Raw genomic sequence first — 72,089 nt, 5'->3', positions numbered from 1 at the left:
TATTTATTTATTTGAAACAATATTAGCATGCTTAATACAATCATTCTAGAATTCCTAAAATTTCTATCTATTTATCTAGCATGAGATTCATCATACATTACATACGCTCAACTAGGTATTTCATCAATAGCGGAAGCAAGAATCGAACCTAAACTTTAACATTAACAATAAATCAGATTATACATCAATAACTTTCAAAACGTTCAGAATTCAAAGCAGCAAAACATAAATACATAGGCTACATAAACATATTGCCAAAACAACGTGCACTCGCTAAGTGCCATTACATGCTTCTTTCATGCTCGCTTTTACTACATCTTCATCTGGAACATTTGAATATTTTAAAAACAAAGTACCGATTAGACGATGAATCATCTAAATAAGGGTACAAAATTTTACTATTTTGTGCTTGTAAGCAAAAATGCAAAATGTCCTCATTCTTTTGTTTGAGCCGACGAGATATTAACCACACTTTATTGCTACTCTCCATTTTTACAACCTCCTTACCAAGTCGAGGTGTGTGGGGGCACCCGTGGTAGAGCAATGATGCATGTCCGTACTCTTAAACGTATGCAATACATGATCAATGGTATAATCGTGGGCATATGCATATTACAGCACAACATATAAATACAATCTACATGACATATTCACATCAAGGCATGACAACATGTAGAAAACAGTTTGAGAAACATATTGCTTATGTAGTGTATGTTGTCTTTAGGACATGTTTTTTTCCATAACACAAAACATTCGTAGACCAAATCCTTGCATAAAATAGGCTAACGTTTGGATAGAACCGTTTACAAGTCAAAACCATTTACATGAAACTAAATCAAGTTTTGGGTGGAACCACTTACCTTGAACGTATCTCGAAATATCTCAATTCTGCCCAAACCTCGATTTTCATGCCAAATCTCAATAATAGTACTATTACTCAGTTTTGAGTTTCAACATACCTTGGTCATCATATATATTTAAGAATATCAATATTCTATTTTTCTTAATTTTCTCATAATTTTTCTCTATTTTCTTCCTATTTTTCCCTTGATAATTCCAAAATAAATATCTTCTCAAACATTTTGTCAAATTTTCTAACACCATAATTCATAATATTTTCAAAAATTTTAAAATAAAATTCAGAAAATACCTAGGTCTCACGTGCCCTGTGCGTGTACTGCGAGTGAAGACTGGCGCGTGTATCTCATGTGTCAATCGTCTTTCTAACTATGGCCACCTGCAATTGCTGGTTTTTGCTCTTACTTTGTTCTACACCTTAAGTCGATCACGATAATACCCATTTTGGCTTGAAGCAACCACCAGAAGGCTTCCAAATGGCCGGTTTAATGCTCGACTCCGGCGACCGTCGACTTTTTTGGCCAAGCTTCAAAACCCCATGAAACTCACACTAAACGTTCTAGTAAAACTCTAAAAAAAACAAGGAACAAAAGCCCCTTAATCTTATCTCTCGATTCAGCCTCTAAAGTTACGAATTTTGAGCTTGAATTCGATAAAGAAACCCTCAGCCATAACCCCTATTTATACCCGATTTCCAACCGAGACAAGCTATTCCTTGTCAAATCCGAAACTTTAATGTTCTGATACGCCTTTAGATCACCTTAACTCGTTATGATTTGCTTCGGACACCCCATTCCTGATTTCCCAGCTACTCACAATCACTTTGCCATATCGCTGTTAAATCATACCCATTACTTGTCCCAATCGACTCCCCATGCCCTGGAGCCTATGCTGGGCCCTATGGCGACCTTTCTGACTATGGTAGGTGGCTGGTCGACGACGGCAATGGCTGGTCGGCGGTAGCAATGGCTAGTTTTTGAAAAATTACATTTTGACCCTTATTAACTTCTAAATTCCATTTGGGCCTTCCCATGCAACCCTTTGAGTTTTTTAAAATTTCAAATCGAACCCCTAAATTTCCTCTTTCTCATTTTATTCGCCAAGTTTCGTTTTAACTCATTCAGTTAAGATTAAAACATTATACTTAAGCCCGAAAGTATGAAAAAATTACGATATGTTCAGAAAGTTTCACAAATCTCAAAACACTTTTATTTGAGTATTTTCTAGGGTATTACAAGAAGCATTTCAAGATTTTTATTAAACTATTTGTTAAATTTTTTATAATGCACTAGAAGACATATGTGTTATTTTTTCTTATCTGTAATATCTAATATATGCTTATCTGAAAGGGAGGGAGAGACAAACATATATAAAAAAATGCCAAATAAGAGTTACATGACTTCTTTTTCAATGGTTGTCAAATAATTTAATAAACACATTAGAAAGGATAAAAATCTGAAAGATTTTTTATATCTTATCTTTTTCAATCTATATTTTAATTAACAAACACTATCTGATAGAAAAGTTTTTTAAAAAAATAAATATTAGATCCCACGTTGATTCACATATAATATTGATTGGAACAAAGGGCATTGATGGAAAGATAAAAGATGTTTAGATGTTAAATTATTAACCATTTGGAAGTTTAAAATACAAGTTCAAACACTCCTTAACTTCATTAAATGCAATTAATCAAACAAGGAACATTTCAATATTTAATGGAAACATCGATCTCAGATTGTGGCAGTGTTAAGGAAGAGATTTCTATAATACGGTGAGTGAGTGAAACACTCTAAACCAACAAATAATAATAGTAATCAATGCAATTAATCAAACAAGTAAGGTTATCATGAAAATGAAGCAAAGAAAGCGACTCCCATATCGACCAACTCACTGCTCGCTAACTTCTCATTACTTTAAATGCCGAATCTTTTTTTTTTTTCTTCTTCTTTCTAGATGGTTGTTCCTTTCATCCGGATCATGTGATACCATTATTAAGGTAATAATTTAGTACTAAATTATAATAATAGTAATTATTGTTAAGATATAATAATAAATTTATTTGACAAAAAAAATCATCATTGTCAAGTCGCCTAAATCTGAAAAATAAATAATTAGAGGGCGCGGGGAGGTGCTCATGTAAATACTCTGATATTTAAATCAAATATCGAAAATTATGAAAACTGTATTGAAATCAGTATTAAAAACATATCTTTTTTGAAATGGGTGTTTGCTTATTTATATAGAAATATTGAATAATTTTAAGTAATTCTGGATTAGAATTTTTATAGATAACGTTTATTTTGACATTCTGAAACCCTTTAAAATTGTAATTTTGACATTTTAGAACCCATTAGGATCAAGATTTTTATATATTATATTTATCCCAATATTTCGAAATCCTTTTAAAATTAGAATTCTTTATGAATAATTGCTTATCATTTTCTTAGAATATTTGGAGAAATTTTTAAATGTTTAACTTATATAGTTTGCGCATTTATGCAGGACCCCTCCCCCGAATTTATGGAGAAATTTATGCTTTTTAGTCCAAAGAGCATTTTGGACTTTTAAATTTTTTAATTTTTTTAATATATTTTTTACCTATGTAGCACAATAGTAATAAAATTCTAGGACTTGAGTCTAAGTTTTATCAATTTCAGGTGCCTGTTAGATGTCATTTTCCATTATAATTACTTCGAATTGAGGAATAAATAAGCTAATAACACCATCATGAATTAAAGTTTAGTATGGATATCACTGGAACTGAATTGGTACTTGATTATTATTAGCTTTGTGAATCTCAAATAAAGTTGTTAGCCACAACTAGAGACCGTAAAATAAATTGTTTTGGCCGGACTTGTCTTGCTTCATCTCTAACGGTGGTGCAGGTCAATGATCAAGATTCAAGGTGAGGTAAGGCTAATCCGTAGCTTCTCTTCTCGGGGATTCCGGTCGTACCCTACACTTACCTTTCCCTCATTTTCACGACTGTCTTAAAAGTATTTGTGATTTTAAATAAAAATTATTTTAATAATTTTTTAATATAAATAAATGTAAAAAATTATTTAAAATTTATTTTCTTTATTTTTTGAGATACAAAATTATTAATTAAATTTTTGTATTCAAATTTAGAAAGTAAATATTTTTTAATTGATAATATAAATAAAAAATATCTAAAAATATAAGAGTTGAATAAGTAAAAAATGTAAAAAGTTCAAAACCAAATCTTATAAATCTAAAAGTCATTAATTTATTTTTATTTTTTTTAATGCCTAGATCAATGTGGATTCCCTAAATAAAATTTTTGTCATTCAAAGAATCATTTTATTAAATTATCACCTTAAAATAACGCTATTTCTTGATTTTTTTCTATTGCACTTTTGATTTATATTTTATTATTTATTACTTAATATTGAAAAATGATTCATAGACTTGAAGAGTTAAGGGACTTTCTAGTATAAACGATACATCACTATTTATTGCTTAATATTAAAAAATAATTCGTAAACTGAAAGAGTTTGGGAGTCTCTTTGTTCAAATAATACTTTATTTTTCATTGTGTAACATTAAAAAATGATCTGCGAACTTTGAGAGTTGGGGATCTTTTCATTTAAATAGAATAACAAAATAAACAAAAATATGAATTCAAACAAAAAACTATTATGAAATAAATTAGTAATTTTGTGTCTCAAAAATAAAAAAAAAATAATTTTAAATAATTAATTAGTTTTAGGCCCTTAATTTTTCGAGGCTCTAGATATAGCCGTTAGTAGCCTATACCTTAAGCTGGCACTACTCCTCTTGCCATAAGTATTTAAAAAAATGAATTATATTTATATATAATTATTTTTCAATATTATATAATATATTAAAATTGTAAGGGCCCACTCTCGAATATTCCCGCTAGCATAGGATATTCGAAAGGAGGTCATCACAGAGATGATATAGAATAACCACAATTAATCAAACAACTCATTTCATTCATTAGCAGCGGAAACCATGCTTAAGTTCAATGACACTTCTAATAGCTCAAGAGTCGGGCTCAACGGCCATACAAAATAGATAAGAGACTCTAATGTTAACTAACAAAATAAGACTCATTTCATCTCAAGTCTCACCAAAATGCTAACAAGATCTTCAAGTTAGGACGCGTCCCCGTACACCTCTATCCTCAGGCCTTAGTCCCACTGGACTCACCCCCAATAATAGCTTTCCCTTTACCTGGAATGGCAAAGAAGATCAAGTGAGCCACAAGGCTCAGCAAGTTCTAGGGTAATAAACAATGATTATGAACCAAGAATAAGGAGACACCAAAGAGAGTACTCCAGAACATCACTGATGTATACAAGTATCACATTTTAAGACTTGATCAATTCCAAGTTAAATGTATAATGTCACCATGTACTATTATGCAAATGTGCATATAAATGTAATATCAAAATCAAGTCTCATAGGCTCGCGAGCCATAAATCAACACATGCCAAAGTATATCACATAGACAAAACCTCACAATAAATATGGAGCCAACTTGCCGGGCTATGGCCACCTCGTCCCGTGCCAAGTGCTCTAGGGTACCCTTTCTCCCTCTGCGCAAAATAATAGGTGCGCAAAATATATATATATAGAACCTGTACATGTATGCATCATGTATGCATTTGCCAACCACATGTATTTAAATTCCTGATTTTGCGATATTCATGCTGTTAACATCACTTACCCATACCGAGTATTTTCCCCATCATCAGATAAATTCAACATATCCTACTTCATAATGTTTACCACATTCAAGATGTAATTTATGGCACAAAAATACTTAATGAAATTTACAACACAAGAATACTTCTTTGAGAGATGCTATTTAATATTAAATCTCGATTCACCAATTGAGGTGTATTATAAATTTAATAACTATTATTTCCATCATATGATTGTTGTGATTTCATTTAACCAGTGATAGTATGCATTTACTTGCATTCATGCTCATAGCTCAAATTCATTATTCGACCCCATGCAATCAAATGACCACACCACGTGAAATTGCTGACCAAACATAATCCTGAAATTTTTCTAAGGTAATGGACCAAATAGAATATTTTTTGAAAATGTCTTCATATTGAAAAACTAACTCCCGGTAATTTGATTACTAGCATTTATTGTTGTAAAAATGATTTTTAATGAATTTTTCAAGAAACGGAAACTATGTATTTCGATTGTGGTAAAATTGCAAATTCATGGATTTATACTAAAACCAAAATTCTAACTTTTTATTTTTATGGATTTTAATTTTTTTGATATTTTTATTGAATCCAAATGGGGGGTACTTTCTTATTTACATTTATGTATTAAAGTAAAGGAAAGTAAAATATAAATTAAGGAAAATATATGGGGTGAGAGTTGATAGCTCCCATTCAAGGCATATGGGACAAGCTCGGGAATAGCTCGAGGTCTTTAGGTCGCAGCTTACGGAGACAGCTCAAGAGACCTCGCGGAAAGGACAAGCGAACGAGCTCGGGGTCATGAGGTGAACGAGCTCGGGGTCATGAGGTGAACGAGCTCGCGGTCAAGGGGTTGAGCAAGAGCTCGCTGGACGAGCTTGAGGTCAGGTGCGCGGCAAGAGCTCGCGGCCAAGAGCTTGACAGATGAGCTCGCGATTAAGCGGCCAGGGAGCTTATAAGTGTGAGCTCGCGGAAAAGAGCTGAAACGAGCTCGCGGAAAGAACTGGAACGAGCTCGCTAGAACATCAATGACGTTGAACGTGTATATATATATATAACTGGGTTTGCCGAACAGAACAGAACAGAACAAGGGCATTCGAATGACTGTTTAAGCATAATATATTTGTGGATTAGCTAGGCAGGGCATGCTTTAATAAGCTTTTCAAATCTCTTGGGGGGGGTATCAGCTCGTTACGCATATTGAATAAGTATTTACAAGTGGGTCATCTCATATATATAGGCGAACAATTTATATATATTTTCAGTTGAGGCTTTTGCTGTTTGATCCAAATACCTTGATGAAATCATTTAATGGTGACTTAGCACTCTACATTCAGCTATGGGTGAGAGCTTCCAAAAGTGATGCAACATGTACATATATAAATGCCTGAACATGGAGCAACGAGCTAAACAAAAACCCAACTGTAAGTAAGAAGGAAAGCCATTCACTGAAAAAATATTAGGGTGAATCAAACCCCGCTTGAGACATCAAATGGACTTCACAGCAACTAGGAACTTTATAAACAAAATAGACACAGTGGAAAACACTAACAGCGAGGTGACACAATAAGCAACAGTTTGCAAATCAAGGAAACTTGCATTTCAATATAGAATATATCTAAGAGGGAGCTCGCACTGAAAGATAACGTGGTTGCATTGGAATAAAAATGGGTAAGAGAACTTGCCTGTTGAGAATGAAATCAGAGAGAGTTCCACCCGCGCACATGAAACAAACAGAAGTGATGGAATAGGATGGAGAGGGTGAAGAAGAAGAAGAGCACGGAGATGGACTTAAATAAGCAATGGAACAGTGCATTCAAAAAGAAGGGATACACCTTGCACTGAAATAGGATATTTGTGCACAAAGGCTGCTGGGAAAAAGGAGCGCGCACAGGTCTGCACGCCAGCTCCAGAATTTACTGAAATAACCCTCTTTTCATATTACAAACAAAAAATATCCAGGGACTTGAGTGACAAATGCTACTTAATTTATTTTCTTTTCCCCATTTTCTTATTACACCATCAAGCCCATTATTTCCAAATAATTTCTCACCATGGGCCTAAGCCCAAATCACATATATCCCATATACATATATTCTAAGCCCACCAGGCTTAATTCTCTACTTGGGTTAGACATCTCATTAACTATTTAATTGAGGCCCTTTCACTTAAATTTCTGATTCCATGCACTATAGAATAAAATTATGTAATCTAAATTATTTCTGTACCACCAAGGAAATTAACATTAAGCATTAATAAAAATATTTAGTCCAACATTCTAATTGTGAAACACTAATGTCAAGTATTAAAACACCTAGACCCACTTTAGGGTCGTTACAAAAATTATGGTACTCATGGAGGAAACAAAGTTATCTCCGCTTCAACCATTTTATGGTTTTTAACCGGATATTTGCCATCTTTTGCTACTCTTGATTAATTTGAAAATTCCTTAATGGATTTATACAAAATATTTACTTAATAATAATGTTATTTGTTTATTATTATTATTATTATTATTATTATTATTATTATTATTATTATTATTATTATTATTATTATTATTATTATTATTATTTGTCTTAATAATTTATATTTTTGTTTATTATTGTTGTTGCTAAGTTGCAAATTTTAACATGTGAAATATGAAATTGAGATTAATGTTCACGTGTAAAAATTGTTAGGAGTCTAAAAATAATCAACAGGTTGAAAAATGATTAGGAGGTCTTGAAAGATGATGACTTATTGATGCTGATAAACAATTGTTTGTTGATGAATAGGAATCCTGAAATAACCAACTGCATTGAAATAACTGATTGGGCTTGGAAAATGAACAAATGGTGAGAGGTGCGGGTGACCCTCGCGCAAACTCTATGATGTTTAAATTAGTCTAAATTTATAAGTAAAAGTGATTTTAGCAAATGAGAGAACATTCTTAAAGGAGGAGGCAAGCCTCCTATTTATAGGGGGAAGAGAAAACACATGACAGTCATCCCCCATTTCCTGAATGACATATTATGAGTATATCCTTGACATATTGGACTTGAAAACTAAAAAAAGCGCAGGACTCTAAGGATCGAGAAGCTCTTGGTGGTGGCCACCCGACATTGGGCATGGCTTGAACTGAAAGGCTCTCGCTTATAAATCGAGAGTCTCTTAGTGGTGGACACCCAATGGTGGTCACAACTTGAACTGAGAGACTCTCGATCGAGCTGAGTGAGGGCCTTTCGGCCTCCATTTGCTGCTTTCATTTCTTGCTTCCTTTATTTATTCACTAGTGGATCACCCATGCGATGCATGGATATCGTAAAAAAAAAAATCGTTAAACCGAAAATTGTATAATTTAGTAGTTACAATAAATGAAAATCACAATAAAGAAGTAAAAAATAAACAAAAATAATCGTGTTACAATCATGAGAATACAACAAAAGAATTACAAATTTTGAAAGATTTCCTTATATACATTCAAGGGTAGATGAACAATAAAAAGTACATAACTCTATCCAAAAATCATGTAAAAAATAAACCTAAATTAACATGTAATACAATAAGTAATGTGTAAAAAAATACAAAAATTACACGATAACAGAAAAAAAAAAAAAGAATAAACGATAATCAACCTCTTCATTCTAAAATATGCATTCAAGGGTAGACTTTTTTTTTTTTAAATTTTCACGTGTATTTGTCTAATATGTGTGTACCACATGAACCCTCAAGACCTAATTTTTCCTAGTTGCATTCATATCACTCACTTGACAGAATAGTGGTGTTATGTTACACCAAAAGACCAAACTAGATAAAAAAATACGGTTAAAATTTATTAAATAAAAGTAAGGAAGAAGAGAAAATTTAAGAAGAAGAATTGAGAAAGAAGAAGAGATGAAATGAAAATGTTGAACGGGAATGAAGAGGAAGAAGAGAGGGATATTTGTTTTCTTTTATTAATTTTTATTCCTTCAAATTCTCTAATTTCTCTCAATTTATCAAATCACATGTCACCATTAAGTTTTCTTTTTTTTTCTCACGCTTTACCACACAATCCGAATCTTATTTAACATAATTTTCAAAACACAAATTTAATTTGTATTTAATTTCCTCAAGTCCAACATATAGCACATCTTCGGAGTAGACCAATGGGAAGAAGAAGAATTAAATAAATGACAATAATCAATTAATTTGAAAAATAAAATTATGACATTTAAAATTATAAAAATAAATTTAAATTAATTAAATTGTATGTAAAATAAAGATAATTTAAATAATCAATTAATTATATAAATAATAATAATCCAATTTTCAAAATTAATTATCCATACATGACTTTATATATTTCTCCGAATAATTAATTACCACATTTAAGATAGGTCAAATTTTTAAAGAAGTAAAAAAAAAGTTAAAAAATAAAATTATAACATTTAAGTTATATTTAAAAATATAAAAAATAAATTTAAATTAATTAAACTATATATAAAATAAAGATAATTTAAATAATCAATTAATTATATAAATGGTAATAATCAAATTTTCAAAATTGATTATTCATGATTTTACATGTTTCTCTTGACAATCAATTACTACATTTAAGACAGGTCAAATTCTAAGAAAGTAATAAAAAAATAAAGTTAAAAAGTAAAATTATAATATTTAAATTATATATAAAATTATAATATTTAAAAATATAAAAAATAAATTTAAATTAATTAAACTATATATAAAATAAGAATAATTTAAATAATTAATTAATTATATAAATGATAATAATCAAATTTTCAAAATTAATTATCCATATATGACTTTATATATTTCTCATGACAATCAATTATCACATTTAAGACAGATCAAATTTTTAAAAAAGTAACAAAAAAAATAAAGTTAAAAAATAAAATTATAATATTTAAGTTATATATAAAATTATAACATTTAAAATTATAAGAAAATAAATTTAAATTAATTAAACTATATAAAATAAAGATAATTTAAATAATTAATTAATTATATAAATGATAATAATCAAAATTTTAAAATTAATTATACATACATGACTTTACATATTTCTCCTAGTAATCAATTACCACATTTAAGACATGTCACATTTTTAAGAAAACAACAAATAAAAATAAAGTTAAAAAATAAAATTATAACATTTAAGTTATATATAAAATTATAACATTTAAAAATATAAAAACTTTTAAAATAATTAAACTATATATAAAGTAAGAATAATTTAAATAATCAATTAATTATATAAATGAAAATAATCAAATTTTCAAAATTGATTATCTATATATGACTTTACATATTTTTCCTGACAATCAATTACCACATCTAAGACAGATCAAATTTTTAAGAAAGCAACAAAAAAAATAAAGTTAAAAATAAAATTATAATATTTAAGTTATATATAAAATTATAATATTTAAAATTATAAGAAAATAAATTTAAATTAATTAAACTACATAAAATAAAAATAATTTAAATAATTAATTAATTATATAAATGATAATAATCAAATTTTCAAAATTAATTATACATACATAACTTTACATATTTCTCCTACGAATCAATTACCACATTTAAGACTCACATTTTTAAGAAAACAACAAATAAAAATAAAGTTAAAAAATAAAATTATAACATTTAAAATTATAAAAAAATAAATTTAAGATAATTAAACTATATATAAAATAAAGATAATTTAAATAATCAATTAATTATATAAATAATAATAATCAAAATTTTAAAATTAATTATCCATACATGACTTTACATATTCCCTCTAGCAATCAATTATCATATTTAAGGTATGTCACATTTTTAAGAAAGCAATAAAAAAAATAAAGTTAAAAAATAAAATTATAACATTTAAGTTATATATAAAATTATAACATTTAAAATTATAAAAAATAAATTTAAATTAATTAAACTATATATAAAATAAAAAATTTACTTGGCAGTCGGTATTTGACGGTATTACCAGATATCTCAAGATTTCTCCCGATTTAAAAAGTCTCATTTTTTTGTAATTTATTTTAATTAAAATTTTATGTTAATATTTAAAAATTAATAATATAGATTAGATCTTGTCTCTTCATATACCAGCATATTTACACATTCTCCAAATACTATTCAACTATAAAAAAAATTATTTACGTGTTCCAAGAACTACATGTTTTTCACAAATTTAGACTTAATTAATAACTTATAAAAATTCCATTTCGGGTAAGCAAAAAAAATTTTAAAATATAATAAAATATCAAAATAGTAATTGAAAATGGGCGGGAAAAATTTTGACGGCTATTTTGTTATAATATATATATATATAGATTATAACATTTAAAATTATAAAAAAATAAATTTAAGATAATTAAACTATATATAAAATAAAGATAATTTAAATAATCAATTAATTATATAAATAATAATAATCAAACTTTTAAAATTAATTATCCATACATGACTTTACATATCCCCTCTAGCAATCAATTATCATATTTAAGACATGTCACATTTTTAAGAAAGCAATAAAAAAAATAAAGTTAAAAAATAAAATTATAACATTTAAGTTATATATAAAATTATAATATTTAAAATTATAAAAAAATAAATTTAAATTAATTAAACTATATATAAAATAAAAAATTTACTTGACAGTCGGTATTTGACGGTATTACCAGATATCTCAAGATTTCTCCCGATTTAAAAAGTCTCATTTTTTTGTAATTTATTTCAATTAAAATTTTATGTTAATATTTAAAAATTAATAATATAGATTAGATCTTGTCTCTTCATATACCAGCATATTTACACATTCTCCAAATACTATTTAACTATAAAAAAAATTATTTACGTGTTTCAAGAACTACATGTTTTTCACAAATTTAGACTTAATTAATAACTTATAAAAATTTTATTTCGGGTAAGCAAAAAATATTTAAAAATATAATAAAATATCAAAATAGTAATTGGAACTGGGCGGGAAAAATTTTGACGACTATTTTGTTATAATAATATATATATATAGATATATATTCCAACCTTCCATTTATTTATTAATATTCATACTTGCTCCAATTGTGGCCATCTCCAATTTAATATGCCGCCATCTTCAATTATGTCTTCACCTGCATGGCTTCACTTTCCTTGCTGTCTCCAATTTATTTAATTGATATGTTCCCCAATCTCCCACTGCTAATTGATCTTCAACTTCAACTAATAATTTAATTGTTTTAAACTTCATGCTTTAATTTGTGTAGTTGTTGTGTGGCTGCTCCCCATTCTTCATCTTATTATTGCATTACTTTACTTTAATTAATTCTTTAATTTTTTCTTGTAACTTTCCTTATTAATTTAATTTTTTACTCTCAGTTTGTGATTTCAACCCCTCTAAATATGGATATGTAAATTTTGAATTGAACCTACCACGTGAGTCCATTTCATATTCGGATTCTCTACTGTTTGTAGGATATATCAATTATTATTTAAAAATAAAAAAAAAAAACTTTTAAATTATTTTTTAGAGATATTATCATAATTAATCATATCTAATATCACAAAACATGTGCTTTCATTTAATCAATTAATAACTATATGATAATCTTTATGAAATTCCCACTCCGTGAAAGTGACACATTCTAAAACCTTACGATCGCATGTGCTTGTCATGCTTAATTCATTAGTATTTTACCATCACATATCATTAGTCACGGCATTATGCACATGGTCCCCCTTTTTTAGAGCCGTGTTTAAATTGTTTTTCCAAACATGTGACAACAATTATATTTAATTAGAATTGACTGATTAATATTTTAAAAGTTTATATTTTTTTAAAGAACCTTGTTAGGTTAAATTTAGGATGATTAAGTTTAGCGCTAATATTATTTTAACATACGCAAATGATGCTCGTATTCATTGATAATATTATCTTTTCATTTACTTTTAAAATTGATCTATTGATCTAGGGCCAGTTCAAATTTAATTTTTAATTTCGTTTAGCAAACAAGATTGAACTTAATTTTAAAATATTAGAGTTATTTAGATTGATTAAAGAGTCTTTTCGAGAGAAACTACAATTATGAGAAGGTGGATAATTGCCCACCCTCTTAACCTTTAAAATTGTACTTGTTATGTTAATGTTATATATATAAATTGAACCGTATTGATCTATTGGGCCAGGGGCTCATAGCCTAGCACCGAGCTTGACCCAAACTAAATCTTGACCCAAGAAGCTCTAATAACCTTTCTATCCAAATCAAGATCCTCGCACTAATAACAAATCCTGTCGACTCCGAGCAACTCACACGCTGATCCTCAATCAGCTCCTAATCTCCATCAAATTCGAGATCCTCAGAGATGACTTCTATCACTATCGCATATCTTAGCTTCTTATCTTTCCATGACGGTTGGCAACACGCAAGGCACCATCGCCTCTATATAAAACAGTCTAATCATATGTCAAGATATGTTCTTTCCAAACTTAACCCATACTCTGTTATTTTAAACCCTCATTGACTTGAGTATAGAAGTATTTGCAAGTGCCAGCCACTCCCGTCGAATCGCAACACTTCGTCGCCACAACAACCAACTTTGTCATCCTCGTTGGGTTGGAAGAAACATAAATAGTATACTTTCTCTCTAAATAAAATCTCTAAATAAAAGAGATGCAAGATAATTAAATAATATTTAAAAAATTAATATACAAATTTGAAATTTTTACTTGACCCAAGGTTGTAACTTTGCCATTGGAGTGATCATAACTAAATATGTTAAAACACATTCATTTTATATAATTTACATTTAAAATCAGCCTTAAATTAAGTTCAACAATGAGTAAAATTTATAAAAACATCTTGATTAAAACTAGCTGGAAGTTGGTTTAATATTGTTGACGTTAAAAATCAGTCAACCGTGATTTGTAGGCTCGCAATGAATAAATAAGCCTAAATGCAAGGAGGAAGAATAAAATAGAAAGGACACAAGGAATTTTTACGTGATTTGACCATAAGGATGTCTATTCCAAGACTGTACTTTGGGTATTCCGGCAGAATAATAATATGTTATTATTCTTTGTTATTCCCCTTCTATAATGGTACTTTTACCCTTTTTTATAGCGAGGGGTGTTTACAGTTGCATAAAATACAAAAGTGAAAGAATGACATGATGGAGATAAGATATTTTTATCAATTCCATAAAACCAGGAGTGGGGTTTCGTATTACCAAGGATCTGGTTTGTATAAGATAAAGTAGATTGGTCCCTGCTCCCGATTATTCAGCAGTAGTGTTGTTATGCGAGCTGAATAATTTGACCGACAAGCTGAACGGTTAGGTCAGGTAGTTAGAAGTATTGTCAACAGTTCGTTAGGTATATTACTGAGAGCTCGCTTGGTTTTGCAATTTGAATTTAGATTTCAGCGATGTATGAGCTTGTCTGACGAGCTCGGCTAGGTCTACTAGGCTTTAGGCGATTGGACCGACCTATTAAAGTGGATCTAATTCATAAGAAGTGGTGAGAGAAATATGTATCATGCACGAAACTCAATTTTTGCAAAATTCTAAATGAACGGACTCTGGGCCCTCAATTTTAAAGCTCAACTGAAGTTCACGTTTAAACCCAATGAAATTCTAAAGAGACAAGTTAGCTTTCCAGCTCTCACACACGTGACGTGAAAGAGCAAAGCCTGTTTGGCTGGTCGCAGCGGGAAAAAGTTAATTTTTCTCGTACAAGTGCTTTTGCATCCTTATCTCTTGCTCGTCGGTCTAGCGAGCGACTCTTCCATCTCTCGAATGATGGCGACGGACAAGCAGACGGCTTTTTGATGTTGTTATGGACCTGTGGTTTCTCTGCCCATCACCCAAAAGGCCAAGACATTCCCGGAACTACGAACCAAACATCCCTCGCTCGACTCGCTTTCTCGATCTACGGTAAGTACTGTACTGCTCACGCACTCAAGAACCAATCAAATAAAATGCAACATTTTGCGGCAATCATTTGGATCTCTTACTCTGCCTGTTGCATTGTTCAAGGTTAAAACCTTCCTTTTCACAAGGCCCCATATAGTCGTGTCACTTTCTTGCGATCCAAACGCACACCTGTGGTGTAATCGTAGAGCCTGCTGAATTCGCTACCTTATCGATTGGAATCTGAATCCCTCGCCGTTTCCTTCTGCAAAATTCTCGCTGCTATCGCGGAGAAAATTGATTCCGCTGCTTGTTTATGGTCATCTAAGGGTAACTTGTTTCCCTTTTTCTGTCGATTAATCTATCGATGGTATGTAGATTTACGTGTCTCAATTCATCTAATGACAGAATCGTCTTGTGAGTGGTGCTAATGATTCTGTTGATTTTTATATAAGTCAGTGGAAGGGGTGGCAGATATCAAGAACAGAGAGATATGATTGCTTGTATTGAATCTTGATGTAGAAAAGTCCATTTTTTGTGCTGCGCTAATTCGTTGAGAAGCATATATATCCTTACTAGTAGTGGAGAGGCCGAGTCATGAGGATCGTAATGAACATGGCTGAGTCACTACTTATGTATTGAATCTTTCACTTATTAATATTGTTTTCTAAAATGTCTCCTTGCAATTTTAGAAGCCGTATAAGCTCTAATAGTTGCAAAAAAATGGTGCAGAATTTGCTTCTTGTGGAGTTTGACCATCTCAATCATGTGTTTTAGATGATTGAAGACTTAACCGAGCTGAAAACTTAGTGTTACAATTTGTTGCCGTTCTTTTTATGGAGTGTTGGACAGGCTGGTTGTTTGCCTTCCTTTAAAAAATCATTAGTTAGTTTTCTTGAGATTCAGGACTCAGGATAGTGTTGAGCACATCTTTAAGGGCAGTGGCCGCTTGGATATGTGATCTTGCTTCTCTGCATGTTGAAGCGCTCATTTATCTGTTTACCAACATAATATGAAGTGATTATTCTATTTCCTATCTATTTTACCTTACCAGTGTCAGGGGGAGTATTAGTAGCACTGTTAAGGTTTCTCCTTTGTGCCTGGACGGTCACGGGTTCAAATTCTTGAAACAACCTCTTTGTAAAGTAAGGGTAAGGCTGCAAACAAAATCGACCCTAGGTCCCTAACTAAGCAGGAAGTCTCATACACAAGGGACTCCCTTTTAGTTCTATTTCCTATCTACTTGACTTTACCTTTAAACTATTTAATGATTGCATAGAATCATCCTAAAATGGCCACAGGTTATCCGTTGCATTCTTTCCAAAACTAATTTTGCGCATAAGGTAGCAATTCCAATGATATTTGTTTGAAGCATCATATATTAATTGATTTCATGTCACTAGAAGGACTTGTCTATTTGCTATTAGATTGCTATTATTTATGTATTGTATTTCTCCATATGATTTATGCAGTAAAAGATGGTTGCCTTTGGAAAAAAGTTGATGCAAAGACAGATTCCAGAATGGAACAGGTACCATTGTATGATTATAGGCCGAACCAGTTTTTTTTGCTTAATATCTATATGCACTTGGTTAGGTCCCGTGGTAGGTTTCTTTCTGCTTTGCACGCACACAGAGATCAAATTGTAGGCAGTTATAGGTTGGTGATATGTATTTTATTATCCCCATATTTTATCATAAATGTGTTGAACTGGGATGTTATGCATTCTGTTATACCCATTATAACTAAGATAAAGATAATTCATAAGTAAGCTAGTTCAGCAGCCTATGGTACTTGAATGATCTTAATTGATTGGCTAGTATCTTTTGAGCATATGCTGTGTTATCTCACTTATTTTGAACATGTCTTCCTTCAGCAGAGTTGTGCAACCATTTATAATTTCAAAAACTTGTGGAGCATCCCAAAAGTTTGAAGGGATTTAGTAAAATAGATTTTATGGAAACTTATTAATTCACAGCCCTATTCAGTTCTTTACTCTAACTTGGTTGGAAGGCTGAAAAAAAGGCAGAACATGGATATCTAGGAATGAGATGAGAAAAAGTAATGAGATCAGAAGAAAAGTGGAACGTACAGACCTGATATGCTCATAGCAAGATTGGGCTGAGTGGAATTCCATAAAGCTTAGTGAGATTAGGAGGATGCAGAATTTCCATTCACAGTAGGATCAGTGTGTTAGAGATCAGGTACACCTGAAGAATTTTGAAAATTTCAACTTCATAAACTGTTAAATTTAGTTGTTTTTGGAAATGTATGTCAAAAATCAGATCCAAATTGAGACAGACTACAAAATTCCAGTTGATTGCTTACATGTACTTAAGCAACACTAACCCTTTCCCCTGGTGCCAAAAGGAAAGAGAGAAATCAAAAGAAAGAATCACTTAAAACTGTTGATATTTCAAGTGTCTGTGTCAAAGATCTCTAGTGAAACTTTTTAGTGTTATTTAGGTCTTACTGAATGGGTTGCAGCTTATTCAAATTACATTTATTCCCTTGAGTAGAATATAGCTATCAACCTGTTCGTAAATTGGGAAGATACTTGTGGAGTGAAAATGAATGTCATTAATTAAATTTTGAATAGACTTGGTGATAGGGAGAAATCTAGGTTTTCATTATACCACATACTGTTATGATTTTGATGTGATCTACTTTGTTGCTTTTCAGATATTACATCAACTACAAATTAATGAAGAAAAAATTAAACCAATATGCTCGCCAAATTGAGAATGGAGCATTAGAGCGTCGGCATGTTCTCAAGGATTTCTCTAGAATGCTGGATAACCAGGTGAGCTAGACTGTGTATGTTGGTTAATTGTACTCATAATTTATCTAACTGCATGTTGCATTTTTTTTGGTTGATGCTATATCTTAGAGCTCTCAATTACTATCTTTTCACATGGTTTTCTGGATAATTCCTTTTTTGTGAGTTGGGGCATGGACAAAAAGTAAATGTTGTTCCGAAAAGTAAATTAGTAACTCTTGTATGTGTTGAAAAACTGGAACAAACAATAAGAACAAAGCCTGGATTGGAAGAACTCCGAAGAAAACACTACTTCCGTCTTGATCTTTGATTATACCATAAGGTGTTTAAATAGACTAAAGTTCCTACAATCTAGGAAATTTAAAATACAAACAAACTTATTTAAAATAAAAATACAACAACATATCTAATAACAAACCTCCTAAACTTTAGAGATAGATAAGATCTTATCTCCTCCTAGATTTTAGAGAGATTGGAGGAATTATCGATATTATCATATTTCAACACTCCCCCTCAAGCTAATGAATGAATATTTATCATTCCAAGCTTGCATATTAGATCTTCAAACCTCTTGGCTGTCAAGCCTTTTGTGAATACATCAGTTACCTGTTCTTTAGATGACACATGAGGGATATAGATTAGACCTGCATCCAATTTTTCTTTGATAAAGTGTTGGTCTATTTCAATATGTTTTGTCCTGTCATGTTGAACAGGATTGTGTGTAATGCTTATAGCGGATTTGTTATCACAAGATAATTCAATTGCTCCCTTAGTTTTTATCTTCAAATCGTCTAGGATAATCTTGAGCCATAACAATTCACATATTCCGAGGGCCATAGCCCTAAACTCTGATTCTACACTTGATCTAGCCATGATACTCTGTTTCTTACTTTTCCAAGACACTAGATTCCCACCTAGGAATACACAATATCCTGTGGTCGATCTTCTGTCAGTGATAGATCCAGCATAGTCCGCATCAGTAAAGCCTTTAACATCAATTTCCCTTCCTCTTTTAAACAATAGACCTCTACTTGGATTAGTCTTGAGATAGTTAAGTATCCTCCTTACAGCTTGCATGTGCTCCTCAGTTGGATTATGCATAAATTGACTCACGAGACTGACAATAAATGTAATATCTGGTCTAGTATGAGAAAGATATATTAATTTGCCCACTAACCTTTGATATCTACCTTTGTCAATTGGTTGACTCTCAGGATTCTGCCATAGTTTTCCATTAGGTTCCACTGGGACACTAGAACTCTTACCTCTAGTAAGCCCTGTTTCAGCAAGTAGATCCGGAATATATTTACGTTGAGATAGGAAGATACCATCTTTCGAGTAGGCTACTTGAATGGCTAAAAAATATTTGAGGATACCAAGCTCCTTGATTTCAAATTCTTGAGCCAAATTCCTTTTTAGCAGTATTTGTTCCTCATCATCTCCTGTCACAATTATGTCATCCACATATACTAGCAAGGCTGTAATTTTTCCTTCTTTTGAGTGCTTCATGAAGAGTGTATGGTCACCTTTGCTTTGACTATATCCCATAGTTTTCATGGCTTTAGAAAACCTTCCAAACTAGGCCCTTGGAGATTGTTTGAGCCCATAGAGAGTTTTCTTGAGCCTGCATATTTTTCCCTTTTCTTTTTCTTGAAATCCTGGAGGCATCTCCATGTATACTTCTTCTAAGTCTCCATGAAGAAAGGCATTCTTAACTTCAAATTGTTGTAATGTCCATCCAAAACATGCTGCCAAAGAAATCAAAATTCTTACTGTTGCCATCTTAGCTACTGGAGCGAATGTTTCAAAATAGTCTATGCCATAGGATTGAGTGTATCCTTTGGCTACTAACCTGGCCTTGTACCTGTCCAATGTTCCATCAGCCTTGTATTTTACATTAAAAACCCATTTGCAGCCTATTGGCAAAATCCCTCTCGGTTGTGACACAATTTCCCAAGTCTGATTTTTATTTAAGGCTCTCATCTCTTCCATCATGGCTTGCTTCCAATTCTGATCTCTTAGGGCCTCTTCTACTGAGTTAGGAATGACAATTGAATCTAAAGATGCTAGGAACCCTTTGTGTTTTTGAGACAGCTGATGGTAGGACAAAAAATTGGTTAGAGGATGTTTGGTACAGCTTCGGACACCCTTCCTAACAGTAATAGGAAGATCTAAATCATCAAAGCTTGGGTTAGAAAGATTAGAGCAATCCGAAACAGGAAGTTTGGAGTCTGAAACAGGAAGCTGGGATTCATTTTCTGGAATAAAAGATTGTATAAATTCCTTACCTTGACTAGGATCAGATGGTGGCACTTGTTGTGGTTCCAGGATAGGCTGTCTTCTTCTGAAAACATAGGGAGAACCCTTAAATCGGCCTGGTAGCTGCTGAAGTTGCTGGCTGGATGTCTGGTGAATCTCAGGATCAATCTGAGGTGAGAGAGAACTGGAAGAGGGAGATGGAGAAATATTAGGTAGTTGAAAAATATCCCCAACCGTTGCCTGGTCACCATCTAAATGCTCCCCCTGATGACCAGTCTGATGAGAAGAGAAAAAAGGTTGGGTTTCAACAAATGTAACATCCTTTGAGATATAAAATTTCTTTGTTGTTGGATGATAGCATTTGTATCCTTTTTGGGTAGGTGAATAGCCTAGGAACACACACTTTAGGGCCCTTGGATCAAGTTTGTCTCTATTTTGCGTGGGAATATGGACAAAGGAGACACACCCAAAGACCCTTAGTGGAAGAGGAGAATGCTGATTTAGATTTGGATAATGATTAGATAGAAGCTGAAATGGTGTTTGATGGTTTAAGGTTTTTGAGGGTACACGGTTTATTAGGTAGGCTGCTGTAAAAGTGGCTTCTCCCCAGAAATTTTTAGGCACATTATGATGATGTAGAAGACTTCGTGCAACATTAAGTAAGTGTCTCATCTTCTGTTCTGCCACTCCATTTTGTTGTGCAGTGTGGACACAAGAAGACTCATGAATGATCTCTTCTTGTTGAAAAAATTGATGCAAATGATTGTTAACATAATCCTTTGCATTATCAGTTCGAAATTTCTGGATTAGACACTTGAATTGAGTGGAAATTAACTTACAGAAATATGGCAAAATGGTGCTAACAGCAGCCTTTTCTTTTAATAGGAAAACCCAAGTCATTTGAGTACAATTATCAATAAATGAAATAAACCACCGAGCCCTCGAACAATTTGGTATTTTAGAGGGCCCCCAAAGATCGGAATGAATCAAAGAGAAAGGTGTAGATGATCTCTTATTACTAGGGGGATAGGACACTCGGTGATGCTTAGAAACTGCACACACATCACACTGAAATTCACTAAGGTCTAAGGACTGAAACAAAGAAGGAAACATTGTTTTTAGAAGAGGGAATGGGGGATGACCAAGTTTGTAATGTTGCAACCAAACATGGGTAGTGTGGTTAGATGTAAACTGAGAGAATGCAGCAGTCTCAAAGACTTGATTTCCAGCCGAAGGTTCCTCTCATTTTCTTTCTAGAAAATATAGCCCATGCTGTATCCTAGCTGCACCAATCATCTTCCCGGTCTTCAGGGCCTGAAATTCATACGCATTAGTAGAGAAAGTGGCATAGTAGTTTAGGTCATTAGTAAGCCTATGAATAGACACAAGGTTGGCAGATAGATTTGGCACATGTAGAACTTTTTGAAGGGTAATATTGGGACTGAGGATGACTGTTCCTCGACCTTTGATGGATACTGAAGTCCCATTAGCAATGGTAATTTGTTTAGAGGTTACAATAGGCTCATAAGTGTCAAAAACCAATGGATTAAGAGTCATATGATCAGTGGCTCCTGAATCTAGGATCCAAATGTCATTCTTATCAGATTTAGAGGCATTAAGAGAGGCTGAATGTAAACAATTACCTTGCTGGGCGAAAACACAGTTTCCATTGTTGATAGTTTTAAGAAAAGCCTTAAGTTTGTTAATTTCCTCACCATCAAGTTGTGCAAGGTCAGTACTTGGATTTGATTCTGTCTTACTGGTTGCTTCTCCTTCCTCGTGCTGTTCTTTGGTAGATATGTAAGCCTGTTTTTGTGCTGCCATATTTTTGAAACCTCCCATCTTCTTTAACACAGCCTCCTTGCCATGAAGTTTGAAGCAATTATCTCGAGTATGCCTAGGCTTGTTGCAGAAACTACACCACAGTCCTTCCCGATTCTTTGCTTTTGGTTTACCCATTCTGAACCGCGTCCCATCCTTTCTTGCTGTAACCATGGCTGATCCTTCTGTTCCACTATCATTCAACATGACTCCCCTTCGGTTTTCTTCACTCTTTACCATAGCAAAGACTTCATTCAGGGATGGTAGCTTCTCCCTTCCAAAGATCTGAATCCTAACTTGATCAAATTCAGCATTTAATCCAGTTAAGAATTCCACAATCCTATCTCTTTCAATGATTCGGCTGAGTGTGGCAGCATCATCACTGCATATCATCTTGATTTCTTGATATTGATCTAGCTCTAACCAAAGGCCATTCATCTTGTTAAAGTACTCAGTAACAGTTAGAGATCCTTGTCTAGTACTAGTAATCTTTGTTTTGATATCAAATATAACCGAAGCATCCTGTACCTTGGAATAAGTCTGTCTAATGGTGTCCCAAATAGCCTTGGTCGAATCTAAAAACATATAGTTTTTACTAACCTCAGGTTGCATGGCATTCCATAACCATGACATGATAAGGGAGTCCTCGATATCCCATGTAGGAAAGGCTGGATCAGTAGACTTTGGTGGCGAAGCAGTGAGATGTCCTAGCTTCTTCCGCCCTTTCAAAAAGGTTCGAACAAGTTGCGCCCATTGGAGGTAATTCTTGCCATCCAATCTGTAGGATACATGCATGCCCGGTAGTTCTCCACTGCCTGAACCAGGGAAGGTTCCTCCACTTCCATTTGTTCCAGTAGTCAGATCTGGTTCTGACTCACCAGTAGCTAGACTAGGATTAATATCCGAGATTCCTAACATTCTTAGTACCGAGGAAACCAAGAGAGGGCAATGAAGGCCTAGGGAAGGAAATAAAGATCGAGAGGCAAGAGTGCAATGAAGGCACGATGAGATTCTACGAGCAGAATGAAGGCTCTGATACCATGTTGAAAAACTGGAACAAACAATAAGAACAAAGCCTGGATTGGAAGAACTCGGAAGAAAACACTACTTCCGTCTTGATCTTTGATTATACCATAAGGTGTTTAAATAGACTAAAGTTCCTACAATCTAGGAAATTTAAAATACAAACAAACTTATTTAAAATACAAATACAACAACATATCTAATAACAAACCTCCTAAACTTTAGAGATAGATAAGATCTTATCTCCTCCTAGATTTTAGAGAGATTGAAGGAATTATCGATATTATCATATTTCAACAGTATGTATCTCAGGATTGTCACTGTTCTAGCTCTTCACTTCAAGTTTTGTCAATAAATGTGTTTGTTGGAAGCTGCAGTGAGGTCCACTGATTTGGTATAGTTTTAACTTTGAAACATCAACCCAGAAGAATAATGAATCATCCCACATAAGTGAGCAAAAATAATGCCTCTGATAGCTGGTTATATGGTCCAGATTCTGAATTATCATTAAGGTTAAATACATCAAAGTAGCTTCCAGTTGTTTACAGGAAAAATATCTGATTTAAGACAGATGGGTATTTGGTCTATGTTTCTTTCTGTTCTGTTTGGTGTGCACATGAGTGTTTCCAATCTTAGCCTTTGGGTTGCATGCTAAGACTTAATTCATGGTTGTCAAAATTGGGATCCTGAGTAGGATCGTGGAGGGATGATCTAGATTGGATCATAGGATTGTATCAAGGATCACAAAAGCCTATCAAAGGAGAAATATAAGTCCTGGAAGTTTATATAATATGTAATACATTTAAAATCAAGGCAGGCCTTGGAAGCAACTACAAGATTGCTCCTTTGTGACAAAAGGTCACAGGTTGAGTTGTGGAAACCTCTTTGTACACTGCACGGGGAGTGCGCGGGGGGGGGGGGGGGGGGGGGGGGGGGGGAGATGCTGTGTACCCATTTTGACATTTCCCCGACCCTCACTAAGAAGGGACCCTCATGCATTAAGGATGCCCTTTTTACTAAAATTATAAAATGTGGTATATGTTAAGTATATAATAGGGGCTATACTTAAAAAAAAAATCCATGAAGAATAAGCTTTACTTGTGAAAAAAAAAAACATAGAAATATCATGAAAAAGAGATAAAGTTCAAATTTTTAATCCATGAAAACAAAGAAATATGATGATGATGATGATAATGATAAAATAAAAATAGAAATAAAGAACTAATGCATCTAAAAATCCACAACACTGCCAACATGAAGAAGAAGAAGAATTGATGTTGTAGCAGGAAAGAAAAAAGAACAAGAATAAATGTTGTTGCTCATGCAATATCAGTTGGAAAAAGAATAAAACTTATTGTTGCACCAGCAGTCACAACAAAGATGAAAAGAAGAAAAAGGAAAAGAAAAAAAAGGAAGAAAGAAGAAGAATAAGAAGTGTTATGCTGCTCAGAAGCTTAGTCCACTCCTAGTCAGGAGGCAGTCTGAAAAAGCTTTTGAACTTTATCCTACCATGACTGAAGAAATTCCCAAATATCTCTGTATTTTGTTAATTTGGACAATCACCTCTTGATCCGCAAGGCCTATGATCAAAAAACAAGTAAATAAGCTACATTTTATCCAATGTGGGTTAAGTAGGATCATGTAGGATTTGGATCGAGAATACAAATCTATGATCCTACACTAATAGTAAGATCCTATGAAAAAACAATCCTGTGTTCGATTCAGATCAACTCCGTGAAAATGGGTCATAGTGTTGTATGATCTAGATCAGGATTCTGATAACTTTGACTTATGGATATGGACATTTACTGCTGAGTTCCATTAGTGGACTTTTCCTTTTATATATACACATCTAAATGAGATACTTTTAAGAAGTTCAATTCTATACAGGCTTCTGCAGAATAGGTTGAAGATCAAGGCCTTGCAGTGTTAATTATTTTGTGCTTAAAGTCGAGCATTTATTTTTATTCTTGCTTCCTGTTATTATTTTTTAATGTTAAGTTATAGTTTCTGCTTGTTACAATTGCAGATCGAAAAGATTGTCCTTTTTCTCTTGGAACAACAAGGGCTACTTGCAAGCAGGTTACGAGAGCTTGGAGAACAGCAACGTTCTCTTCAAGACCGGCCAGATATATCCAAAATATCTGAACTACGAGAAGCTTATCGAGAAGTGGGGCGAGATCTTCTAAAGCTCCTGTGTTTTGTTGAGATGAATGCAATTGGCCTGCGTAAGATACTTAAGAAGTTTGACAAGCGCCTTAGCTATAGATTCTCTGATTACTATGTCAAAACTCGTGCTAATCATCCTTATTCCCAGCTGCAGCAAGTGTTCAAGCACGTGGTATTGTGCCCATTTAAGGCTTCACTTTCTATTCTTTTTGCATCTACTTATAAGCACTTTTACACTTGAGCAAGCTTGCATGTTAGATTGTTGTTAGATGCCGGATCATTGTTGGTGTATGAGCAAACATAATGTAGATGCTCAAAAAAAAAAAAAAAAAGATGTGCATGGCCGTATCAACTTATCCCTTCTGAGTTAAACTTGCAGGGGTTAGGTGCAGTTGTTGGAGCTATATCTCGTAATCTTTCAGATCTTCAGGACCGTCAGGGTAGCTACTTATCCATTTATGACCAACCAACCCTGCCTTTACAGGTTTTCCTTACATTTACTTCTATTTACTCCTGTATATCCCAATTGTCATGTTCCTCTCCTCATGTAACCTTGCATCTTAAATTTCTTAAATCTTCAAACCACTCTATATTTGCTTACTTGATACTGATAAGAGTTCATCTGCAGGAACCTATCATTGACTCCATTAAAGGAGCAGTATACAGGTTAACCAACTCAACAAACTTCCTTAATTTCTTGGGACAACATGCAGTTATAATGCACGAAGAGTTACCTACTCCAACTGAGGAACAACCCGATGATCAAAGATACCATTTTATGTCTCTTCTCTTAAACTTAGCTAACACATTTCTCTATATGGTCAACACATACATTATTGTTCCTACAGCTGATGACTATTCTCTGAGCCTTGGTGCTGCAGCAACTGTTTGTGGGATTGTTATTGGTGCAATGGCTGTTGCACAGATCTTTTCTTCAGTGTATTTCAGTGCTTGGTCAAACAAATCATACTTCAAACCTCTAGTGTTTAGTAGTCTAGTTCTGTTTGTGGGAAATACCATGTATGCATTAGCTTATGATATGGATTCAATTGCAGTTCTTCTAGTTGGCCGTCTATTTTGTGGGTAAGTCTTTCTCTCCTTGTTACTTCTCTTATGGTCCTTAATTGCTGAATAAAATAATGTGATTTAGCCATCTCATTGGAAGCATTGTTCATTGTCTGTGTGTGTAAATACTTACATACATATATATTGTGAGAAAATAGTTAGGAGAGAAGAAGCTAAGAGATTAGCCTCTCTTAGCTTGTTATTTATAATAGGCATAACGGGGCTTAATTTAATTACAAATAAAACACACATACAATATGTACAATTATACTAATAATTCTAATATTCCCACTCAAGGTAGAGCATAGATATCATATGCACCAAGCTTGTTACAAATATATTCTATCTGAGAACCCTTTAGAGACTCGATGAAGACATCTGTAAGTTGATTATTAGAGTTAACAAACTTTGTAGCAATAACACTTTCAACCAGCTTTTCTCTAATAAAGGGATAGTCGATTTCAATATGTTTAGTCCGCTCATGGAACACTGGATTGAAAGTAATGTGCAAGACAACTTGATTATCACAAACAAGCTTCATAGGGGACACTTCACAAAACTTGAGTTCCTGTAGGAGTTGCTTAAGCTAGATAAACTCACAAGTTGTATTAACCATAGCCCGATACTCTGATTCTGCACTAGATCTAGCTACTACATTATGTTTCTTACTTTTCCAGGAAACCAGATTTCCTCTCACAAGAACACAATACTCAGAAGTTGACTGACGATCAGAAGGAGATCCTACCCAATTTGCATCTCCATAACAACAAATATATGTGTTTCCCTTATTCTCATAGAGTAGCCCTTTACCCGGTGCTCTTTTGATATATCTCAGAAGCTGGATAACAGTATCCCAGTGAGAATCATATGGAGAACTAAGAAACTAACTAACTACATTCACAGCAAAAGCAATGTCGGGACAAGTGACTGTGAGATAGTTCAACTTGTCTACCAGTCTTCGATACCTTCCAGGATCTGAATAAAGCTCCCCTTATCTCGGCAAGAGTTTGACATTTGGGTTCATTAGAGTGTCAACCGGTTTGCAGTTCACCATACCAGTTTCTTCTAAGATATCAAGTGCATACTTCCTTTGAGAGATTGAGATACCATCTCTTGATTGAGCAATTTCAAGACCCAAGGAATATCGGAGTCTGCTTAGGTCTTTGGTCTGAAAGTGCTGATGTAGATGCTCCTTCAACTTCTGTATACCAATCTGATCACTTCTTGTGATAATAATGTCATCTACATAAACAACAAGGTAGATGCATAAAGAAGAGGAGTGTCGACAGAAAACCGAATGATTAGCTTCACTTTAAATGAGACTAAAGGCTTGAACCACAGTGCTGAACCTGTTGAACCATGCTCATAGAGATTGCTTCAAACCATAGAGAAACTTCTTAAGTTTGCAGACTATATTGGACTACTCCTGAGACACAAAACCAGGTGATTGCTCCATATAAACCTCTTCCTGCAAATCACCATGGAGAAAGACATTTTTCATAACAAATTGATAGAGCGACCAATAACGCATGGCAACCATAGAGAGAAAGAGGCGAACAGAGGCTATTTTAGCAACATGAGAAAATGTATCACTGTAATCCAGTACATAGATCTGTGTAAAGCCTTTGGCAACCAAGTTGGCCTTAAGACAATCCACCTATCTATCGGGGCCCACTTTAAGGGTGATCACCCACTGACAACCAACTTGAGTCTTTCCTGGTGTTAAAGGCATCAAATTCCAAGCACCATTTGAATGTAAAGCTTCAATCTCATTTAACATAGCCTGACGCCAACTAGGATGGGACATGGCTTCACTTGTGATTGTAGGAATAGAAACAGAGGAAAGACTCGAAACAAAGACACTATAAGCAAATAACAAACGGTTATAGCACAAAAAGTTACAAAGAGGGTGTGGATTACGAGTAGACCTTGTACCTTTGCAAAGAGTAACATAAAGACTATTTGGCTCAGGATCCGTGGCAAGAGGAACCATTGACGAAGAGAGTGAGTTAGGAGAGTCCTGTTCTGGAGGAATGTTGGCATCGATAACGGGATGAGGACGGTGGTGATATGTAAGAAGTGGGGGATCTGTGGAATGTGGACCAGAAGATGGTAATGGAGGTTCCATAGAGGAGGAGACATACGGACTCGATAAGGACAGCGGAAGAGAAGAAAAAGGAATAGGCAATACCTGGTCAAGACTCTGTGAATCGGGCTGAGCAATCGAGAAGAATGACAGTTGTTCAGAGAAGGTGACATCAGTAGATATAAGATAACGGTTTAACTTAGGAGAGTAACACTTATAGCCTTTCTGCAACCAGGAGTAGCTGAGAAAGATACACTTAAGTGATTTGACAGCAAATTTATCCTGCCTAGGTGAAAAAGAATGCACAAAACAGATACATCCAAATACACGGAAATGAACATAATAAAGTGGTTGTGTAGGGAACAAAAGAGAATGAGTAATGTTGTCCTGTAACACTGAAGATGGCATGCGATTTATCTATTATTGTTAAAATCCCGATTTTACTCTTACGATTTTATGATTCGGAGACTCCCAAACGATTCAAATCCCATGTAAAATCTTATTTGGGGTAAAATCTTATAAAATCCCAATTTTAGGTGTACAATTTTACGATTTTATGCTTCAGAGACCCCCAAATGATTTTATGCTTCAAGTATAAATTGCAGCTTAAATCAAATGGAGAATATTGGAATCATCCTTTAAAGAATTTTAAGCTATATTTTGCCTCTAAATTACCTATACCAACATGTTAGTTTTGAGTTTTATTTTGGAAGAATCATCTTTTGAGTTATAATAAGGAATAATCAAGTTATTAAATGATATTAATTTATTTTTTATAAAATTATGTTATTATAAACATATATTTATAAAAATTAAATGGTATTTTTAATTGTCTCTAAAATCTTCCGATTTTATGAACCCTTTTTCGATCCCACTTAAAATCCCGATTTTAATTACCTTGGATTTATCATATAACATGCAATAAGAACAGCATCTCCCCAAAATTTGTTGGGAAGATTGGCATGTAAAAGTAGTGCCCGTGCAGTTTCAATAAGATGGCGATTTTTACGCTCAGCAATACCATTTTGTTGAGGTATGTAAGGACAAGAAGATTGATGTTGGATGCCATTAGCAGTCTGAAAGCAGTAAATTGAGAGGAAAAGTACTCAAGGGTATAATCATTACGTAAAGCACATATAAAAACTCCAAACTGTGTTTTTATTTTAGTAGTAAATGTCTGAAAGACAGAAAACAATTCTAATCGACAGTGTTCGAAAATTCGGCCTAGGCGGCTGCCTAGGCGTTGGGCGGCCACTGGCCACGGCGATTTATGGCTGGTCGGCACCCCTAGGCGTCGGCCTGACTCTCAGGCCATAGTGGTCGCCTGGGTCGCGCGTGGCCTGGGCCGCCTAGGTCGTGCGCGTCCTGGGTCGACCTTATTTCCCCCTTCCCTCTCTATTTCCCCTTTCCCTTTCTCTCTCTGGTCGTTCATCGTGGGTCCTCTCTCTCTCTCTCTCTCTCTCGCCTTCGATCTCCTCTTGGTCGTTCGCCACCGCCATCGATCTCTTCTCTCGGTCCTGCTCTCTCGTTGCCGCCGACCTCACCTGTTGGTCATTCTCTCTCGTCGCCGCCAATCTCATCTGTTGGCTGTCATCTCTCGTCGCCGATCTCGTCTTCCTTTGGTTTGTATCCATCTTCCTCCGCCTTCAACTTCGATTATTTAGTAAAAAACATTGAAGAAGCTGCTGCAGCGAGTAGCACTTGCTGCTTGTTGCAGTAGGGAGAATATTAAGAAAAAAATAAAACAAATAAAAAAATATTAAATTTTTTAGGCGCCGCCTAGTCCCCACCTAAGCGCTAGGCGCCAGTCTGCCGCTCGCCTAGCGCCTAGCGCCTTTTAGAACACTGCTAATCGACTCTTCATGAGAAACAATCAAGTGTAACGAGAAAAGTCATCAATAAAAGTAACGAAATATGAAAAATCTAGAGTAGAATTGACTCGATTGGCCAACATACATCAGAGTGCACAAGGGAAAAAGGAGCCTCAGCCCTATTATTGATGCGACTAGAAAAAGGACTACGAGCGTGTTTACCACGCTAACATGACTCACAATTAAAAGTGGATAATGATGATAGATTAGGAACTAATTTCTTTAGTTTGGAGATTTGGAATGACCGAGACGTCTGGGGAAGCAGCACTGGTGCAAGCTATCAATGAACTAAGCACAATAAGATGATAGTGACCCCGTGACTTACGCCCGACGCCAATCGTCTGCCCCAAATCCCGGTCCTGCACACAAACGTTTGTATGTATCTTTCAAAGTGGGGTTAGTGGACCCAGTCAAGATCTAATGGCGGACAACCTCGAACTCAAGCTTGAAATTGGATAAAGTAAGGATCATGAACAGTTTTTCCCGTTGAGAATTATGAGTGGCTTTGGAATCAGAGTATGGAAGAAGAGATTCAAACTCTTGCATAAGAGAACGCATTTGGCCCAGATAGGATTCCATAGATTGACCTTGCTAGATGTTTTTGATAGAGTGGACAATACTATAAAGACGCTGAATATCGTTGGTATAACACTTAGCGATTTCATTCCAAATCTCATAACAAGTTTCAAATGGCCGAAAGAGCTACAAAATAGATGGGTCAATAGAATTCCATAAAATATTACACAATTGTGCATTAACCTATTCCCATTTGGCCTTATTGGTTGTGTCGATATCTTTTGCTTCTTGGTGAGCTGGTTTGCTTGTCCCTGCCCCTTGAACCACATCTTGACAGAGGCTGTCCATGAGAGATAGTTGGTAGATCTTATCAACTTGTTATATGTGATAATAGGGGTCCCTATGTTGGAGAGGGTTGAGATGCAAACGAGGCACTAGGAGCAGACTTGGCAGCACTCAAGGACAACATGGTGGGATTTAGGCGAATAGACTGAAACTCCAGTGTTTAAAAAGGCTGTTGGGTAATTGATACACACAGATCAAGATGGTTTTTCGGAAAAACAGACATCAGGGACGGGTTTAGGAGGCTCTGTCAAAGTTCCGGTGAGAAGACGACGAACTTTTGGTGATGCACACGCTCCCACGCTTCGGCATGTGGAAGCTGGCCAGGAAAAAGTCGATGGCGCGTGACGGCTCTGGCGGCGATGGGTCTCCGGTGGTCGGTTGATCTGATGACGGCGAGCCCTATGGTGGTAGCGGTGCTAGCAAATGGTGGCCGGACAATGGAGTTACAGCCTTGACAGGGGCGGCAAGGAGAGAGAAAAAGAGGGTTTTTAGGGTTTGAAGATTGTTGGAAAAGGATGCACAACGACAGCTTAGGATTTTTTTTCTCACTGGTGGCTCTGATACCATATGAGAAAATAGTTAGGAGAGAAAAACCTAAGAGATTAGTCTCTTTTAACTTGTTATTTATAATAGGCATAACGGACCTTAATCTGAGCTTAACCTAATTACAAATAAAACACACATATAATATGTACAATTATACTAATAATTCTAATATATATATATATATATATTAATTGCATTGCCTTTAACTTTCAGTTATGAATACAAATCTTCCATTTTGTGTATGGGAGTTTTTAACTGTTAGAATGGCTGGCTGGTCGTTGGGACTTATATTCCTGTCGATCTTATTTAGTCTAACTGGGTTTCTCTTATTAATCAGGAAAACAAATCTGATGCTAAATAGTTCATTATCCTAATATGCGCTGACTTAAAAGTCATTAGTAATGAACGTAAGGTTGTAGGCCAACAGTAAAAAAAAATTCAGGCTTCTTTGAGTTGCAACAATGGTTCTATAATTTGTTTTCCTCTACTTAATTGCTGTATCTCCAAAATCAAATTTTTTGCTCGGGCAGATTTAGTATGAGGGTAAATAGCATGTCCTTCAACTTTATGCTCTGTAGCAAAATAGTCCTTTACTAAAATTTGCTTTGTAGCAACCATTAAACTTTTAATCTTATTACAGTTTAGTCCCTCTTTTAAAATTATGTTGGATTTTGTCAAAATTATCATGTTGCTGATATATAAAATAAAGAAAAATAAGAAAATAAAAGCAAAGCAGAAGTGGTTGCTGGCAGCTGTCACCTAACATTTTGAAGATTATGTACAAATACACACACACACATAATTTCACATATATATTAAATTTGCAGTAAAATTTTGGTGGGCAAAGAGAAGAATCTCTCTGATTTTGGCAGAAGTTTCTGAGAATTTAAAGGAAAAGTGACTCAGAAGAAAGCCTAGCGATTTCCAAAGACGAGGAAAGAACCCAACGATGGGTTCTTCCACTGCTGGCTCCGTAGCAGCAGTTACTGGTGATGGCTGCTGACAATAGCTACTTGTGTGTTTCTTATTTTACTTTATTTTATTTATCTGCCACATTATAATTTTTTGACAGAATGTTTTAATAAGGGACTAAATTTTAACTAGATTAAAAGTTTAATGGTTGCTATAAGACAAATTAAAGTACAAGGATTAATTTGTTATAAAGACAAGACTTGGGATCTATGAGCACTATTATTCCTGAAGATTTGGCACAGAACCATCAAACAATGGCTGCTTAGGAGCTTTCTCAATCAACTTTGTGCCAAACATAGTATGAACATGGATCCCTTTATGTTCTTGTGTCGAAAAGCATGCTTATTACTTTTTTTTTCCCTTCTTTCAGCACTGTGAACTTGTGCTGAATGATCTCAAAAGTTTTTGAATAATCTTATTATTTGAATGTTACATAGTATTATTGTTAAAAGAAATATAAGTTGATTCCTGATGAATAAAACAAAACTTCAGAAAGGAATAATCAGATTGTATAAGTAAGGAATAATCAGATCATGATTCCTTCTGACGATGATGGTAGAAAGTTCATATTCCTTGGTCACTCATAAATGTTTGTTGGACAGTACTTGAAAAAATGTTTTACTTAAATTTTGTTATCAATTGTAAGTGCTCCAATTTGGGTGGAGCATAGTTACGTACCGCTTTTCTTTTGTTCTTATTTTTGCAAAGGTCCTAGAAATAGTAAAATGTGGCTTGACATTGTATCCTTACCTTACAATATACTAACCAATTCTTTTGTGTCCAAATTTGCAGTTTGGGTTCTGCCAGAGCTGTTAACCGGCGTTATATCAGCGACTGTGTACCACTCAAAATCCGCATGCAAGCTTCAGCAGCTTTTGTTAGTGCCAGTGCTCTTGGAATGGCTTGTGGTCCAGCACTTGCTGGATTACTTCAAACTAATTTTAAAATTTACAAGTTCACATTTAACCAAGATACTTTGCCTGGCTGGATCATGGCTGTTGCATGGCTTTTTTATTTACTGTGGCTGTGGATCTCATTTATAGAGCCTCCTTTTGTGACTGAAGAAATGCACGTACCTCAAGGCCATAAACCGGGTACTTTAACTTCAATCTGTTATATATTCCAATTTTTCTTCTGTGTTTCTGTGCTAAGAAGATTGAATATGACTGAAAAAATTATCATCTTGTCTTGAACCCGCTTCTCATGTAGTAGCTGAAGTTTAGTTCACTCTATTATGACATGCTATATCCATATCATGTTATGGCTTTGCACAGTTGCAATTTTTCACTAAGTTTAGTATAGATAGTGTTTTTTAGATAATTAATGATGTAGGGCATAAAGGCAAATATTTTGGAAAACATTATTTGAGTCATAGAAATAGGAATTAATATTTGTTTTATTTTATCTCTTTTGCTAATTTCCTATTCTCTTTTGTTTCCTAATTTCTTTTTGTTAGGTTACGTCAGAATCCAATTAGATTGGAATTATATCCATTGGAATCTTAATTATAGTAGGATTTTATCTATTAGTTTTGCCCATAGTTACACAATTTGTGGAAACACCCCCCCCAAATGAAATGCATTTCAATTGCACGAAACTGTTTGCAGTATGGGTGCATACTGGAAGGGGGAGGGACATGACTTGGATCACCAAAAATGGCGACCCCAAAATTATGAACAGTACAAGGGCTGATAAACTGGTTTTTATTCATTCAAATAGTCATATTCAATCACGGTTTTGTCAAAATTATGAAATTGGACCTTATAGAAGTTGGGATATTGATCCGGATAATGATAACATGGGGGATTCTGTTACCAGATTGGCAGAGATGAGATGGAGTTCTCTAGATAGTGAATGTGTTGAAATGCCAAATGAAGAGGAAGCTGCGCAAGATTGCTCAAGAGCTTGGCTTGCTGCCATATACAAGCCATCATCTAAGCTTGTGAAAGGAAGCAATTCTAAAGATAGGGGTCAAAAGTAAATCATAAACAAGGTGATTAGAGATTTGGGATTTTTGGGATTTAGGTGCTGTTATCATTAAGCTTTTGAGATGATTATTAGCTTTCAATTTGTTATCTTAGCATTCATTTTTTTCCCCTGTTTTAGTTCTACTATTATGGTTTTATGTAATTGTAGACTTGCTTTTAGTTAAGTTGAACCTTATTCTCACTACAATGTCTTATGAATATAACAAAAATTTTTCCTTCAAATTTTAATTAGCGTACCAATACATTATTCAAAGAGAACCATGAATTATGCCTGAAATACAGCCTATCAAATCAGCTATACATCAGCCTATAAATCATCTAATCAACTAGGTCAACTAACTATACAATAATTACAATATTCAACACTCCCTCCCCACCCTCAAGTTGGAGCATGCATCTCATATGCAACCAGCTTGGTATATATGTAAGTTATCCTTGACCCACGGAGGGATTTATTGAAGATATTGGCTAGTTGGTCATTAGAGTTCACAAATGCAGTGGCAATATCTTTTGAAAGAGCCTTCTCTCTAACAAAGTGGCAATCTATTTCTATGTGTAAGGAATGGAAGAAAAACTGTTTTCTTCTCTACTACATCCAATTACACGAGCTCTTCTTTTATAGAAGAGGGATTTACATAAAAAGAAAAGCAATCAATCTATACAATAGGAAACTATAGATCTATACACCATAGGAAAGAAGAGCAGCTGTGCACTTAGGAAAGTTTCCTAAGACCAGTTTAGGCAAGATTTCCTAAACTGATTTTAGGAAACCCATGCCACCTTGAAATCTCTAAATGCCAACACTCACCCTCAAGCTGATGAATGTATATCCCACATTCCCAGCTTGCTTACCAAGTCTTCGAACATCTTCATTGGTAGCCCTTTAGTTAGGATATCCACTAACAGCTTCCATGCTATTAAAAGATGCAGACTCCTACAATAAAAATAATATTACTTCGATATTAGTATCATGTAAAGAATAATACAAAACATAGTTAACTTAAGTAACTTTAAAAAATATGAATACGTTCTCCAATTCATCATCTTCTTGTCTTATTTGACTAGAAATTGAAGAATTGCTATAGTGACCTCTCCTTGCATATTCATCAAACAAAGAGAATAACTTCTCTTTCAAGGTTAATAAAACACTACAATATGGACCATAGACCTTTTGATAAGAAATCATAAGCTTATATCTTGGATCCAAAATACAAGGAATTGATAGAATAATACTAAATCTTTCTAATACTTGTCAAATTTGGAATACATTTTTCTTGCATAATCCTTTTATACCATCAAAATTCTTACACTCTTGTTTCAAGCTAAATCAGTGTAGTCAAAGGTGATCGCATTGCTCACCTAGGCACTCGGGGTCCTCAAGGCTCCATGGAAGTGCCTCGTCTACCTCTAGGCGAGGCAACTTCAATCAGGCAATGCCTAGGTGAGTGCCTCAAATTAGATGATAGGCATCGAAGGTGCTCACCTAGGTGTAAAAAGAAGGTAAAGAGGAATTGGCCCTAAAAATAAAAAGAGGCATACAAAGAGGCACTTACAAGCAGAAAAAAATCAGGAAAATAGAAGCAAAATAAAGGCACTTTAGGGTAGTTGCTATTTTTGCAAAATCCCAAATATGTTTGTTTGAAAACTTTAGACAAAACATGAACTCTAGTCGGATAAAGGCATATATGTTGGGGCGTGGGCAAATATAGACAAAACATGAACTCTAGCCAAATATGCCTTTTTGCAAAATAAAGGCATATATGTTTGAAAACTTTAGTCAGATCCAAAACATGAACTCTAGACAAATTATGAAAAATCATTAGGGCATGGGCGCCTTCATAGCGACGCGTTACACTGCCCGCGTGTAGTGTCAAGTGAGCTAGGGCCGTTGCATCGGCGCCTGGATGTACTGACAAATGAGCAAGAGTCCCCGCATTTGCTTGGATGGATGTGGGTAAAGAAACTAGTCCAAAATCAAAATCAAAACTAAAATAAAAAACAAAATCAAAATCAAAGACAAAATCAAATTCAAAGTCAAGGCCAAAAACAAAATCATAGATTAAGGATTGGGTCATGGAACATAGGAACATTAACAGGCAAAACTATGGAAGTGGTAGATGTGATGATTAGGAGAAAGATTAATATTATGTGCCTTCAAGAGATAAGATGGGTAGGGAAAAAAGCAAAAACTTTATCAAAAACTGGATATAAAATATGGTACACAGGAAATGATCGAGCGAAAAATGGAGTGGGGATTATTATGGATAAAAACTTAGTAGATGAGGTAGTGGATGTAAAGAGAATAGGGAATATGATTATTATGGTGAAGGTTAGTCTAGGAAGAATAACTATGAATATCTTTAGTACATATGCATCATAAGTGGGGTTAGGTGATGAGATAAAAACAAAATTCTTAGAGGACCTAGAGGGACTCATACAAATGATACCAAGAGGAGAGAAAGTGATTATAGGAGGTGACTTAAATGGGCATGTGGGTAGAGACGGAAACGGCTATAGAGAGGTACATGGAGAGTATGGATTCGGGGAAATTAATAATGAGGGTAAGTCTATTCTAGATTTTGCTATGGCATATGGGTTCATCATAACCAATACTAGGTTCAAAAAACGGGACGAACACTTAATCACATATAAAAATGTCACATCAAGCACCCAAATAGATTATTTCCTCATGAGACAAGAGGATTGGTTATGTTGTAGGAATTGTAAGGTGATACTGGGAGAGTGTTTGACTACTCAACATAGACTTCTAGTACTTAACGTCCAAGTAAGAAATTGGAAGAAATCCAAAAATCAGGTGGTGGGATTTAAAAGGGGAGAAACAACTAATCTTCAAAGAAAAATTAAGGGGTAAAAGGGAATGGAATAGAGAAGGATAGACGAACCAAATGTGGAAAGAAATAGCTAATGCCCTGAGAAGCATGGCAAAGGTAGTCCTTGGAGAGACAAATGGTAGAGCTCCTATCCTTAAGGAGTTTTGGTGGTGGAATGAAGAGGTACAATTGAAAATTAAAAATAATAAAACTTGCTATAAGGCTGTATGTATATCAGTGCAACAATGAAGAAAATAAAAAAAATTATAAAGAAGCAAAAAAGATAGCAAAAAGAGCTGTTAGTGAAGTAAGGTCAAAAGCATATGAGAATCTATATAAACGATTTGATACAAAAGATGGAGAAAGGGATATATATAAATTAGCTAAAGCAAGAGAAAGAAAAACAAGGGATTTAAATCAAGTGAAATGTATAAAAGATAAAAATCAAAATGTATTAGTGAATGAGGGAGCGATTAAGGAGAGATGGAAGGAGTATTTCACAAAATTATTCAATGATGGTAGCGACACAAGAGTTAGGTTGGGACATCTTAGTAACTTCGAATGGAATGTGAGCTATACATTTTATCGACGCATAAGTTAAAATGAAATAAGACAAGTATTAAAAAAGATGAAAAATCATAAGGCGATGGGATTGGATAATATACCAATAGAAGTATGGAAATGCATGGGAGAAGAGGGCATCTCTAGCTAACGAAATTATTTAACGCAATTTTTAAATAAAAAAAGATGCCAGATGAGTGGAGGAAGAGTATTTTGGTTCCTATATACAAGAACAAAGGAGATGTTCAAAACTGTGAAAATTACAGAGGAATTAAGTTAATGAGCCATACCATGAAACTCTGGGTGAGAGTAATAGAGCAGAGGCTTAGAAAAGAAATAAAGGTCTCGGAAAATCAGTTTGGTTTCATGCCTGATAGGTTAACAATGGAAGCTATATACCTACTGAGGCGCCTAATGGAAAGGTATCAAGTGTTGGTCCCTTGATACACACAATGGCCACTCAAGAGGGGGGGGTGAATTGAGTGATTAAAAACTTATTGAATTGATTCTTTCCTTTTTAAAAACTCTTGAGATTTTCTTATACACAAAATACACTTGTTGTAAATATATATGTTGTTTGGAAATGATAGCAATATAAATACACAAACAACCACAATATAAACACAAGATATATAGTGGTTTGGTGTATCCAACACCTACTCCACTCTCTCAAGGTCAAACCGACACTTAAGGTTCTACTAAAACCACCACTAGGTTTCCACACAAGAACCCCTAGCAAACTTGTACACCCCGAGGTTTCCCCTTAGCTCACCCCGGAAACTAATACAACACAATAATACACCTAGATTACTTGGGCTCTAGGATGCCACTTACAATCCACAATCTAATACAAATAAATCAATCCTATGTCCAACACACTTGGACTACAATCGATATCAATACAAGAACAATATACAAGGCAAGATGAAATGATACAAGTTACCAATAAGAAGAAAACTTCTTCTTTGCCTTGAGGCTCCAATGGATAGATCTTTGAAGCTCCTTGGGTCTTGGATTGCTTTGATTGAGTGCTTGAGAGCTTGGGTGTGCTTTAGGAAGATAGGAAATGGTAGAGCATTAGCCTTCTCAAGATTTCTCCGTTTGATATTTATATTGAGGCTTCCAAAACGACCTGCAACGGCTCCAAAAATCCGACCGTTGGAGTTTGGCAGTCGACTGCTCTAATTGGCAGTTGACTCCGCGACACACATAGTCGACTCTCGTTCAACCCACAGTCGACTTTCTCACAGACAGTCGACTCTCATTGGCCTACAGTCGACTGGCCAAAACCCACTCTCGGCTACCTCAACTCTGCATAAACAATGCTCGGCTATGTCGACTGATGCACATCCACAGTCGACTGCCATTTTGACTTACAGTCGACTGTCCCTCACTGGGAGTCGACTCTCAGTCCAGATTTCAAAAAAATAAGATTTTCTTTGATAATACAATACATTAGCATAAATTCATTACAAGATATTTACATTTATTTAGTTTAACTAAATGTCCACATTTTCTTATATGTTCCCTTATAATGTGTTAATATTCTACTTAGAATCAAATAGCATTTCTTGGTTCATTTTGATACACAAAATACTATAATACTTAACAAGTATCAAAAATCCATTAAGAGTTTTAAACATACTAAAAATAGTTTTACTAAAATTATGTTTTGTTAAACATCAAAATACACAATAGGTTGATTGGAGCAACTTGGCTCAACATCAAGATCATCAGAATGACTTACATATGGTATTTATAGATCTAGAAAAGGCCTATGATACGGTCCTTAGAGAAGTATTATGAAGGGTTTTAGAGAAGAAAGGAGTCAGAATAGCCTTTATACAATCCCTTAAGGACATGTGTCACGGTGCAGAGACAAGGGTCAGAACATGCGGAGGGGATACTGAATTGTTTAAAATTACAATAGGACTGCATCGAGGTTCTGCATTAAGTCCATACTTATTTGCTCTAGTAATGGATGAATTCACTAAAGATATTCAGACAGAGGTGCCATGGTGTATGCTATTTGCAGACGACATAGTGTTGGTGGATGAAACAAAAGAAGGAGTGAACACTAAGCTTGAGTTGTGGAGAAACATTTTAGAATCTAAGGGATTTAAATTAAGCAGAAGGAAAATAGAATATATGGAATATAAATTTAATAAGAATGCAAGAGTGGAGGATATTATAATAAAATTGGAAGACCAAATCTTACAAAGAAAAGACCATTTTCGATATTTGGGATTAGTGATTTAAAAAGATGGAGAAATTCACGAGGATGTCACACATAGAATTAAGGCAGGTTGGCTAAAATGGAGAAATGCATCGAGGGTGTTATGTGATGGTAAAATCCCATTAAAACTGAAAGGAAAATTCTATAGGACAGCTACAAGATCAGTCTTGTTGTATGGTTCAGAATGTTGGGCAGTCAAATACCAGCATGAGCAAAAGACGAGCGTAGTGGAGATAAGGATGTTAAGATGGATGTGCGGCCATACAAGAAAGGAAAAAATTAGAAATGAAGTTATTCGTAATAAGATAGGAATAGTGCCAATCGAGGAGAAGATGAGAGAGACTAGACTAAGATGGTTTGATCATGTGAGAAGGAGACCAAGAGACGCTCTTGTGAGAAGAGTTGATGAAATGAAACAATTAGTCAAAAAAAGAGGTAGAGGCAGACCCAAGAAGATTTTGGGAGAGACATTAAAGTTTGATATGAAGTGTATGAACCTAAATGAAGATATGACAAAAGACAGAAATACATGGAAGTCTAGAATTCATGTAACCGACCCCACATAGTGGGATAAATGCTGGATATGTTGTTGTTTGTTGTTGAACATTATCCCCTTTTTGCAAGACTTTGGAGTTATTTGTTTGAACATTCTTAAACAAATTCATATTTAGGAATATTTTTTGAAGACTTATAAATATTATTTGATTATCTTTTTCATGTTAAATATGTTTATTAGTTTTTATGTCAATTTAGTGCCTTGTTCACTCAAGTGATTGCTTTTAGGCACCTTGTGCCTCGGGCAATATAATATCATAGTGCCTTAAGGGTGCCTCTCACCTATGACTCACCTTGAGCTAAATAAGCCTTAAATATTAATGGAAAGTACAAATTTGAAGTGGGATACTTAGTTCCAGAAAGAATACAAGTTATATTATAAAAATAAGATAAAAACTTAGAAATCTTTTGACTCTTATTCCACTCACTATCATTAGGGCAATAGTGAAAATTTTGATCAGTTAGAGCCAAATAATTAGAAGCTTGATGGTAATAAATTGCACTCTCAAGCATAAGATAAGTAGAGTTCCACCTAGCTGGAACATCTTGCTTCAAACATTTCTTATGAACACGGAATAAAAATAGGAGCCATAGTAAGTCAAAACAAGTGACAATGGAAAAGACCAAAAATAGGTAATGTAAAAATAGGAAGGCTGAGAAGACTCAACCTTTACCCATGAGGTAATGATTTTGATATTGAGGTAATGAGTTGAGTTTTTAGTTGTTCCTTGTTCTTGTTATTGGTTCTGTATCAATTAATAGCTAAAATGTTCAGCAAGTTAGAAGAGTTCTTACAACTAATAAAAATTTGAATATTTGCTAAAGTAACACAGATATTGGTGGATATTTTTGGCAAAACTGGGTAACCTGCATCTCCTGTTTGTTTTTACCATTCTCAATCACTTAAAACTGTTGTCAGAAAATCGAGAGCTCACATGTACCCCTTGCTACAGCTTAGGGGTACATATATTATTTATACATATATATTAGCTGACGTTTCAAAAGGATGGCAGAGATGATGGGTCTTTTGTTGGCAGATCAAGTAGTGAATGATGCAATTGAAAATGGTCTTGGGCAACCATTGCTCTTAGGCTCAGAAGACAGCAAACAAGATGAAGATGGTGACCAAGAATGTGATGGAAGTGAAGAAGCTGCTGAAGAGTCTCGTCTTCCAGCCACTTCTATAGCATCAGCATACAGATTACTTACTCCTTCTGTGAAGGTAATGCTTTTGACTCAGTTTTCAGTTTCAATCTCTAATGACACGGGTAAATATAGGTTAATGATTTTGTTTTTAAATGGACATCACTTGGTGGGATTTATGGCCCAAATCTGGGCATCCAACAATCTGAACAATGTCAGAACCATCGGGAATATGAATTAATTCATTAGTGCACAGGAGAAGTAGAGTCATTATGTTTCTCCCCTGATTGACTTATGCCCATGTGAGGTTAGCTGCTTGTTGATACTCTAAGCCTTTATGAATGGTTGTATGAATCACACGCGTAAGCATATGGATAAGGCTCCTAGGTGAACAGGGTGTTGACAAGGGACACTACCCATTCATTGTTGAATAATCAAAATTAAAACACTCGAATTTGTCAAAAAGAGTCCATATATATCTATATATTGATTGTTGGTATGTCAGTTTTGTGTCATTACTTATATTATCTGCCACTTAATTGCATGGTTGTCTAGGCAAAGGGCAGACGGCCAGTCTAATGGCCATTTTTGCAGGTAATCTCTTGCTTGATAAAGTTTTCAGCATCAAGAAAGGCGCTGTAAAGGTGTCCTTGAAATTGCTGACAAATCTAACAGAATCTAGAAAAGATTTTCATTGGTGTGCAAGACAAACTAACTGAGTTTTTAAGTTTGGCAGCCATATGGATGCTGATGTCTCATCTCCATGAGTTACCATCTTCCTGTTCATATCCTCTTTGCTTCTCTGTTTCTGGCCTTACGTTCCATGCTTAATACCATAACCATGGAGAAAAAGATTATGGAAGAAGAAAAGAACTGAGAGAAATGTGATTGGGTGCTTCTATGTTTTTTGTCAAAAATTACTTTCAACTTATAAAAAATACCAATCACACAAGATTAAGAAACATAAACATTGAATGTGACATGAATATGACTCTACATGTACTAGTTGACATACTTTTGAAATAGTAAGACATAACACAAAAAACAAATAAGAAATATATTTTATGTGAAACCAGTAACCACTAACATTTTCGTCATCTATAGATTTGCAACATGTTTATATTAAACTTTAATATTCATTTTGAGAGAACTCTATTCATAAACAAATCAGAAGTTTTGGTTTTAAATTCCTTGTGATTAAAAAAGTCTAAAGCCAAAACTATAGTATTAGTTAAAAACTTTATATATCTGTGGGCAAGTGGGTCAAAGATGCTTACATCAAAGGAGTTGATGAACTGAATACTTCTGCAAAGTAATGACAGGTAGTTAGGCATTCAAGACCTCTTAGGGCGTGAAAGTGAGAGAATCAAGGCGAACAAAAAAGTGAGGAATCATAATTTCCAGTTTATAGGATCAAATAATATGATCCTAGGTCTGGAGGAGTAGTTAGAGGTTCTGGGAGAATAAAAGCGATCGAGATCCTTTGTGAAGCAAGGGTGGGACCTTTGAAATAGGATAAGGAATCTTGATCAATACACACGCTTGATGAGGTGAAGGTAACATAGATAGGCGATTGTCATCCCTATATTTGACTAGTGGATGAATGATGGAAACTTGTACATAATTATCATCCTTTCATGTGTTTTTCTTCTAATTGATTATTAGGGGTATTTTGGTAATTTTATCTTTAGAGGTGTATTTTGGTATATGTTTTGGGGTCGTTTTTGTAATTTTGGTGTCTTTGTAAGACCAGTTATTTTGTTGGGATTCTTAGAAGATTAGTGGCTTTTCGGAGGTTTTTTTTGGTTGCAAAATAGGAGTGGCTTCTCTTGAAAGCTTCAGGGCTGGTATAAATAGGGGTCCCCAGCCACTTCATAGCACTCTCAGCTTTATTCAAGAGAGGAATTCTCTCTAGAGAGTTTCAGCTCCAAGAAAACTAAGGGCCTGTTCCCTTTGTGGTTTTCGGGCTGTTTTCTATTTTCAATTTTTCAAAACACCCAAAATGTGTTTACTTACCCGTTTTCAAAAATGCATTTTCCAAAACACAAAAAAAATTTACAGACAAAACTCAAAAACACCAAAGATGCATTTTGGCTATTTTCAGCCAAAACACATTGTTAAAACCAAAATACGAAAAACGCCCCTGTTTTGAATTCTCTTCTGCATTCTCTTCTCTCCCAGCAAGCAACTAAGATCAGCCCCCTCCGACCACAGTCATTCGTCCTCCTCCAGCCACCATCGCCGTTCGTCTTCTACACCCGCCACTGCTATCACCGCCGTGCCCAGATCCGCCATCACGCCCATTACCGCCGGTCGTTTCTTTCTTCTGCCATTTCTTCCTCTGCCTTTCTGTCATTTCTTCATTCTGCCACTACTGTTATTGCACTGTTCTAGCTCTGAAATAGTGTTATGTTTAAATTATCCTCTCTTTTAATCCAAGAGGAAATAGGATTTCTTTCTAAAACCATTATAAATTATGATAATTTAAAGTTTCAAAGAAATTGGAATTGAGTTCAAATTCTAATAGAGATTGAGATAAGAGGGATTATCCTAGTTGTGGAGGGATTTAAGTGAGGCTGAAATTTTGAATTAAACTTGATGAAGTCTGGGATAAATAAGGAAAATCATAATTATATATACATATATATATATGTGATTGGAAGAGAATTTGAATAGGATTAGGATTGACTCTAAGGGAAAATTGAGAGATAAATCCAAGACATATATGGATATTATCTTAATATGATTTGAGAAGGATAAGGATAAGGATGGATATTAGGATTAATTATGGAATTGATAACAAATCAATTCCTTGTAGAAGAGGAAATTATTCATCTAAAGTTTGGAGACAAACTAATCCCTTGTTGAAAAGGGATTAGGATTGATCATGTAAATTTTGAGAATAAATAAGAAGAAAAACTTATGTATTAGTTGGTTAGGATTTAATAAGGATTATGATTAATTGGGGAATTAGAAATAAAGGGGAAATTGAATCTAAAACCAAGTGGGATTTGGACAAAACCTAAGGGCCTTAGGCTGTCTCCAATCGGTTTCCATTTCCCTCGCCAATCCAAATTTTTAGGGAGGTTGTCAAATTTCAGGGCTCCAACGCTGCTTGCCATCACTAAATTCCCTTGCCAAATCAATAGTGAGTTGCTGACACCTTGCCACATTTGGCGATCGATTTGTTGACCACAACCCTCTCCAGATCTACCCACAACGATCATCTCAACAACTGATGCCCCCATAACGATCATCGCCAATTGCAACCAACGATCATTGCCGATTGCAGTCGATTTGCCATCGACTTTGGACAGGTGGTTGGAAAGGATGAATCAGAAGAGGCCTGCAGCCAGAGAAGACAAAGAGTCAGCAGTGAAGGAGCGATGAAAGATGAATAGACACGACGACGGAGGAGGAGAAGACAGTAATTGATAGGGTTTGTGTATTTTATTTAAAAAATTTTGTTAAATAATTTTATTTAAAAAATATTAGTAAATTGATTTAAAAATATATATTAAATAATATTAAATTTTAATACAATAATATTTATTATTAAATTATAAAATAAATATTAAATTTTTATAGTAGTGAAAATTATAAGGTAAAAAGAAATTAGAATTGAAGTTTATTAATAAATAAATGAAATAATGAGTCAACTAGAGAGTGGAATAGGGAGTGTGGTTGGAGTAAGTACAGTTTTTGAGGTAAAAAAATAATAGAGATTGAATTGTTTATAATATAATAGTTAGTAGAATAGGGAGCGTGATTGGAGACAACTCCCCCACCACTAACCACACCGGTTACATTTTCTATAGTCAAATTCTCCAGTCGAACTAGAAGCAACACATCTTAAAGAGCATGGTGGAATGAGCAGCATCAGTAGCGCCCAGTTTTCCACTTGATGTAAAGCTCCAATCGTGGGGATAGCGAATTGGGTAACAACATTCGAGATTAGCTAAATGCGTAAGGCCTCGCCTATATTTGGGGGAGCTACGCATGCATCCTCATTAGCGGCAGACAGAAGGCGTTCCACTCTCAAGTAGAAAGGTTCTTTGTCTCACCATGAATTGATCTTTCGTCTTGAGCACCTTTGCATGATCAATCCTTTCACCAACAATAGTTAATAAGCTGACTCCTTCGAATCATCCAGCTCCTTAGAACTACTTAATACGGGGGGAGGCCACTCTTATGTTAATAGGTTGGAACCCCCCAGCCTCTAGAGGCACCTTTTCAAATCCTCGTTATATAGATATAGAGTACGTATATGATAGCAGTTTCTTTTCTCTTCGTACCGGCAGGTTATTACAACCATAGAAGCTCAACTCAAAACTGCCCAGCTTACCAATCATTTTCAAATCAAGACATACGCACCCAATCTGCTGGTTTAAACATGCCAAGTGTGCTTGACACAGGCCCCAGCTTCTTCCGGTAATTAGTGGAGGAAGCAGTTAGGCCAAGCTCAAAGCCATGGACTTCCTACTCTTCCTATTCTATTTGTATTAGAAGAGAGATGAGATTCCTTTAATTGAATCGGGAAAGTCCTCTGACACCTCTATCCTAGCAAACAAACTCACATAAGGTATGGTTGTGTCCGATGATTCAGGGAATGAGATAGTAGTAGCTTAACTGACTGATGGAGCCACTAACAAAGTGGGATCAGCCTTTTATATTGTAGGGTGCCAGTTAGTCCGTCTTCTTAGCTCATTTCTGAGTCAGTCAATGAAAATGAGCTTCATGTTGCTTGAACGAAAGAGGAAGCAGCAACAACTACTCGCTCTGAGGGAGATCAACCAGCAACGAGATTTATTGGCACGAAGCCTAATACACTTGCCCCCAAAATGTCTTCTTTTCACTCATTTAGTCTTCCCCCGGTTCTAGGAGCAATAGAGCAACGATTACTGGCAAGAGATAGGATTCATTTAGATAAGTGCATCCCTTCGAATGGAATACAGGAAAGAGTCGGAATATTTAAGAATAGAATCAAAGTCTTGATCATCTTATTTGTATGATCATCTTATCAAGTATTGAATCAAGGGGGAGAACCAAGTATTGCAAAACCAATCATGGTTTATTCAAGGAGATCGAAAGATCCCCAAGCTGTGCAATCGTTTGAACTAAGGCCAAGTTTAGAACCCACAAACAAAGGTATGATGTTAACTGATGACTTAAACCTCCCAATTGCTCTTAGAAAAGGAGTATGATCATGCACTTAGTATCCCATCTCAAATCACTTAACCTACACTAAATCGTCTCATCAATACATGGCATTTGTTGCAAGTGTAGACATTGTAGAAATTCCAAAAGATATTCAACAAGCTCTCTAAGATCCAAAGTGGAAAGCTGTTGTAGATGAAGAAATGGGAGCTCTCTTGGAAAATGAAGCTTGGGAGGTAGTTGATCTTCCCTAAGGGAAGAAAATTATGGGTTGCAAATGGATATTTACTATGAAATTCAAGCTTGATGGAGAGATGGAGAGATATAAAGCAAGATTAGTGGCTCAGGGATACAAACAGACATATAACATCAATTATGAAGAAATGTTTGCTCTAGTGGCCAAGATGAATTCAATCAAGGCTCTACTATCTTTTGCAGTTGACCTTGATTGGGAACTCTTATCAAATGGACATCAAGAATGCATTTTTAAATAAAAATTTGGAGGAGAAAGTATTTATGAAAATGCTTACTGGATTTGAAGAAGGAAGCAACAAGTATGCAAACTTAAGAAATCTCTCTATGGAATGAAACAATCCCCTAGAGCATGGTTTACTAGATTTAGCACTGCATTAAATTTTTTTGGATATATCCAAGGACAATCTGATCAAACGCTTTTCATAAAACAGTCAGCAAGTGGAAAGAGAGCTATTTTGATTGTGTATGTTGATGATATTGTGATTATTGGTGATGATCATAAGGAAATTACAAAATTAAAAAATCACTTGAAAAGTGAATTTCAAGTTAAGGATCTTGGAGCTCTTAGATACTTCCTTGGTATAGAAATAGCTTGGAGCAAACAAGGAATATTTAGCACTCAAAGAAAATATGTCCTAGATTTGCTAAAGGAAACTAGGAAGATTAGATGCAAACCTACAGGAACTCCTTTAGAGAGGAATTGGAAGCAAAAGGTCACTGAGACTGATCCTTTCGTAGATTGTGAGCAATACCAACGACTGGTAGGAAAATTAATATATCTTTCTCTCACTAGGCCTGCTATTGCCTTTAGTGTTAGTGTGATCAGTCATTTTATGCATTCTCCCACAAAGTAGCATTTAGAGGTAGCTAATCATGTACTAAAGCATCTAAAAGGAACTCTAGGCAAGGGAATTCTATTCAAGAAAAATGAAAACTGAGATATAGAAGGGTTTGCAGATGCAGATTGGGCTGGATTAGTTGAGGACAACAAATATACAACCGGGTATTGAACTAAATTATGGAGAAATCTTGTGACATAAAGGAGCAAGAAATAGTCTGTTGTGGCTAAGAGTAGTGCTGAAGTAGAATACCGAGCAACTACACAAACAGTATGTGAACTTATTTGGATCAAGAGACTTCTACAGGATCTAAATATTCCTAGAATAGATCCTATAAAGTTGTACATTGACAGTCAATCAGCAATAAGTATAGTTCACTACCCTATACAACATGATCGAATGAAGCATGCACGTATTGATAGAAACTTCATCAAACATGAGATTGACTCTAGGGCTATTAGCCTATCCTATGTCCCCACAAAGGAAGCAGACATTCTTACCAAAACATTGTCCAAACTGAGATTCGAATTCTTAGTCATCAAGCTATGAATGATTGATATCTATTCATCAACTTGAGGGAGAGTGTTGGAAAAATTAAAAACAAATCCTGATTATTTCTCTCATGGCAGAGAACTAAGTGATAAGGCTGTTAGGAGTTTTCAACAGTAAGGATGAAGTGATATGGTTGTTTGGAGATAAGAGAGGACTACAAAGATTAAAGTGACTACGTGATAAGGCTTTGTGATTAAAGGATGAGGCAGTTTACAAGGATGAGGCAGTCTACTAAGCAAAATTCAAATTTATTCCTATTTTTTAGGAGATGCTGTAGAAAAATTCTTGTATATATATTTCATTCGTGAATTCAGTATGAGATCGATTAAGCTTCATGTTTAATCGAGTAAGCTTTCTTTTTTAATCGAGTAATCCTTTCTAATTACTCGAGTAAGCTTTTTCTTTACTTGAGTAATCTTTTAAATTAATCGAGTAAACTGTCCAATTACTCAAGTAAGGTTTCCCAGTTACTCGTGTAAGTTTTCCCAATTATTCAGCTTATTTTATTCTTGTTCAAAAACTTCACTGCACAATTGGGTCAAACACCTGGGATTATTGAGGTGTGACCTAAGGACTTTTGCTTACTTTAATATTGTGTTGAACTGTTAAATCACTCTCTTATCTAAAAACTTAAGGTTTTACAGAGGGTTAACTTTTTCTTTAATATTATTCATTTTTACTCTTCAACAATTATCTTGCCATATGAAACCTCCTTGGAAGTGTTTGTGCTTCTTAGACATCAGAATGCCTGCATGGCAGAGACAAAAATTGCAATTCAGTTACTAATAACCTTGGTTAGAATCCATTTATTCTTTCACGCAAAACAATCCATATTTTTATTTCGGATGAAGGAAAAGTAAACGCATGGAAACAGGAAAAAGAAATAATAGAGAGGACTCATTGCTTAGTCAGGCAGTCAGATATCACATTGCATGGTGTGAGAAAGTTTAATGGTTTCACATTATGGAGTGGAAACTATATTTTAGATGCTGCAAATTATTAATTTACTTCATGCTTGGAAATTTAAGTTGTTATTTTCAACATCTATTACTAGAAAAAAACTGGTTATGCAATTAGTTTGTGGTGCACATTTTTCAGTGCATTTCGAGAACAATAGGCATCTAACATTATTTCTGGAGGCAAGACATGATTAATTTTTTTGTGGGATTTCAGAGAAGTTCTTTGATGATTACAGGTTCAATTACTGATTTACTTCATGCTCAAATATGCTATGGAGATTTTACTCTCTGAATCTAGCGTTGTCACTACATACTACTTCAAATGGTCCACTAGTGCAGTGGCAATTTTTCTTGCATGTCTAGGCCTAACAGTTCTTCCAGTGAACATCATTGTTGGAAGCTACATCAGCAACATGTTTGAAGACAGGTAATTTTGGATATGTGCTTCTAGTCTGTGCTGTAGTGATTATACTGAGTTGAATCTATGATTTGAATAAAGAATTTATTAGCAATCATCCTAATATCCTAGAAAGGGAAAGGAATTGAATCATATTTTAAATTCATTTAGGATATGAAGATTCCATATTCATTCTCAAATTCCGTCATTGTTGACCAAAATGCTTCTAAGGCTTGAGTTCTTTTTTCGATTATTGACTATATACCATGTTTTTATTTGAAATAATACCTGTAGAAGTTTAGTCTCATAAAAATTCAACTATATATTTCAACTCTTGTCCTAATGGGAACTGTCCATGAAAAGACCCTGTGGTGTTGCAATCGGGAGGTTTGGAGATTCCAGAGATGGCGTTATTCTGTTATTTTCTTTTCTGGGATCTTCTTGAAAATTTTAATCTGATAGAGTGGTGTGATGAAAAACCAAACTGGACGTATAAACAATGGGTGTTTGACAATTGAATAAAGAGTATTAATAATATGAGCCAATAATCAAGTTTGACAAAAGGCTGGGCTTATTGATAAGACAAATTAATCCGATTGGAAGGCCTTTTCTTCCATAGGAGTGGTGGACTCATTTAATCCAATTCTGAAAAATAAATATTGCCAGAAAAAATCTATATGTAGTTTGGTTTAGTTCTGTTCCTTTTTATTTTTTATAGTAAGTTTAGAATTGATGGTTCCACCTCTAGTAGTCCTGTGAGACTCTCTGGAAGTAATAAATTCCCCCCCCTTCTATTCTTGATTTAATCTGAAACACAAGACCAAGAAAAGAAAAATTTTGAAAAACCAGTTTTTGTCAAGCTTCCACTGGTTGCTGGGCAGAGAGACCACTGGATTTTAGTTTCTTGCTCATTGAATTATTTGCTTCTTTTTTTTTTTTAAATTTACTCAAGAATCATTTTGTGTTGTCCTGTTTGTCCATGGTACACTGACATTTTCCTGAACAAGAAGTGAAGTTGATCTTTACTTGTGAAAATTATATCTTCATACCCCCACCTCTCCCCGGTGGCAGGAGCAGTATGGCAGAGACATATGATAAGCATTCTTGTTTTTAAGTATCTCATACTGGTTTCCCTGTTTCTCAAGATCGTCACTGATTGCCATAGACGTTGTTTCTATATCTGAGCATATATGGATCTTGAATATGGCACTGCATTTGCTCTTGGGACTGATAATTCAACTCATGTGCACAATATAACATAAATTGCAATTAGCCGTGCTTGTTTGTGTGTATATATATAGGTACACATTAGATATTTCTTGTCTTGAGCCCCTTGGGAAGCATTAGTGTCTTATATCTTTTTCTCAAACATGACTATTGAATAAAATTTTATTATATTGCCCATACACAATAAGAGAAGTTGTTTTGTCCATTATTTGTTGCAAATTTATTATAATGGCAAAGTTTGCTCCTTGAATTTGTTTTCTATTCTATCATGATCTGCTGATTCCTTTACTTTCTTTTTTCCTGGTTACAGACAACTTTTATTAGTGTCCGAGTTATGCGTTTGCGTGGGCATAATCCTGAGCTTCCATATAATAATTCCATATTCTGTGCCACAATATGTCTGTTCAGGCCTCATACTGTTTGTGTCTGCTGAAGTCCTGGAGGGTAAGTTTGTGTATAATTGACTTGCTCTGTTTCTTGCTTTATTGTATAGGTATTGAATTATTATGTGAAGAAAGAGGCAAGAGTACAATTGGGAGAAGGAACTCCCCTGAAGAGGAGATTACTCTTGCCAAATTAAACAAAAAGGGAAAGCCTTTTTGATCTTCTCCTCTTAGATATATGAAAGCAATTAACCATTATGCTTGGCTCATGACAGTCGATTTCTTTGTTTCATTTCTCAATAATTGTTTTAAGTTGTACTAGAACCAGTTTTCTATTGTAGGATGAGAGTTAAAAGTACATTGTAGAGTTGGAAATGGAGAATAAAAAGGGATATCTGCAAAATGATTAAGAAATGGGAGATTTGGTGAGTGGATGGGTATGTAATCACCTTCGTAAATTTCCTCATAATGAAAATTAGGCTTGAACTGTAAGCATACACTCTACCACGCTTGATATGATTAATTAACTAGAAGGTTGTCACCACTATACATGTGAACTTATTTCATCTCATATTTCTCCTATATTATTTCTTAATAATAATCTATTTCTTTTTCTCATTTGTAGATACCTTTAATTCTATTGTTTAAATTAATAATATTATTTTTAATTATTGATTTAGCTTTGAATATAGTTTTTATTTTAATCAAACTAGCATGGTATGTAGGCCGATAAACTTCCATTGATTCAACTCGTGGGTCTTTGGCTGACCACTATTCTATACTTCCTAACACTTGGCAAAAAAATTGCCTAGTGCTGGCTAAGATCCTCTGTTTCAACCAAGGGATCTAGGCTAAAGAGAGATCTCTTGGTTCAATCAGCAGGTTTCTCCTCAGCCTAGACCCGCTTGTTGAACCAGCAGATCTTGCTCAGCTCAACTTCAGATAACATGCGATGCTAGTTTGGTAAGAAACTATATTCGGATGCTAAATAATTTTTTTGATCTTCTATTCCCTTTTATTATAATAGTTCATGTTTTTATTAGGAGAATATGAGAGAAGATATGGGATGAATTAATATATTGTGGGATCGGAATAATTACAAACAAATTAATCAAGTTTTGGGCCTCTTTTGGAAATTGAACACGTGAAGCAGCTTTGAAAACAGGCTTTACCAAATGAAGTGTAGTGTAGATTTTCAAACTAGTAAATGAGTAGCTCCTATGTCTATCAAAGTGGCAAGCAATTTTCACTGAGATAATTTCCAAAGAATGCGTTAGAGCATCCTATTAATTGGTGTTGTTGGCCTCCTTTTTGGAGTTTTTGTATTCTTGGGGACGAGCTTGTCCGAAGCGGAGCATGAGAAGGGTGTCATGACCCTAAGGGGGTACCAGGGGTATAATTGTAATTGGTGCTAGTAAATAAAAGTTGTTGTACTTAGCAGTTGAGGCTTAGGTAGCTTGTACTCTTTATGTTAGGAAGTTACAACCAAAGAGGCGCCTATAAAAGGAACTAGCTGTAAGAGGATGGGAATTGTGTGAGATAATACACTAACTCTTTCCCTCTCTTTTCTCTCTCTTAATTCTCCCTCCTTTCAAATTCTCTCCCTATTCAAACTTCTCTTACTGTTACTATATATTCCGGAATTACACTAAGTCTTAGATCTGAGACTTATCATTCTCAGAGCCGATAATGCTAGGCGATGTGAAGATGGTAATCTAACTGAAGAACCTGGAACGACAAATTGGTGACGGAGCAATGGTGGAAGGAACTCGTTTGAAGCAGTTGGAGACGAGGATGGAAGCGTTGGAGTTTGGGATGAATCAAACACATGAGGCCATGACTCAGGGTAGAGAGGACTTGGCGGTATCCAAGGAAGGTATGCAGCGGGAATTGGAGAAACACTGGGAGAATATAGAATAGTATGGGTAGAGGATCAATAGCATGTTCAATATGCTATCCTCCCTACCTCAATTCAGGTTGCCACTTGAATTTTCCCCCCAATCAGTCGTAGATCCAAGTGATTCCAACCACAAAATTTTGTTGAGGCCTATGGGAATGGTGGAGACGAATGAACTGACGGAAGAAGATCCAAGGGTGCAGGTAAGAGGACTAACTCCCCATGCTCCTAATCATGCACTGATGCCTCATTTGGAGGTACCTTAGTTTGACGGATCCAAACCTAGGTGGTGGATCTGTCAATGTGAGAGGTTATTCCAATTTTATAATGTGGTGGAGAGTGAATTTGGTAGTGACCTATCTCAATGATACGGCCAATTCATGGTACCAAGGTTGGATAAAAGCTAAGGAGGTGGAAGCAGGATGGGATGATTTCGCTGAGGAGTCATGCGAAAGATTTGGAGAAAGAAACATGTCTATGCAATTGAGGAATTTAAAATGCTTAAGCAGGTAGGGACAGTAATCGATTATCAAGATAGATTTGAAGAGTTGAGAGCCTTAATGTGGAATGCACAACCAACTTTAACTGAGCAGTACTTTGTATCAAATTTTATTAGTGGCCTTAAGGATGAGCTTAGATCTATGGTGAAAATGATGATGCCAATTTCGGTGAGGTAGGCAGCTAAAAAAACTCAATTATAGGAGCTTATCTTAGAGTAGGGGTGTGCATCTAGTTATAACCGAACCGACCGAACCGCACTTATGGATATAACCGAACCGAACCAACTTGATACACTAACCGAAATAACCGAAACCGAATTAACTGATTTGGACTTTGAACTAACTGAACGGAAAAAACAGCCCAAAAACCGAACCGAATTAACCGATTTGGACTTTAAACTAACCGAACAAAAAACCGAACCGAAAAACAGCCTAAAAACCGAACCAAATAAATCTTGATTCAATCCCTTGAGACATCCTGATATATTAATTTAATTTACCACCAGAGTCAATTCCAAATTCATCTTGATTCCTAACCCCCTATCATCAGCAAACACTGAAAACCAACAAAACAGAAAACATGGGATGAAAAATTCTGACTCATAGAGAGACAATTACAGAGTGGATTACTGACTTCCTACTACACAAGAAACCAAATTCAAATTCCTTTTCCAGAGCATACACGAAGGAAAACTTAATTGCTCAAAGTTAGATTAGTAATTGAAACAAATTAATTGATATCTTATAGCTCCAACTTCCCCATTAATTTTGTGATCAATTCAACATTCAATACACGGATATCCCAACATTGGATATCTTACCAAGGTGAACAAAATCACCTTTCTTTGCCCCCAGGGGCAGATTGTGGTTAGATTAGGGATCCTTGTTTTCCGTAATCAATTGCATTTGCAATACATTAACATGTAACTTCAGTGAAAAGTAAAAGCAGAAAACCAATGAGATAATCCAGAATTAAATCCAATTCATGAACGGAAATTCCACCAAATAAAGATAACACCAACAAAAGCATCACCATGTTTATGATCTCTGACAGCAACATATATCAATAGATAGTTATCCCAAAACACAATCAACATAGCAGAATAATGAAGGCTAACAACAGAAAGCAAAACAATAACAGCACAACACAATCTAGAAATGGCTCAAAATGATAACAACACAGCACAATTCATTCATGCTTCTATTTTGTTCTTACCATTAAACAATAACACTAACATCACATCACAATTCATTATAAAAATGATAGAAATGAATCAAATGATAACAACACGATTCAGGCTTCAGCACAATATCAATATGCATTCATTCATAGTTAAAGCAATACAAACATAAAAGATATAGTGCCAAGCAAGAATCCAAACCAGTAATTCAGACCAAAATGCAAAAGAACATAAACAATTAGATATTTGAAAGCATAAACAGTTAGATATTTGAAAACATAAACTAGATGGTAAAAATCGGTATACTTATAAATGCACGAGATCTTCAACCAGATCATTGACGGTAAGGTGGGGAGGGTGAAATGGCTTAGGGTTTGCTATTGCGTTCGACGGGGTGGGGGGGTGGGCTGGGTCTCGGGTTATCAGGTGCAGGGGGGCTTGGTGTTGGGTGGGGGAGAAGCCGACGGTGAAGGTGTTTGGGTTTAACGGCGATGGCAAGGTGAGGGTTAGCCAGTGACCTAGGGCTAGGGTCGATGCTTCGACGACGAGTGGGGGGGGCTGGGTCTCGGGGGTGGGGGAGAAGCCGACTACGAAGGCGTTCAGCTCTGACGGCGACAACAAGGTGAGGGTCAACCAGTGACGGGTGACCTGGGGTTCGATGCTTCGATTCGACGGGTAGAGGGGGTGACTCTCGGGCTATTGGGTGCAAGGGGGCTGGGTGTTGGGTGGGGGAGAAATCGACGACGAAGGCGTTCGGCTCCCACGGCGAGGTGAAGGTTGACGATGGGTGGGGGGGGTGAGACGATCTTTGCTTGAGCGATCGGGTTTGGGTGTGCTGCGCAAGAAGATCTGAAGAAGAAAGCAATGAAAATGGACAGAACTTGGGTTAGGTTTGGGTTTGCGGGTCAGTTTGGTTTGTGGTTCGTTTTGCCCAAATAACCAAATTGAACCGATTACCCGAAATTTTGGAGAAATAGTAATCGAAACCGAACCGAGATTAATGGATAACCGAACCGGTTAAATTGGTTAAACTAATTTTATGCACACCCCTACCTTAGAGGCTATCTTTTAGAAAAACAAGGTGTGGCCTAAAACAAATTACAATTCTAACTAGACATTGGGAGGAAATTCAAAGGGGACAATTGTAGGGGTAATCATGGGACCTCCTAAGGCGGGCACTACTTTGGCCAAGGGCACGGCAATAGAACAAATAAGGCAATTAGGGCTATGTTATAAGTGTGGTGACCGTTGTAGTCTGGGCCACCAAGGTAAGAGGCAATTGCTGAAAATGGAAGGTGTGGATGAAGAGAAGGAAGGAGAGGACGAAGAATTCATGGGGGAAGAAGCCAAAAACACAGAAGAAGTAGAACTGGAAGATGAAGGAGGAGAAATTTCCTTCCATGCTTTATAAGGGGGCTTATTGGAAAGATTATTAAGGTGAAAGGACACTCAGGGAGGAAGAGGCTAATGGTTCTAATAGATAGTGACAACACTCATAGTTTCTTGAATGAAGCCATTGCCAATGAGCTGAAGTGTAAGATGACAACCACTACACTGTTATCAGTAATAGTGGCGAATGGGAATATAATGTATAGCCACTATAAGTGATGATTTTAAGTGGGTGATGTAAGGGTAAGAATTCATAATGGATTTGAGGGTGTTGGAGCTAGGAGGATGTGATATAATCTTGGGGGTTGATTGGATGAGGACGGTTAGCCCCCTGACATTTGATTTTAACAAATTGGAAGTTATAGTGGACATTGATGGCAAGAAATTGACCTTGGTGGGCAGCCTCGAAACAGGGGAGTGTAAGTTGATTTCTGACAAGAAGTTATAGAAACTATTGAAGAGGAAGGTTCAGATCTCACAAATGTTCTCCATTCAAGCTATGGAAATGGAAGAGGAGTGTACAAAAGGGAGGCACAACAAGGAGAAGACAACCCTTACACAACCCTTCAAGGAGGTTACACATTCCAATGCTTTACAATTACTATTAATTGAATTTAAGGATCTCTTTGTTGAGCTTACATCCCTACCTCCTACCTGGACCTTAGACCATTCCATTCATCTCAAACCAAATTCAGAACCAGTAAACATCAGACCCCACCGATATTCCCCTATATAAATGACTGAGATTGAAAAACAAGTCAAACAAATGCTAGCCTCCTCAATTATACAACCTAGCCAAAGTCCTTTTGCCTCACCTATCCTACTTGTCAAGAAAAAAGATGGCACATAGAGATTCTGTGTAGATTACCACCAACTTAACACCCTCACTATCAAAAACAAATTCCTTGTACCCCTCATAGAAGACTTGATGGATGAACTCAATGGAGCGACCATTTTTGCTAAATTAGACCTATGATCAGGATACCATCAAATCAGAATGAATCCTGTCGACACCCCTAAAACAACTTTCCGCACTCGCCAAGCCTATATGAATTCCTTGTCATGCCTTTTGAGCTTACCAATGCCCCAGTCACTTTTCAAGCCTTGATGAACCAACTGTTTGCACCTTACTTGAGAAAAATTATACTAGTTTTCTTCAATGACATACTCATCTATAGTCCAAACTTTGAACACCACCTTACCCACCTAAAGACAACTTTTGAGATTCTTAAATTCAATCAATTGTTTGTTAAGCTGTCCAAGTGCCTATTTGCAAAAAAGGAAGTAGAGGATTCGCAGCATGTGATTTCGAGAGAGAGGGTTAGTATCAACCCAAAGAAGATATCGGCTATGACAGAGTGGCTAAGACCTCCTACAGTTAAGGAGTTAAGAGGGTTTCTTGGACTGATCGAGTATAATAGGAGGTTCATTCAACACTATGGGATCATCAGCAAACCCTTGATAGAGATGCTGAAGAAAGACAAATTCTAGTGGAATACCAAGGTAGAAGTAGCCTTTCTAACACTCAAAAAGGCCATGACACAAGCACTGGTCCTAGCCCTACCTGATTTCTCAAAAACATTTGTGGTGGAGACAGATGCATGTGATGTTGGGGTGGGAGTCGTGCTCATGCAGGAGGGGAGACCCTTGGCGTATATTAGCCAAGCCTTTGCCCCAAAGCACTTGGGGCTGAGTGTGTATGACACAGTTCCTAACGGTGCTAGTGGCAATAGACAAATTGAGGCATTTTGGATAGCAGTCATTTCATCATAAAAACAGATCATGAGAGCTTGAGGTTTTTGCTATAGCAAAAGCTGCATACCCAATTGCAAAGGAAGAGGGCTTCCAAATTGTTGGGCTTAGACTACACTATACAATACAGACAATGGAGAATAGGGTGGTTGATGCCTTATCCAGGAGAGAAAGAGAAGGTAATTGTCAGGCCATTACAGCTATCATACCGGATCGGGTGAAGGACATAACTGAAAGCTATGAGCACACTGATTGGCTTAAGGAGTTACAATGGGAGCTAGTTGTTAGGCCAATTGGGAATCGAAGTTAATCAGATTTCGGGGAAGAATAGTGGTGGGAAATGACAGGCTGCTAAGGAACAAATCTTGCAATCACTTCATGACTCTCCTTTAGGGGGACATTCAAGAATTAAGGCCACCTACTACCAAGTAAGGCAGCTTTTCTTTTAGCTAGGTCTCAAAAAGGAAGTGGTAGATTTTGTGCTGGCTTGTCCCACTTGTCAGGGTTGCAAGCATGATCACGTGGCACTCCCTGGTTTACTACAACCCCTTGCTATCCCCGAGTAAGCTTGGAAAGGAATATTGATGGATTTCATAGAAGGGCTTCCTAAGTCAGAAGGTAGAGATGTGATTATGGTGATTGTGGACAGGTTGACAAAATTCGCACATTTTATAAGCCTTACTCATCTGTACATAACTCAGGAAATTGTCAGACTGTTCTTGGACTCAGTATTAAGGATTCATGGGGTCCCGAAATCAAATAGTATCTGATAGGGACAAGATTTTTACAAGTAATTTCTGGTAAGAATTGTTCAAAAGTGTGGGGGTCAGGTTGCACATGTCCACAGCATACCACCTTGAGACTAATGGGCAAACTGAAAGAGTTAATCAATGCCTAGAGGCTTACCTATGATGTATGTGTTTTGCCAATCCTAAGAGTTGGAATAGGTGGCTATTGTTAGCACAATGGTGGTACAATTCAAGCTACCACAATGCCATAAAAAGGGCCCCATTTGAGGCATTATTCAGGTACAAAGCACCCCTCTTGTCGGCTTTGATAAGTGCCCTCACAACAGTGGCTGCAGTGGAAGACTACTTGCGACAACGCCAAAAGGTGCTACAATTGTTAAAGAAAGAGCTCACTATGGCCCAGAACAGAATGAAACAAGTGGCGAACAAAAAGAAAAGTGACGAGTTTTTAGTGAAGGGGACAAAGTCTATCTCAAGGTGAAGAGGTTCCTACAACACTCTTTCTCAGCTACCCCATCATCAAAACTAAGCCTTAAGTACTTCGGGCCATTTCCTATAATTGCGAAAGTAGGCAAGGTGGCCTACAAATTGCAGCTACTAGATGGAGTACCAACTCACCCAATGTTCCATGTATCACTGCTTAAGAAAGCAATGGAACCGAGGGCAACTATTAGCCCAGGCTTTCCCTCAGTGGATGAAGACATTGAAGTAGTAATGGAACCTCAGGCCATTGTGGACAGGAGGGTCGCATAGAAGGATACTATTCCGCTTGCACAAGTTTTGGTCAATGGAGTCGCTTACACCCAAATAACACCACTTGGGAATATCTACCAAACTTACTAAAACAATTTTCATGAGCTGCTCATCTTCTGTCCTTTCTTGGGGACAAGAAAGTTTTCAAGGGAAGGGAAAAAATGTCACGACCCTAGGGGGTACTAAGGGTATAATTGTAATTGGTGCTAATAAATAAAAGTTGTTGTAGCTGTTGTACTTAGCAATTGAGGCTTAGGCAGTTTGTACTTTTTCGATTAGGAAGTTACAACCAAAGAGGCGGCCTATAAAAGGAACCAGATGTAAGAGGATGGGAATTGTGTGAGATAATACACTAATTCTTTCCTTCCAAAACTTCTTTCCCTTTCTTTTCTCTCTCTTTATTCTCCCTCCATTCAAATTCTCTCCCTATCCAAACTTCTCTTAGGGTGTGTTTGATAGCATGGAAAATGCGTGGAAAATGTCTCATCCAAGGAATTGAATTCCATCTTGGGTGTTTGACACACTTCATTTTTCATGGAATTGAATTCTATGGTACAACCATTAAAGCATATTTTTGGCTCTTTTCTATAGAAAATTCTATCTAGGGGGGAGATAATTTTGTTTTCTATGTAAATTGAAAAATACTTTCCTTTCCACCTAAATGCTATCAAACACACCCTTACTGTTACATTATATTCTGGAATTGCTCTCAGATCTGAGACTTATCAAAAGGCTCGACTATTCCTCTTTTTTTCTGATTTGGTGTATACAGAGGGGGACAAATAGGACTATAGGAGAGTTTGACAGTAGTGAGAGTTGCATTGATTGTATAAAGGGAACAGTCCCCCTTTCCCTTTTTTGAGGTTGAATGAGGAATCATTGGAATTTCACTAATCAATGAGGATCCCAGTGGCGTTAAATTATGTCTATATTTTGATTATTTTCCAATTGAACCTAGCTTGGAGCAAACATCAGGCCCCTTAAACATCCTCTTACCCTCTCCATAAATATAATATAAGATTTAGAACTTAGCTTAGCAGGAGTTAGTTCTGTAGAAATGCAGTATAGTTGGTCTGATTATGTCAACATAAACACTGGGTTCTCAAGTCTTTTATTTTCTTGATGTTCCATCCAGGTGTCAACTTGTCACTGCTCTCTCGGGTTATGTCCTCCAGGCTATCCCGTGGAACCTACAACGGCGGTTTACTTTCAACCGAAGCTGGAACCATCGCTCGAGTCATTGCAGATGCCACGATAACTGTAGCAGGGTACTTCGGCCAGAGTAGGCTCTTAAACATCACCCTCCTCCCTTCGCTCGTAATATGCGTATCCTCCATTATTGCTACATGCTTTACCTACAATTCTCTTTACTAGATCTAGATCAGTCAGATGGTGTTCAAATATGTCCATAGAGTGCCAAATCAGTCACAAGATCCCTATAAGTTTCTATTGTTCCAGCTCTAGGTTTTTTCTATTAGGTAATTGGTTCGCACTACATTCATATCTTGAATTATTTGTGCAATAAGAGTCCATTGGTTTGAGGAGCCAGTGCAAGTGCAGATTAATATTTTCTTTCTCACACATGTATTAAATATGGTCTTCAATAGAGGTGGTTTAAGAGTGAATAAGTTAAATGATGTTATTTTAAAAAAAAATTAAAATAAGTACTATTAAGGTGTGTATGATTGCATTATCTAGAATTTAATTTTAGGTAATGATTGTTTAAAAAATAAAAATCATCCCACCTCTTGTAAAATAAATTTTATGGAAAGAACTTTTAAATGCTTATATTATATATATATATATATATTTCATAAAAAATTAAGAGTGATTGATTTCATAAAAAATATATATAATAATTATATATTTTTTATAATAAATGTGTGTAATTAAACACATTCTTAGAGTCTTATAGACGTATAATAGGGACAATTTGGCCATGATCTTAACCAATGTGGCCGATTTCGATTTGTGGGGGGACCTAAGCCATAAAAAAAAATACCTAATTCAGTTTTGATATGTTCTATCTAACAGTTTGAGGAGATTTGTCTGATAACTGAGTGTTAAAGAGTCATTTTGATTATAATATTGTTTGATTTATTTTTTCCAGTTTATTAATGATGTAAGGTTCCCATTCTGGGCACACCATAATTGGCAGCTCCCCAGTTCATTGGTTTCTTAATTTTCCTTCTTTTTGTTAATGCCGTAGTTACAGATTTGGTACCGTACATGTGGGGCCCTTTTAAATTTAGTTCTACAAACTACCCTTTGATTGTGATACAAAATGAACTCATGAAAAGTGTAGGGTTGGATGAATGAGTTTCTGAAATTGCTTTAAAAAATAAAATAAAAAGGCAAAAGACACTAATTCTTGAAAACAGTAGTAAAAAAATGGATGTTATTTGTACATTATTTATATATATTTTGAGCTACATAACATACATAAATAATGACATGAATATCTCTCATCTCATTGCACCTTACTATGCTCATCACCTTATATGAGGATATTTTAAATATTAATACATTATTATATAATCTAATGTACCAATAACATTTTCTTAAAAAAGTTGTCACTACAGCTACAATGGCGTCCCATCCATATTTTGATTGATGATTCAGACACAATCGACGATGTTTTACTAATTTTTAGGAAACAGCTGTAAAATGTTAAAAACTGAAGACACAAAGTAATAAATAACCAAACAGCTTTTCCTTAATCTTCATGAGAATTAGTGAAAGTGATCAATGGCTTGAACTTTGTCCCTTCAATCCCTTCACTGTCGGTTAAATTTTTGAAATGCTTTGTGAAATAAAAGGTATATAAGTTATTTTTTATTTGTAAAATTTAAAATAAAATTATTTATAAAATTAGAATAAGAAGTCACGTAATTTTTTTTAAATAAATTACTAGATAAATTTAATAAACATAATAAAAAATATTTTAAATTAAAATACTTTCAATGTCTTATTTTTTTTAATTCATATATGAATTAACAAACAGTAGTATAGAACGCGTTTAAGAAAATCTTTTAAAAGCTCAAGTTTTGGTCTCACAATAATTGATAATTAATTTGTATTTAAAAAAAAATAAGGTTGCGTTCTTTTTATTATTTTTAAGTTATTTTTAATTTTTAATTTTTTAAAATAATAAAACACGTTTTCTTTATTATTTTTAAAATTTTATTTTTAAAAATAAAAAAAATTATAACGAAAACTCAAAACAACAAAAAGTTGTTTTGAGTGTTTTTATCTAAAACAAATTCTAAACTCAAAATACATTTATTTATTTATTTATATATTTATTATTGTAATGAGAAAAAATATTATAAAATTCATTAACTTTAAAATGTATATATTTTTTAATAATATATTAATATTAAATATTTATAATTTACTAAATAATCAAATTTATTGAATAAAATATCATTAAAAAATTATTTTCAAAATTTTAAAGAGAATGTAGTTTCGAATTTTTTGTTTGAAAAATAATTTTTTAAAATGACAAAAAAAATGCATTTTTAATTTTTTATAAATAGATTATCAAAATAAAAAATTAAAAAAAAATTAAAACTCAAAACTAAAAATTAAAAAATAAAAGAACGCAGCCTAATGTACTCGGTCTTATTGATAAGAATAATGTAGGATGAATTTTATATATTATTTTTTGAGTTTCAGTGAAAATGCACAGATGGCCCATATGTTTTAGAAATAACATGCGTATCACTTGACTTTCAAAACTATGTATCACTAAACCCCTTAATGTTAAATAACTATTGTTATTTTTATTAAAATTTTCAAAATATCCCTCCAGAAATATATCCATTCTAATTATACAAAAAGAATTAAAAAACATATATATGGTCAAATAATGGGTTATCTAGAAGAACCCATGCCAATTGGATTTCTTCCTCCAGAGAAAGACCTACAATTTTGCACTGAGTGACGTAATTTTTCATAAAATCCCATCAATTGTGAAATTGCTAGGGAAAGGGAGAAAAACTTACCATTGAAACAGTAATCGAATGCCATCTCCACCAGTACCAACCCACAAATCAATAATAAGGCCACCCATTTTAAAGAAATCAAACACATTGTCGACGTTCAATTTAGGATTTGCGTAGACATCAAAGCATGGGGTTTGAGTATTTGATTTCTTTGCAAAATTGAACCGTCAAATCTGGTGGAGATTAATTTTATAAGAATTATGCTAGATGTATAATCATTTTGTACATCTTGAGTTATATAAGGGATATTATGACCAAAATATCATGCGTCTCACATACACCTCACGCGTCTTTATGCGTCTCATAAGGAATTTTTTTATTATTGACACACCTTTATATAGTTCAAGGTGCACACAAAGATATATTAATAACATTTTTCATCTATAAGGAAGTCAAATCATCCAACCTTGCTAGTTCAATTTTGCAATTCAATTTATCTACAAAATCAAGTGAGGTAGGAAGAAATTTTGGACAGTTGTCAGAGAAAGGGGAAATAAAGAGTTGCTATAATAGGACATGAGTGAGAGAGCGATGTGCGAGAAATAAGAGAGAGAAAAAAAGAATAAATTGTTTAAATATAAAGATAAAATGATCCATTTTTATATTGAGTTAACTATAAATCTATGCCATTTTGAAAAACATATGGTGTTTGTGCATTTTCACTAAACTTTAAAGATGGTGAGTAAAATTTACCAAAAATATTATTAAAGGGTTACTTGAAAGTACTAGGAGATATTTTATTTATATAATACAAAACACTCATTCTCATTATATAAGATATAAATATAAAATATAAGGAGTATCACAATATTTGATAAAATATATATTTTAATCCCTATACTTGCACGAGTTTTTCATTTAAACACTCAAACTTTTTATTATTTCAATTACACCATTAAATTTATTATGTAATTAAATCAAAGTTGTATAATTAAGGGGTATAATTTAAACAAAAAAAGAGAGAGTTTAGAGGTGTAATTAATTCAAAATTATATAGTTTATGAGTGTTTTTGAAATAACAAAAAATTTGAATGTATAAATAAAAAAATATGTTTGAATTTACAATGCCATAATAATACTTTGATATATTGTTATCCCTCTGATTATAGAGGTCACTTTTAGGGAATAAAACTACTGCAAAAGTCTTGCAGTCAACTTTTTATTGGCCTATTTTTTTAAGAATATATTTAACATTGTTAAAAATTGTGATAAATATCAAAGAATATGTAACATATCTAGTAGACATGAGATGCTACCGAACATAATACTTGAAATTAAACTTTTTGATATTTAGAATACAGATTTCATGAGACCATTTGTTTCTTCATTTGATAATAAATACATCTTAGCATAATATTTTGCTATGAATAATGATAAGATATTTGAATATACAGTGCCCAAATAATGACAATTTGTCATTTTACTTGATGCATTAAAATGGTCTTTTAAATTCAAAATTCAAATAGTCTTATCAATGTTTTTTTTGGGGGGGTTTTTACAGGAGGACGAGATACATTATAATTGTCAATCAGTTACTCAAAAGGGCATACAATCAATTGAATCACAAAATAGGTTAAACACAAATTAAATAAAGTCAATAACAAAATAAATAAATATATCAAAATACATATTTTAACTTTTAAATTTGTATTTTTGTTTATTTAAATATTTAATTTTTTTATTATTTCAAATACATTCTTAAACTTACAATTTCAAATTAATTACACTCTTAATTTTTTTATTGTTTCAATTATGCTCTTAAATTTATTATTTTTAATAAATTTATCAAGATATAAAATTAATTTAAAATTATATAATTTTGAGATATAATTACAATAATAAAAAAATTAATTAACTCGAGATTACATTATTTATAATAATTAGAATGACAAAAAAATTTAAATATTTAAAATAAAAAAAGGTGCAAGTCACCGTCTACCATTGCCAAGTGCAGCCAAGCCAGCTGTAGATTTAAAGTAGAGCCAAGTACGTACTTAATAAATTGTCCGCTTCCGCCTCAATCAACTCACCGAAATTACCGGTAGAATAGATTGCAAGGCCGTACAAACCTCATTGTGATTAGGGCTAAGCCTTTTAAAATGTATTTTTTAAATTAAGTTGATATTAACGGTTTATTTATGAAAAATTCAATTTGTAATCATTTTTTTTCTCTCCGTAACCTATTTTTAATATTTTTAAAATATTTTAAATTAAAAATTTATATTTATTCTTCATTTAAATATTTAACCCTCAACCATCCATCATTACTCTTTAAACGCGTGCACTCATTTTTTCGATCATTATCGTTATAGCTACTTTACTCGCCCACAACTGAATATTGTGCAATCACTATTATTCAACATCGAGTATTACGCAACCACACTATTATTCAACACCAAACATTGCTTAGCCCAATTCTCATGGTTCGGGAACTCCTAACCAGGGGGCATTTTCTACGATTTCGGGGAACTCCAACGAAGAAAGTGGGCGAGGTAAGCAAAGTGGGTGACGGCGAGAGGTCAGCGATGGTCTACGAGAGTGGTTTGAAGAAGAAGAATAGGGTTTAATGTGCAAAGAAGGAGAACAGGAAGAAGACTAGGGTTTGATGCGAAGAAGAACAGCTTGAATGCGCGTGTGGTGTATTTTTTGAGGAATGGTTGTTTGGATGGTATATTTGATATATAAATTGTTGGATAAAGTAATAAATGTGGTTGCGAATAGTAAAATTTAATATTTTACCTATAGTGGTTGCAAAGAACAAAATTTATGGTTGCAAATAGAATTTCGCTTTATTTATTTTTCAAACTATAATTAAATTATGATGTCTTTAAAATTACTCAAATTATATTTATAAACAGTTTTAACTAATAAGAAATGATGAGGCATTCTAATAATAACTAATAAAATCATTAAACTAAGAATTGTCAATTTGTTATTTACTCGACAATCAATTAAAATTTATAATTTTATGATTAATTAAAAAATTCAAACCATAAAAAACTTGGTTTAGTTTGGAATTTGGGGTGACAATTTAGCAATTTATTGGAACTTATAATTCAAACCAAATTACTTTAAATCATTTGTAAAATTGTCAAATCATAACTAACTGATCATTTTATGATTTAACAATTTTTATCGCTTTGATTTTCTCGATGGCTTTGATTTATTTTTTTTGTTCATCCTTAATTGTAATTCATTCTAAATAATCTTTTATATAGACACAAGTGTACAAACAGAGGCGGATCCATGCATGAGTTGCCCTAGCCTTTAACTCAAGGTAGTTTACAATTAAAAATAATTTTTTAATATAAAAAAATAATAAATTTTATTAATAATTCAGTCAAAAAAAAAATTTAACCTATCCCAAAATTTGTGATGTGTAATTTTATACCTTAAAAAAAAAAATTTAACCTCCCCTACATAGATTTTTAGATCCGCTCCTATATACAAATATATATATCTTTAATTATGTGTATATCTTATGTATTTGGACACACGTATACATTTGTATATACATTTATGCACATATATATTCATAATTCATATATATATATATATATTTAGTTAATTTTTTAAAATTATTTTATCATGCAAATCAAACACTAAAAAATAAGGAAAAAATATTCTTTGTGTAACTTCCCAATTTCAACAATGAACCCATCTCCTTAATTATTCCCAACTTAGGATCATCAACCTCAATTTTCTTAGGTTGATGGGCATGAACTCAGTGAATGGAGGCCAATAAGTATTTTGAATAATCTAGCATCCTAGACATGCATAGCCATAGTTGTAGGGCCCGCCTCAAGAATTACAGACAAATAAATTCGGAAATTCAGATTTGATCTCAGTCAGCAGAGTTATTATTGACTCTAACGAGACACAATCTAGCAAAAATTATATCACTTGTATCCAAACTGTTCCTCCTACCACTCGAACTTATGATGTCCTTATCACCCGTTCCCTCTTCCACCGCTGAGCTACTTCGTGGTGGTCGCAATTTACATATTTTAGACTTACATGAGATTGGGTATATTAAAATTGTTGAGAGCGAGAGTTATATCTCTTGCGTATCTCTCGTCATTCACATAATGAAATTTTTATCAAATTTTGGATTGAAAGCGAGAATTCAATCGCTTTTGTATCTCTCTTCATTTACATATGAAATTTCTATCTTTTTTTGTCCAAACAGAAACACTGAAAACCACGTAAATCCGTGTCTCTCTGAGTTGATGTGATGGTGCATAGGCATCTGAGAGCCCACCGATAAGAGATCTTTCGTTGCAGACAAAATCTTTTTCCAGAGAAGCACCATCGATCTCAATGTTGTGTCCAAATTGCCATACCCTGCACGCTGACTTGCGATGCTTTTAATTGTTCCTCCATCACATTGAGCAACAAGCTTAGGATTTCTTCAAACAAAAAATCACCAATTATTAATCGGAGGGACCCACATCCCATACATACCAATTTTGTTAAGCGCTCTCTCTCTCTCTCCTTTGGTCCTTACCTTAATTTGATTCAAGTTTTAGATATCTTTGTATTGAGAGCCTAGCTAGTTAGTGATACTTCTTTTAGAATTTTCAGAAATTGAGTTTGAGTTATATATACTTCTTTTAACTTTGTGTGAAACCAATTTTGATTGTCACTCTCGCCAATTGGTTAGATTATTATTTGGGTTTATTATTTATTTATTTTTATTTAATCCAATTTCGTGGCAACAATTCATTTATTTGGTTTATCCGTTTTTCTGTATGTTTGAAGCTTATTATTATCACAAAAATGATATTTATGACAATCACGTGATTCGATATTCAAAAATTTGATTGATCAGTCAATTTTGTAATATGAAAAATTAAGATGAACCTCATTCTGGTTCAAAATTGACTTAAAAAGGCTATTTTAGTAGCAAAGTAGTTTGTAAATCTAGATGAAAGGACCATTAGTCACAACTAGATTATGTTTGTCAAATGAAGTTTTGAGAAAAATTTTAATGAGAAGACTGCTGCAGATATTTGAATAAAATTGGAGGAACTATACATGAAAAAGTTCCTTAACCAAAAAGTTGCATGTTAAGGTTTGTTTGTTCACTTTTCAAATGACAAAAGGTATATCTTTTAAAAATTATATTGATGGTTTTAATACTTTGATGATGATCGTGAGAATGTTGATGTTAATTTGGATGAGAAGATAGAGCTGTGCTATTATTATGTTCTTTGCGTTTAGCCTATAAAAATTTCAGGGAAACCATTTTGTATGGTAGGACAACTCTAACCCCTTGTAGATGTTAAGGTTGTTTGGTTTTTGAAAAATTTGATTCATAAAGAGTTCATTGACACCAATAATACAAATCGTCCTAAAGGTTTAGTTGTTAGAGGAGGAAGTATATATAGAAAATTGGTCAAACAATAGCAAATGGAAAAGCAAATTGAAGTCTAGACATCGAAATTTGACATGCAATTATTGTAAGAAGAAATGGCACATCAAAGCATGCGGTTGGAAATTAAATAATAAAAAGCAAACATAAACGTTAGAGAAGTGTTGAGACTGGGCAGAAAACTTAGGGTTTTTCTTAAGCAATCACAAAATATTTGATGGTCTAAATGAAACAAACATTCACAGTGCTGGGATCAGAAATTACAAACGCAGAGAAACAAAAAATATAAGAACAGAGACACAAGAGTTTTTACCGTGGTTCACCTCAAAACGAGGCTACATCCACGTTGAGCTCGAGAGAGAAGAGCTCACTGCACTATGAGATGAAAAATCGGATTACACTCTCATAAGCCCTCAATCAAAAAAACCCCTCAAACAATCAATGGTTCGAGAACACAAAACTGCCGATCAATCACTTAATACAGATTAAAGGCAAACCTATCGAACCACTAAAACTATACAGACATGTACAGGAAAAATAGAATTCGGGAACAAACCAGAAAGAACCCTATCCAGAAGGCGAGAGCCTTCAACCAGCAAGAACCAGCCCGCAAGAAATCAACCCGATAGAGAAAACCTTTCTGATTATCCTTCCGACTTTTCTTTTTGCCTCTCTCCCAGATCACATCTCGAGGCAGCGATTAAAAGCAATCAAGAGCGGCTGAGATTGCGCCTCAAAAAAGGTGAGGATTAATGGACCAGATCAAATCGTGCAAGCACGATTAGAATCCCAACAGAAAACGGCAGAGGAGCAGGAGAGCAGGAGATGATCGGGCAAAGGATGAGGGAGCATGATCAGGCGCCAGCTGAGGGTCAGCTGATGGTTGCCACGTGCAGCCATCCAGCGGCTGCCAAATGGCAGCACGCGGTTGCTGCACGTGGCCATCCAGTCAGCAAAGAGAGACGACACCGTTTGGAGCTTCACAATTAACAATCTCCACCTTGAAGCACCAAACAGAAAAGTGAAATCCAAACATCATAACAAAAAATGCAGCATGCTACAATTCTCTCTTTCATGGCTCTGGTTGATAAGATCAACCAACACCCACATGCAACAGGTCCAAGCAATGCTTGAACTTTGTTGCATTTAGCAACTTTGTACCCATATCAGCAGGGTTATTTTCTGTAGGCACTTTAAGTATAGATATAGTGCCATTAGCAACCAAATCTCTAATATAATGATACCTGACATCCACGTGCTTGGTGCGTTCATGATAGACTGGATTTTTGGTCAAGTGAATCGCACTTTGACTGTCTGAGTATACCACAGCCTTACCTTGGAGCAGTTGGATTTCCTGGAGGATACCTTGAAGCCACACTGCCTCTTTGACAGCATCAGTTACTGCTACATATTCAGCCTCAGTGGAAGACAGAGCAACCAGAGGCTGCAGCTGTGATTTCCAACTGATGCAATTTCCACCTAAGGTGAAATATAAGGCAGTAGTGGACTTACGAGAGTCTCTATCCCCTGCAAAGTCAGAATCTACATACCCAACAAGATCAAGAGAATTAAATCTTTTCTTGTAACTTAATCCAACATTAACTGATCCATGTATATATCTCAATAAATATTTAAGAGCATCCCAGTGAGGTTTACCTGGGTTGGACATGAATCTGCTGAGGGTTGAAATGGCATAGGCTAAATCAGGTCTTGTGCTAATCATAGCATACATGATGGTTCCAATAGCATTAGCATATGGTACACTTTCCATTTTAATGATTTCAGAGTTGGACGAAGGGCATTGAGATTTAGTTAAGACAAAATGTCCAGCTAATGGGACACTCACTGGCTTGCAATTTTGCATGCCAAACCTTTTCACAGATTTCATCAAGTAGTCATTTTGATGAACCTTTAAGGTGAAATTTTTCCTATCCCTTTCTATTGTCATTCCTAGGATTTTCTTAGCTGAACCTAGGTCTTTCATGTCAAAACTTGTGTTGAGCATCTATTTTAATTCATTTATCTTTGACTTAGACTTGCTAATTAACAGAATGTCATCAACATATAACAATAGATAAATGGGATCATTTGAGAGAATAAAATAGAAACAGTTATCATATTTACTCCTTACAAACCCAATTCCTAAGACAAAATTATCAAACTTTTTATACCATTGTCTTGGGGATTGTTTTAAGCCATAAAGAGATTTCTTTAGTAAACAGACATGCTCAGGTTTGTTTGAGTCAATATATCCAGCAGGTTGTATCATGTAAATTTTCTCCTCTAAATCTCCATGTAAAAAAGCTGTTTTAACATCTAATTGTTCTAATTCAAGATCAAATTGAACAACCACAGACAGCATCATGCGAATGGTTTTGAACTTTACTACAGGGGAGAAAATTTCAGTGTAGTCTATTCCTTCTCTCTGAGTAAACCCCTTTGCCACTAATCTTGCTTTATACCTAATAGGGTCAGTAAGAGTTATGCC

General features: G+C 34.7%; 1 protein-coding gene across 1 annotated transcript; it reads left to right on the top strand.

Annotated features, from left to right (window-relative positions):
* The first annotated feature begins 15,281 nt into the window (after window positions 1–15,281).
* On the top strand, window positions 15,282–61,768 carry LOC127814135 (SPX domain-containing membrane protein At4g22990-like). The gene is made up of 12 exons (XM_052355412.1): window positions 15,282–15,488; window positions 15,591–15,794; window positions 16,937–16,995; window positions 18,147–18,267; window positions 25,376–25,687; window positions 25,895–25,999; window positions 26,144–26,598; window positions 33,709–34,010; window positions 42,125–42,309; window positions 50,229–50,419; window positions 51,927–52,060; window positions 61,356–61,768. The coding sequence occupies exons 3-12, from the start codon at window positions 16,943–16,945 to the stop codon at window positions 61,592–61,594; spliced, it is 2,097 nt and encodes a 698-aa protein (XP_052211372.1). The 5' UTR covers window positions 15,282–15,488; window positions 15,591–15,794; window positions 16,937–16,942; the 3' UTR covers window positions 61,595–61,768.
* Window positions 61,769–72,089: the final 10,321 nt, after the last annotated feature.

Source organism: Diospyros lotus, chromosome 12 (genome assembly GCF_014633365.1).
Source record: "Diospyros lotus cultivar Yz01 chromosome 12, ASM1463336v1, whole genome shotgun sequence".
Taxonomy (NCBI): Eukaryota; Viridiplantae; Streptophyta; class Magnoliopsida; order Ericales; family Ebenaceae; genus Diospyros; species Diospyros lotus.
Note: the sequence above shows the minus strand (reverse complement) of the source record. Positions and strands in the feature narration are given on the sequence as shown.

Bases quoted from the DNA above. Each gene is read 5' to 3' on its own strand.
- LOC127814135 (XM_052355412.1), top strand. From the start codon at position 16,943: ATGGTTGCCTTTGGAAAAAAGTTGATGCAAAGACAGATTCCAGAATGG. The intron at 25,688-25,894 runs GTATTGTGCCCA...TTAAACTTGCAG, and splicing joins AGCAAGTGTTCAAGCACGTG to GGGTTAGGTGCAGTTGTTGG. The intron at 52,061-61,355 runs GTAAGTTTGTGT...TGTTCCATCCAG, and splicing joins GTCTGCTGAAGTCCTGGAGG to GTGTCAACTTGTCACTGCTC.